This window comes from Mesoplodon densirostris, chromosome 20 (assembly GCF_025265405.1).
Source record: "Mesoplodon densirostris isolate mMesDen1 chromosome 20, mMesDen1 primary haplotype, whole genome shotgun sequence".
Classification (NCBI taxonomy): domain Eukaryota; kingdom Metazoa; phylum Chordata; class Mammalia; order Artiodactyla; family Ziphiidae; genus Mesoplodon; species Mesoplodon densirostris.
In genome coordinates, this window is record NC_082680.1 from 14,094,270 (window position 1) to 14,166,358 (window position 72,089).

The following is a 72,089-nucleotide window of genomic DNA, read 5'->3' on the forward strand; positions in this document are numbered from 1 at the left end:
TTTAAATTTTACAACTACTACCTTATCTGTCAGTTTACAGTTAGCTGCTGCTAGTTATTAGCCTGCCTGATTAATAACAAAATCGTGTACTTGGTTTTCTCAAGCCCAGGGATGCAGAGAGTGGAAGATGGTTAAAGTAAGAATAAGGGAGGGGGGCGGAAGCACAGCTAGAGAGAAAGTGGATACATGTAAAACAAGTAAAAGCAAATCTTGAGAAACATGAATCTAATTTGAAGACCACCACACTCATTTACAAAGAAAAGTCCTCATTCACAGTTTATGTTTTTTGGAAGAAAACCCATGTATTTTACCTTTGACCTGATTCTGTCCTTGGCCTTCGTTAAAACTAAAAATAGTGAAATTAACTTGAGTGGGGACATATGCAAACTTTCAGTTCAGAGCCTTTTCATTTTTCACTAAGGTGCTATGTAATAGCATGAGTTTTGATCTCTGATTCATGGATTAAATAAATGACTGGCCCACGGAAGAGGGGTTCACCCTTTTCAGTCCACAAGACATACTGGTGGCCACATTTGAACCAGAGGCAGAGATACTGAGTGGCCTTATTTACCTCACTCTCCTACACCCCCAGATGTGTGATTCAGCACTTTCGTCCTCACCTTCACCTCCCTGTGTCTTTCACATATAACGTTGTCCCTCATTCACACTGGTTTCTGGTCTCCCCAGCCCTCTTTCCTACCTCGTTTTGCATTTCCGGTTTGAACTACACAGTTATCACCTTGTAAAAGGACTTTTCGTTTGTTCTGCAAATAGAAGAATTTCTAACAGTAGATAAGGTAGATAGATGGAGAATTGCTGTGTATGAAGGTTGGTAGAGTTAAACTTCACGTGGTCAGGAAGTATTTCTATCTTTTAAAAATTATCGCTGATAACAGAGAGTCATTGCTCTTTTGAGTGATTTGAGTTTTCTTGTTAAAGTCATGTAAGTGTGGAAATATCATAGTTGGTGCCTGCAGGACTTGTTAACTTGACTGCCAGTAAAATGAATGCAGGGACTTCTCTGAGGCAGCCCAGAGTTGGAGTGATGCTTAAGAACCCAGGCAGGAATCCAATGAGTTGGATTCCAATCTCAAACCATTTGCTAGCTGTGTAATTCTGACTGCTTTGATAATGGAGAACGTTGGAAATGACAGTATGTCTGCTCAGGGCCAGCCTTTAACAGAGCTGACAGTTTCTGCCTTGGTTTCTTGGAACCTTGAGCTGCCACATAGGAATTCTGACCCCCACCACCACGGGAGCAACTGCTTGGGGGCAGTCTTGAGACTACATGGGAGAAGGGCCCAGCTGCGCCCAGCCTTCCAGCCATCCCCATGCCCCAAAGTGCTAGTATGAGGGTGAAGCCCTCTTGGACCCTCCAGCCCAGCCCAGTGGCCAGTTGAATAGCACTGAATAACCCAGGTCAGTGCCACATGGGGCAGAAGAATCACCCAGCCAAGTTCTCCTGGCATCTCTGAAATCTGTGGCTTGTGAGCATAACCACAGGACTGTTGTTTCACCCACTAAGTTTGGGGCGGTTTGTTAAGCAGTAATAGATATCTGGGACATACACGCAGGCCACATCCTAGTTGAGTGACCTCGAACATGTCATTATAAGGTGTCTGCCTTCAGTACTTTCATCAGTAAAATTGGATAATAGTACCTACTTACCATGGGTGTTAAAAAATTAAACAAAATTAAACAAATTAAACAACAATAAAAAAATTTTTAATTAAAAAAATTAAACAACAAAAAAAATTTTTAATTAAAAAAATTAAACAATAAAAATTTTTTTTAATTTTAAAAATTAAACAAATTAAACAAAAATCACATATAAAGCAGCTAGCATATGTTTGGATCATAATGTTATTCTTTACTTTTTTTTTCCTGTCATGTCTCCTTTCATATAAATAGTATTAGCAGATATGTGTTTATTTTAGGTACCATCAGTTTTCCTGATCCACACACAAACACACACACCCTACATGTATATACATATGTATGTATCATTAATTTCAGAATTTATAACCACTTACCACTTTAAAGCTAATGATTTGTAAACATGGTGAGGACCTTAGTATCCTTAGTTCAAGAAATGGATCATTGTTTTGCTGTTGGTAGCTGGTTTCTCAGATTCAAAATAAAATCAAAATAAAATCTCAGATTCAAAATAAATAAACTGGATTTTTCACTATTAAATGTAATAGTCATGGTTTACCTCTGTAAATGCTGAGCTGGAGGAATAGGTGGGTTTCTTTGTACCTATTCAGATTTAGAAGGCCTTAGATCTCAAAGGAGAATGGATGGCCACCGCAGGCTGGACTGTGTTCCAGTGTCCCCTTTATTCATTGTAATTATTAAGAATTTCTTACTGGGAAAAGGCACGTGACAGGTGGTGTCTGCCCTTGGACATGTTACTTTGAAAATGTGTATTACTTCAGCCAACTCACTCGTATTTCTCTCAGTTTATGAAAATGGTGGCCTGGCCATTTTGCTATCTCACGGCATAGAATCTGGTGACTCTAGTCCTGGTATTATTGTATGACTTCAAGATTGAAACAAGCACATATTAATAAACCAAAACACTGTAATCTCCAGTTTGTAGAAAAGTTATTGGACTGTATGAGATAAAGCATCTATTTGAAGATGGGAGAGACAGGACGATAATCTTCGGTGCCTAAGTAGACCTAGAGTTCCTGTTAATCAGATTAGCATCTTGCATTTACCAGGCTGAGACTTGATTTTTTTTTAAGCCTCCCTCTACCTCCCTGCCCTCCCCCCACCACGCCCAACTAGGAATCCTTCGATGGGAGGAGGGGTGTCGGTGAAATTGTCTGTATTTCTCCGGTTCATTCAAATTCTATTTAAAAGGATTAAGGACAGAAAACACCTGTCTGGGCAGCACCGGGGAAGGGGTGGGAAGGCGTGGGAAGGCCAGACCGGTGCGCACTGGAGGCCCAGAGAGGGCAGTGGGGCCGGCGGGTGCCCAGAGGCCTAGGGGCCCGTGGTCAAAGCTCAGGACACTGGGTTATAAAATGTGGCCCCTGGCAGCGGGAAGGGGGCACGGCGTGCCTTTCCGGAGGTCGGGATCCGCGGAGAGCGGGACGCGGACCGAGGGCAGAGGGCGACGGGTGGGAGTGGGGAGCGCCGCCAGGCTCCAGAAGAGGGGACGCCGCGGGGAACCGCCGACTGGCCCAGCCCGACCCCGGCGAGGGGGGCGGCGGCCAGCGGAGGAGGAGGAGGGAAGGGCGGGGGCGGGGGCGGGGGCGGGGGCGGGGGCCGGGAGGCGTCGTCGCGCCGCGCCGCGCCGCGCCGCGCCGGAATTTGGCGCTTTCGGCGCCGAGGGAGCCGGGGCGTGGGAAGCAGCGCCGGGCAAGCGGAGAACACCGCGCCCATGGACCGCGCAGCCCGGGCCGGGAGCGCCCCTGGCCGCGCCGCTCGAGACTCGCGGTTCCCAGCGGTGCCGCGGCCGCACGTGCAGGGCTAGCGGGCGGGGGCGCAGGGCTGGGCGGCCGGGGAGCCCGGGCCCCGGGGGCGCGGGGACGCCGCCTGCAGGGGGCCGGCGCGCGGTGGCAACGCCGGGCGGCGCCCAGGCCTCGGGGCTCTGGGCCTGGCCCGCGGGACGCGAGCCCAGACCTGGGGCTGATGGTGATTGGGTGAGTCCTGATCTGGGAAGGGCAGGGAGGGAGGATGAGCTTGCCTTCGTGTCACCTTTTTGTGCCACGCGCGTGATTTTTTCCTGCTTGCAAAGTCAGAGTCCCTCTGGTCTGTTTCCCTGCATCCATTCCTGAAATCTCGTGCTGACGCCATCAGGCCCTCCGGAGCCAAGATGCTCACTTGGTCTGACAAGCGTTCGTGGCGTCTGAGATGACTTCTCTTCAGTCCCAAGAGCCGGGAGCCTCGGTTGCTTCTAGAATGAACTTGTGTAAGTCAGGGCTTACCATCCTGCGTTCCAACCCATTCAGAATGCAGTACTCATTTCAGACAATCTTTTTAAGCAGAAATATAAATTTTTAAAGCTGCCATCACTGTTTAATAATTGAATTTCATTTTTTAAAAAAATTTATTTATTTTTGGATGCATTGGGTCTTCATTGCTGCACAGGCTTTCTCTAGTTGCTTCGGGGCTGTGCAGTGTGCGAGCTTCTCATTGCGGTGGCTTCTCTAGTTATGGAGCGCAGGCTCTAGGCACGTGGGCTTCAGTAGTTGTGGCATGCGGGCTCAATAGTTGTGGCGCACGGGCTTAGTTGTTCCGCGGCGTGTGGGCTATTCTCAGACCAGGGCTTGAACCCATGTCCCCTGTACTGGCAGGTGGATTCTTAACCACTGTGCCACCAGGGAAGTCCCTAATAATTGAATTTCTATAGGGCAAAGTGGCAGAGGTTTGTGAGCTATCAAGAGGCAACTTTTAAAAAGTAGAAGTAGATAATCTAGTAATTTCTTTGACAACTGGAATGGAGTGACTCGGGGAGATTGAGACTGAGCTTTAATTTAACTTTGATGCACCAACAAATTAGTACAATATAGTTTGGTGGTTGCACTTCAGTCTACCCTAAAACCCAGATCCTGTCCTGAAATGAACAGCCTTTAACCTACCGACTAGCAGCATTTTATCGTCTCTAAAATGTAAGCTGTATGGACAGGAACTAGTGTAAAACTGTTATGTCTACGTATTATGTAATAAAAGCTTATTAGACATCCCAGCACTTTCAAGTTTTAAGATATTTATAAGACACATACTGTAAATTGTGTATACTTTCCTAGACTCTATAGATTACATGAGTTGATAGTTACAGGGAATTAAAGATGTTCAATATTATGCCTGAAATAATTCTACAATGCATGGTTAGAGGACAGAGAAACCACAAGATTCAACACAAAACGTAAAAAGAAAGAAGGCAAGTTCTATACATTCTGTTCTTCATTCACAATGTCAGTGATGTGGTTCCTGGAGAGACATGGAGATCAGAGGGCCTAGGTCCTGGAACGAGCTGCAGCCCTATCTGCTTTGTGACCTTGGAGAGTCATTGAGTTTACTGGGCTCAAATTCCTCTTCAGAATTCCTCTGAACTTTGTGGTCAAACGTATATGTTATTAAGCTGAGCTCTGACGTTTAAGACATTCCACAGAAGTATAGGGACTTCGAAGGAGAGGAGGCAGGGAAGAGCCGAGGAGAAAAGAGCTGGAGAAACGGTGTGGAGGCAGCTAGTGTTTTCAGGCATCTGTTTTATGGTAATCCGCCCCCTACCCAGCATCCCTGAGTCTTGAAGACCTCCTGTCCTCAGCTACACTTTGAAGTGCGTAGGAATGCTGATTTGCGCAAGGATATGATACAATGTCAAGAGAGGAATTCCTTCTTCCATTTTGTAAACAGCTTTCTTCTTAGTTTGAAAAGTCACCCCTTTTCCCCCCTTAGAAAAGGGCGAATTTTCTGAAGGAAGAAATTATTGTTCATTGAAAAAACAAACTGGCATGAGTCTGATGAGTGAATTTAGCTTTCAAGTTGCACAAAAGGCAGAGGAGAAGCTCAAAGAAAGAAAGGTGGATGTGAGTGGATTAGACACTCCATAAAAAGTCATTTTTGGAGATATCTGCTTCGCTAGGAGCTGTGGATCTTCTTTCTTCATAAAGGATGAAAAATTCTCCGGCAATATCTTGGATGTGGAGGATATTTTCATGTCCAGTCACAATGTCATCTTTTGTATTAAGCACGAACATTCTGAGTAATTAGAGGGCCAAAGCACGCTCTTTGTTTGAGGTACTAATTTAATCTTTGCCTAGTGATTCTTCCAATAAACAGAGAGCATCTCTAGGTGTCAGGCAGTATTTTAAGTGCTACAGATAGAAGATATTAATAAAGTATCAGGAACATCCCAATAAAAAGCTAAAGTCCCAAGAGCGATGTATATAATAGGAAATGCCAGGAGAGGTGGAAAAAAAACAAGAAAATGGTGTTTTCATCGTGTGACGTATGCCAGCAATAATAGCAGTGAAAGCAACCTGATTTACCTGTCTTGATTATGTAGACACTTTGCAGACTTCATCTAATTTAAGTCTCACAACAACTGGAGAAGTGACTTGCTCAAGCACACAGCCTGTCAGTGGCTGAGCAAGATCCTAATCCATGTTATTATTCTGTGGATATTACAGAAGAACAATACTTTGTCTAAGTCACCACTCTGAGGCTTAAAATTCTTCCTCAATAACAAGCAAATTAACTCATATACCAGTATATATTTTGTAACATTCAAAGCAGATCTATTTGATGTAATTTTTTGTTGATTGCCTCTTTTGTAAAAGCATTTTTATGTTTATCTAGAGTTATAGAGTCACGTGGAAATGACTGAATAGGGCTGGAGGTAAAGCAGTTTATTAGCATAAAAGATTGTCCTGTATTCTTTTCTCTGCTACCCTTTCTTTAACAGCTTTATTCTCAGGATTGCTTGGTGTACTTACAACTGTTGAGCAATAAAGAGAGGAAAAAAATCCTATAATTCTGTTATTCTCTCTTGTAAAGACATCTATATGATCGCTCACCTCTGTTTATAGTAATTAATTTGTTTTAAAAATTCTCTTTTTTGTGGAGTACTGTAGGTATACAGCTAAGGACAGAACTGATTCTCTGATTAATATTTTTTTAAACTCTATTTACATACAGAAATATAAATGATGAAAATTAGGTACCATTTAATTGAAAGCAAAAGCAAACGTTTTAAATGAGTGGTGTCCCTGTTAGAAATATTGAAAGTTGACTTTTTTCCCCAAATGACTATCATATCTTAAGTTAATATAAAATATAAGTGATTTGTATGGGAAAATATTCTTTCTATAAAAGAACAGAAGTTGTTTACTGTTAAACGTTAGGAAGGTATTTGACTAGAGGGAAGTAAATGTTTTAAGAGGTTCAATGAAAGGACATTTTAATGATTAACACTAACTGGGCTCTACCAGCCAGGTTTAATGCCTTGTTTAAAATTGAGAGATTTCATCTGTTTTAGTTTTCCATTACTCTTAATATTTTAAAACTCTCTACAAATCAGGCTACAAGCCAAGCTAGAATGCCAAACTAAAGTGAGTTATTGTTTGTGTGTTTCAGTCATTTATTTCTTTATGTGTTTAGTGATTCAAACGGAGTTGATATATTTCAGAATTAATAAGGAATTATCGAGTTTTTTTCGTCCAAGGCTGGTTGGCTTTTGCAAGCTCCAGGGCATCTGGTCAAGAGATACGAGGTACCTGAACTCTAGCTCATGTTTCCATTGCCGAGTTTTGGAGTGAGGCTGTATCCACCTAGGTTTGGAGCAACTTTTACCAGTCTGGCTGAGTCACAAGAAGTTGTTTTTTCCCCCAGTTTACATAACAGTTCATGTAGATTAACAACAACCTTGATTCTAAGAAAAATAAAAATGGTAGGGAACTAAGCTCAGTGTCTTGAGGTGTGTGGGGTGTGTTTAGAGGGACATGGTAGGAGGAGAGGGGCAACTTCCTACAAAAGGAAATTTTAAATGTCTTAATGAATACACTTATTACAGATACTTTTCATATTTTATTTTATTTTTTCAGAAGAGGACTGCCAGAAGGATCTGGAAAGCAGACTTTTGCTGTGAAAAGCAAAGATCCTTTACCTACACATTTTACAAGAAATGTACAGAAAGCCATTGATAAATATACCCGGTAAGAATTAGTCTGTTAAATGTGTCTGATTGCAGAATGAAAATGTGCCCATAGTGGATATGGGAAACAAAGTCACTGATGGGCCATGAATTTCCACAAGTAAAAGAAGCAGTTTTATTTTTAGCCAACTGAAATGTTGCACTGTATAAATCTTTTAAAGTCAGTGTACTGTGAAAATGAACCAATATATTTAAATAAAGAAAGAGGAGGTAGGCACAAGGTCAAGCCACTTCCCAGTATGACCTCTTCTCAGTAAATGTTATTTATGTTACATTTCTTCCTACAGTAAATCCGTGTCATCATTTTCGTCAAGTGGAAGCCCCATGCCCACAGAAGCTCCCAACTCCTGGTCTGGGTCTGGGACACAGAGTTCAACCACAGGCTTATCAACCGAGAAGAGCTCCATTTACTCTTGGAGAGATGACGTATGTCCCACAAAATTTTGGATAATCCCATGGTTACAACTTATAATGATGACTTGCTTTCTTATTTAAAAAAAAATCTTTTTACCAATTTTAAAAGCATTACCTAGTCCACATATACATAAATATAAAAGCACTTACATGTCACATGAAAACTGAAAATATAGAAACTCTAAGGAAAAATAAAAATTGCCCATAATCGCATAATCTAGAGTCTTAGATGTTGTTAGTTTTGGTTTTTCCACCTCCCAACCCTCCCCCTCAGGTTGTTATATATGATTTCTTGTAGAATACCTATGGCTGGAGATTCAGGAGAGACTGACAATTACGAGCTTGAGTAAGAGAAAAATTGGGGGAAAGTAAAAGCTGTAAAGAAGAAGAATCACCACGATTAGGGAATTTCCCCTGAATATTCTAGAATATTCTAAGCCAGATATTTTACTTCCAACGCTAGCTGGAAGATGTTAACCATAACCCTTTAGGGCAACTCCGCTGGGTGGGCCTTGAAGTCTGCAGCCCAGGCTCACGTTCAGATCTCTGCGATTGCGCGGTGGCCGACCTCTTATCCCCTCAAGAGTCCGTGAGAAGGCTTTGGTGAGGCCCCTGTGGCTGTGGAAGAGTCCCCAGGGTAGCTCCTTGGATGTTCTAAGTCCTGCTCCTTTCTTGTTTGTGTTCTGGTTTTCATTGCCTTCTTTAAAGGCCGCTCTCACCCGCACGGCGCGCGGGGGTCTGCTCCCAGGGATGCTTTTGTGGCAGCGATTGTGCAAGGGGCCAGAGGGAGAGGGCCGTGCTGGGGGGGGAAAGACTGAAGGGGAGCCAGCTGTGAGTCAGGCCCTTTCAGACAGGATGGGACGCTGTCACTTGAATGAACAGCCCGCGCCCTGTGGCCCTGGCTCTTTGGTCAAAAGTGTGCCGCCGGGAAGACGGCTGAGGACCATTGCTTTATGAAGCAATACGGTCCAAATTCTGGGATTCCTTTGGTACAAATTTTCAGGTAATTATCCATGGAGAGTCTTATGCCTTCCATGTATAGAATTTACTCCAGCCCCTAGACAGTAAATTTTGCTTTGAATCTAAAAACATTCATTTACTTTTTGATAGGGTAATATTTGCAAAAGCAACAAAATACAAAAGATCAAAAAATGAAAATAAGCCCTCTTCCACGCTCCAGCCACCCAGTCTCCTCGTAGGGGGCAAATATGCTTCTGAGTTTTCTCCTTATTTTCATTTTGAAAGGGGTAATTCAACTCCCCTGCAGTCTGGGAATCTAGTTTGTTATCAGTTGGGGGGAAGAAGTAACGTGGAAAATATCGAATTTTCGCTGAGAAAATCTATGAAAAGTCTGTGAAAATCAACCTAAATTGACCATTTTGCATCAGGTATGTCAGGCCGAATACGCACTTGGTCGCTCTGAGTTGTGGGTTAGATTTCGGGTTCACCTGCCACCCCCCAACCCCCGGGGAGAACACGGAACAGGGCTCTCGCCCTGCGGCCCCCGGTGCGGTGTTGGCTCTTGCAATTGTAGTTATGTTCATTTTTTCCTCACTGGCTGTGGAGGCAATAGGTCTGTTACTTCTCCATCATGGAGAATATACGGAAAGGCTGGAGGGTGTTCTCACTGACCGTTCACTGTGGCCATAGCCCAAGAACCTCTTAAGGCCACACAAGAAAAATGAATGCACTGGCCCCGCCCTAATAACCACATCTCTTACGATACCTAAGGTGGGTTTCTTTTTCTGTTTCCTTGATTAAAAGAAAGTGCATGGCTCTTTCTATGAAATAATTTTCCTTTTCATTAGAAAAAAAATAGTTCGTAATTTGCAGATGTACTTAGGTGTCTCATGCCCAGCTACATGAGGGACACATGTCTGTGTACGTATATGTGTGCACGTGTAAGTGCTTAGATATATGGTGTGTGTGTCTGTCCTTATCAATGTCTGTGTCAATATGTATGTTCATACCTGAAACTACGTCTATGTACAATCTTGAATAGGTCTCATAACTCCAGTTATGAGAATTTCTAGTAGTAGAAGTTATCTCCATTTAACAGTTAAGGAAACTGAGTCTCAAAGTGGGATGTAATTTTTCGAAGAGTAAAAATTGGAGCCCTGGTATGTCTGGGAGGGCTCCCTCCTATATACATTTGTAAGTATCATTGATTCTGAAGCCTGTATTTACAACTTCTGGCCTTGTAACTAAATGTGCATTTCTATTTTAGGAGTTTGACAAAGCCAGTGCACAGAAGGTACAGCAGTTATTCTGGGAGGTCGAGGAAATGTTATTTGAAGGGAAAGTAAGCCCTCAGACCCAGAATCTACAGGCTGAATGCAGTGAGTGGGCAAGAAGGTCCCTCCATCTGAGGTAAGGAGGCCGTTCCTAGTAATTCTCCAGAATGGGTTTGGTAACCGCTTACCCTTGACCTGTTCAATAAATTGGGTATATTTTGAGTAAAAAGCACTTGTCAAAATATGTATCTGGAACACACGTCCTTTACTGAGAAATCACATCCTTTGCAATGGTGTCTGAGGAAATCTGGAGACATTCCAATACTCAAGTGCATTTTAATTTGTGAGAAGCAAATGTAGCTCATCCCCAGAAAGGCACTGCATGCATTACAGATGCGAGAATGGAAGGAGGGCAGGAGTTATCCTTTACCTTCACACTCACTAGTCTGTGAGCAACGTGTATCTGCCCTTGAGAGCAGTGCACAGGGCGGGGTTGGGCAGGGGAGGTGAACAGAGTGATGGTTTGCTGAGTGATTGGATAGATGAATCTGGCCATCTCACCAAGGTTCCTTATGTAGGAGGGATCATCTGTTTTTTTTATATCAAAGATGAAAGATGTAGATTGAGTAAAAAGGGAAGATCTTCTTCCTTCAGTTACTCAGCCAGACCTACTTAGAGGGAAAAACATAATCCATGTCAGTTATCTGAAGTTCCTGTATATTATATCCGGGGAGAATAAATTAGAACACTCATACAAATGTTAATAGGTCTTCTGGTTACCTCAACTAAGTAACTTTTTAAAAATCTTGACTAAACAGGTTTTTATTTTTCCTCTCCAGTCCTTTGTAAGCCCCTGCCTTAGTGTGCACTAGTTATTAATGATGGATGCGGACTTTTCTAGGCATCATGATGCACTTGCCTAAAATCCAGGAGCTCAGATCTGTTTCCTTCAGTGTTGTCTTACATACTTAAGATAAAAATGAAGGAGGAGAGGGTAGAAAAAAGAAAAGATGACAAGGACTGTAAGCCTAGGGTATATATTTACATGTTTTTCTGCATTATGTATATATCAGCTAACATTTATAGAGAGCTTCTGTGTGCCCAGCAGCACCCTACTTGTCTGAATCTGGTTACATTATCTATCAGCCACTCGTTAGTCCTACAAGGGCACTATTATTCTGCTTTGCATACAACATCGAACTGATGAAATCAGTGGCTCGGGGAGCCTGGAAACTTTGCCTCAAGTCCCTTCATCAATGGCAAGAGCTGTCTGTCCTCTTCCCTCAAAGCCTGTGGTTTTCCTGTGATCCCGTTACACTGCTCGTGTACTAATATCTACCTTATCACTTCATACACGCTCCTTCAAAATACCATAGGGAAGTCCATCACCCACCTTTTAAAATTGCAAAACATCTTTCCCTTTCCAGTCAAAAATATTAGTTTCCCTTTTCTTCACTTGCAGAGTATTAGGAAGACAGCTCATCCTGCCCACTGATGACGGGGTCCAGCATTTCCAGGGCAGCAAACCTGCTTCTGCCGTCCACAGACCCGTCTCTGACGACTGTGAACCCAGCAGCAACACCAGAGAGTATGTTGCTAGAAGTTACTTTTGAAAAGTATTTTAAATTGCATTTTAGTTATACTTTTTCGTGTCTGTCTGAGTCATGAGCCTTGGCTCCAACAATTTGGAGGTTTAGATTTCAATGAAGGGCAGGTACAGAGCATTTCTTTTACCCAAGATGCTTCTGATGTGCAGTTGATGATGGTGATGGTATGTGTGTGTGTGTGTGTGTGTGTGTGTGTGTAATACAAATATCAAGGGAGTTAACTTTTAAACTGTTTCAAAGACTCTGAAAGGCAGCCTAGATGCAAAATCAAAAACTGCTTTATTGTGATGGATCCTAAGCCACAGGGCAGTAGCAGAATAAATAAAGCTCTATTCCATTTTCTTTTGCTCACTAACATTTTGGTAAATCCCTCTATGCCATTCACACATATTCGGGACTATGCCGTGATATCCCTTCATTACAGCAAAGAGGATACAAACTTGTAGAATAATTTATAAATTTATTTATTTATTTACTTTTGGCTGTGTTGGGTCTTCACTTCTGTGCGGGGCTTTCTCCAGTTGCGGTGAGCGGGGTCCACTCTTCATCGCGGTGCGCGGCCCTCTCACTGTCGTGGCCTCTCCCGTTGTGGAGCACAGGCTCCAGACGCGCAGGCTCAGTAGTTGTGACTCATGGGCCTAGCCGCTCCGTGGCATGTGGGATCTTCCCGGACCGGGGCACGAACCCGTGTCCCCTGCACTGGCAGGCGGATTCTTAACCACTGTGCCACCAGGGAAGCCCCTAGAATAATTTAGACTTTTAAGAAGCCCTTAAAAATTTGAATGATGTCTGAGCCAAAATGTTGCTTTTAAGTGTATGACTTTTGTCAAATGTAATATTTAGTGATTTTTAAAATTTGGGACTCTGTGGCTTTATGGATAATTTAAAGACCCACCATGATCATGTAGACACTGTATTGTTGACGTTCTGCAAACCCTCACGGAGAATCTGATTTTCCCCATAGGCTGTGCATCTCCGGCTCTCAAATAGTCCCAGCCGCACTCTCAGCCCTCACCCTGCCAGGTCCTGTTGGCACAGGGGTTGCGGACCTCACGGCATGTTCATCCCTGGAAGAAGAGGTTTATGATGTGGATGGAAAGATTGAAGAGTATTTCGCTTTTGACAGAAAAGAAGAGTAAATAGAGTTTTATTTGATATTGACTTAGTACAATAATATTTATTGGGCATGTATTTTGATTATATGCTCATTTAGCGTTTTGTGCATTTTTCACTTATCCAAAAGATTTTCCATCCTTTTGAGAGTAACATGCTCCCCAAAGCTTTTAGATTCCTGGCAGGATGTGGATATGCTAGAGCAGCGTTTCCCTTTCTTACTGACAACATGGCTCAGACAGAAAACAAGAATTGTGTTCAGCATGTTGTCGAAAGTGGAAAGGCAACTAGCGGCCTTTGTCCCCCGGGGCTCCAGGTGCACTATACCTGGCCACCCAGGGGGGCAAAGGGGAAAGTCCAGTGTTTACACCAAATGCCTATTTGGTTCTTAGACAAAAGCTGTCAGTATTGCATAATAAACATTTGCCTCCTGATTGAAAGCTATTAAAAAATAGCAAAGTGCTGTTTAAAAAAGAATGTTGGGTTTATTTATAAATGTACGATGTATATATATGCGTGCATGTTGGATAGATAGATAGATAGGTGGCATTATTTGAACTTCAACCTTTGATACTTTAGTAATGAGAATGGGTTTTGTCCTTAGTGACGAGGACTGTCTTGAACAAAACCCAGCTCATCACCACAGGACGTGGCATAAGCATGGACTTCCTCCCGTATCCCCGCATGACTGTGTCAGAGACGCGGTGGCTGCAGAAGTGTTTGATCACGTCTGGACAACTGTGGTGGAAATACTGGAAAAGCTGATTAGAAAAAACTGGGAAGTTACACTCACAGGTACTTAATTTGTAGAAGTTGACCTAATGAAAAGAAAAAATAACTCCTGTTCCAAAGCTTTCTGCCCCACCAGTTTGGCCAAATCTAGGACCTGACTGGGGTGAGAAGGGAAGTTGGGCTTTCTGCCTTTATTCACAAGTGAGCTTTAATCACTTCAAAAAGGACATTCTCGGTTTTTGAGCTACAAAAATAAGGTAGAGGCATTCCTGAAAAAAAACACAGAAATACACAAGAAAAGCTACAAGTCACTTTTTAAATTCTGGCTTAAAAAATTACCTAACCTCTAATAATGGGATATTGTTTTTTATTTATATGACATTATTTATAAAATAAAATGTAAACAAAGCTAATTTATTAATCACTTCATCTACCTGTATAAAATGTTCTCTGAACTACTTGAAACTGAGCAGAAACAAATTATGGAAATGTCAGTGGTGGACAGTAGTGACTAGTATTAACCAGTTTGTATAATAGGGAAATAATCATTAAATATTAATAATTAAATTTTACTTAATTAAATGTTACTTTTTCCAAGCAAAGGGATTAATTGGGATATTATAAAATACTAAGAATCCTTCTTGCCCCAGTGTATAATCCCGAGTTTTCTATGTACCACTGAAATGATAGTCATTTCATTAGATGCTCTTGGAAAAGTGTCAGCCCATTGCTCTGTGGGGTCTGTCCTCTCTATAGTAAGGTTCAGCAGCCACAGCAGACTCATGCTATCTCAAGAACAAATATTCCCTTTGAAAAGGGGATTTTAAGTACATGTATTTGATAGTATTTTTCTTAATAATATTGATTTTTCTTTGGCACAGAAGGAAAAAAACAGAAAGAAAAATTGAAAGTAGCTGAGAATAAATCTCCACCTATGGTCATTTCCTGTATTAATGCTGATGTGTCCAGTGTTCCCCCATCCAGAAGTTCTGAAACTCGAAGTGTATCCCTGGCTTCTCATCTTAACCCACCTCAGGTAGATGCTTTTCCACTCTCTCTCTCTTTCCTTCAATCTTTATATCTCTGGCCTCAGTTTGTCAAGAGTGCCATTCTATTAAATTCTATTAAGATATTTGGGTCTGTTGGCCAATAAGACTAAAATTTAAAAATAATTATTTCATGGAGTTGAATAGAATTGCCAGATTCTTTGATAGAGTAGGGACACTGAGATTTGAGACTTTCCACCTGCTTTGAACTGTAGAGCTGTTTCCATATTTTTGAAGAAAAAACATGCTTTCCCCCAATAGTTCTAGCCAATTTGAAGGTTACAGATGTTCTCCTGTCCTCCCACCAAAGTGATAAAAGACTCAATCCATGAGTATACGTTGGGTTCATTCAACATTAATTGAGTTTGTATTAAGTGAACTGTATTAGGTGTTTTAAGGAGATGTAGAGAGGAATACAGCATATTCCCTGACCTAGTAAAGTGAAGAATATGATACAGGTCAGATGCAAAGTCTTCTGTGAGCGTTGTACAAAAAAGAGTTGTAGGAGAAGCAGGGAGAAAATTATTTATTCTGCCTGGAGTGAAGCTTTATATCTTTTTTGGTTGGAGGTAAAATTTGAACAGAAACATGAAGAAATGAGTAGGCCTTCCTGGATAGGAATTCTGAGTGGGTCAATTCAGACCCACATGGAGGAGTGAGGGAGGGGAACAGTGATTGGACTGAGGCTTAGAGGATGGGATACTGGGACAGGCAGAGTCACTGTGGCAAGACCAGGGCGTTTGGAATCAAGAGACCTATGAGGGGAATTATCTTGGACATGTTGTTTAACTTCTCTAAACTTCAGTTTCTTTTTCTATAGAACGAGGGTAATAATATGTTGTGCAACGGATTGTTGTGAGGATAAAGTCATATAAATATGTGAGAGCTCCTAACACAGGTATATACTGGGAACTCAATAAATTTTTCTTGAATTGTGTCCCTATTCAAAGATCTAGTGGAGGGGCTTCCCTGGTGGCACAGTGGTTAAGAATCCGCCTGCCAATGCAGGGGACACAGGTTCGAGCCCTGGTCCGGGAGGATCCCACACACCATGGAGCAACTAAGCCCGTGTGCCACAACTACTGAGCCTGTGCTCTAGAGCTCGCGAGCCACAACTACTGAGCCTGCGAGCCACAACTACTGAAGCCCATGCTCCTAGAGCCTGTGCTCCACAAAAAGAGAAGCCACCACAATGAGAAGCCCATGCACCACAACAAAGAATAGCCCCCCTTGCTGCAACTAGAGAAAGCCCATGCGCAGCAACGAATACCCAACTCAGGCAAACATAAAATAAATAAATAAAATAATTAAAAAGAAAAAAAATGATCTAGTGGAAGGTGAGGCTGGAAAGGATGAGCTTGCTTATGGGAGACCTTCAGGAGTGCTAAGGAGTTTGGACTTTATGTTTGCACAGCCCGTCTGCTGTGGGGAAGCAGAAAAAAGATAAGACAGGATTCCTGGTCCGTACAAGTTAGTTGGAGGGAGTCAAGCCATACCAAATACTACTACTAGCTACTACTACTACTAACTACTACTAACTACTACTACTACTACTACTACTACTACTACTACTACTACTACTACACACACACACACACACACACACACAAAGAGGCAACCTAGAAGATATGTTTAGAGTGGATGAGAGTTTGAGCTCTGGATACAGACTACAACTCTGGAGTCCAGTGTCACAAGCTATTGACTCTGTGATCTTGAATCTGCCTCTTTCTTTCAAAGCCTGTTCCATTATCTACGGGATCTATGAAATAGGAAGCCATGCGAATTAAAGGAGATAAGACATTTAGTACCGTGTGTGGCACAGAGCAGACTAAGTGTTAGCTTTGATTATTATAATCAGACGCTAATTATAAATCATATCATATTTTATTATATTATATATTGTAATTAGATGTCTTTTAGCTCATTAATGCTGTGGAGCTCAGAGGGAAAATAGCATACCCTCACAAAGTAGAGTAATGCATGAACTAAATCCTAAATGACAGGCAAGATTTATTCAGCTGAAAAAGAAAAGGGAGGATGACAAGGCAGAGACAACAATATGCACCCAGCATAGGAGCAACAGGGCCCGAGGTTCACGGAGCAGTGGATTAAAACAGAAATATCTTGGGCCTCCCTGGTGGCGCAGTGGTTAAGAGTCCGCCTGCCGATGCAGGGGATACGGGTTCGTGCCCCGGTCTGGGAGGATCCCATATGCCGCGGAGCGGCTGGGCCCGTGAGCCATGGCCGCTGAGCCTGCGCGTCCGGAGCCTGTGCTCCGCAACGGGAGAGGCCACAACAGTGAGAGGCCCACATACCGCAAAAAGAAAAAAAAAAAAAAAAAAACAGAAATATCTAATCGGATTGTTTTACCCTCTAGTTTAAGGGCTTTACAATTAGTCTTTGTTCGTGCTGTTCAAAAGAAACTTTTGGAATTGCTGCCAGTTTAATGAACTTTTTGGTCTCTTTAAACTGCTCTGACAGGCTCAACAGTATTGTCCACTTTTCATATTAAAATGTGAAGTATGAATCGCATATAAAGGAACAGTTGATGACAACCTAGAAGAGAACATTTAACTATCAGGCAATATAAATACACTTGAGAAATACGGAGATTTTAAAATCTAAGGATTTATTTTAACAGATATTTTGTTGTGTTTACAGTTTTTTATGGTTTTTTAAAATGCTTTTTACGGCTATTTTGTTGTTTGCATTTGGATAAAAGTTAAAAGAAAGTGAATGGGCAACAAAGTTTAAAGTAAAAGTAAAATACTAGTAGAGTTTATTTTGAAATAGTCAAAGCATTTTAGTGATAATCACAATAGGTCTTAATTTATTCCTCTAACATTTACTTTTATATATATTCAATATGAGGAAAATGTGATTAGGGGTGCCACATTTTTCTTGAACTGTAATTCTAGTTTCAGAAATCCTGTTTGCCTGAAGCTATATATTATTTTAAATCCTAGTTGGTCATATTATGGGATGGAATGGGAAATTAATAATTATTTAGCCCTCACTTCATGCTTTCACCAAGGTTGTCGAATTGAATTCTCCTATGAAGTAGGAATCATTATCCCCAGAGTAAAGACTAGGAAGTTAAAAATCTTTCCAAGATGACCAAGCAGGGGGCATTGAGAACTGGGATTCAAATGCAAGCCTTTCAGACTCTGGTCTCGGGTTTTCCCAGGCTCTGGAGCTGGTCCGGGAAGCTCACTGGGGTGAGCTGTGAAGGGCTGGGTCGAAGGAGAGGTGCCAGGCAAGCTGACCCGTGGGAGCTGGGACACCTTTTCTTTGCTTCTCCAGACTGTCTGTCTACCCTCTTCACTCTGGTGAAGGTGAATACACAGCTTTTGGGAGCTCAGAGCATGGAGGAGAATGAGGCCTGGCTTGTTTCCTCCTGGCCGTTCTACCGGGTCACAGTGGGTTGGTGGCATTTCTCCATCAGCTACGCTGTCCAGATTCCAGAAACCTCTCCCTCACTTCTTGCTGCTCTGAGCCTAGGTGTGGTAATGTGTCCCTACTGTTAACAAGCCTTGGGGAATTGGTCATTCCTTATTCATTTCTCTTCACACATCTTTAAAAAGTATAGTCCCTTTATTAAATGCACCTCAAATTAGCCAGTTTGAGGCTGCCCTGTGTTTCCTGCGGGTTCCTGACAGGCATCCGTAATTGCAATGGCTCTGGATGCTTTTTAATTTTTATTGTTTTCACTTTCCTCAGATTCATCGCTTCTCCAATAATTTTTATAGTGACTTGAATGGTGTGATGACAATTCAAGCAAAACCACTTCAGCAGAGACCTACCTATTTTGCAGATAGAACACAGTACGTATAAAAAATAATCACCCAGCCTCTTCCCTGCGCTGGACACACTCGACCACTAAAGACCACAGAGGACGAGATGATAAGAATTGCATTTAATCCCATGCTCCAGGTGTGTCTGAGCACATACAGCCAATGTGTAAGAGTGAAAACAGCCTGTTCTAATGACAACCACAAAACAATGCCTGTTAGGTTAGGGCCGATAAGGAAAGGGGACTGTAGCTGTGAGTTCTTAATCTTGTGGGCTACATGGTTTGATGACAAACGATGAGAGACTTAAAACAGTGAGATCTTTCCCCCCCGTCGATGATCCTTCACTGAAATTAAAATGGAACTGGAAATGCTGGTCTGTCCATTCATTCAACAAATAGGACTAAGTTCTATGTGCCAGGCTGTGTGTGCCAGGCTGTGTTCTAGACAAAGTCTAGTGATGAGCAAATGCGTAGAGCTTACATCTGAGTAATGAACTTGACTTCCCTCCCCCAGGAGTGAGCAAGAGGACAAATCACTGGGTGTAGGGGCCAGTGCCCTTTCCTCGGCCCAGCACCGTCTGGCACGGATCTTGGATGCTCGCGGACTACAGACTTCTGCAGAGAAAACACCGGCATACAGGAGGCTGCCTTCTCTTACCTCAGAATCACAGAGAATAAAAATCCCCAGTGTGTACAGTGATGAAGTTCTTAGGGGAACAAAACTGTAAGTCTTGTTTCTCTGGTGGTAAAACAAAGGTCACGGAGGACAGAGATGCTTGTCAATTAGGGTTTATGGTTTATTCTGGACAAAGCATCCCCTGTCAAATCTTATGTGGACAGTTTTCTAAGTAGCTCATTATTTGGATATTTAACAGGAATTTGTTCCAGTAGTATACTTAGCTAGATACTAGAATATGAAGTCAGGCCATGTACCTACAGCACAGGCAGCTAAGCGCAATGAAACTCTTGACGGAGAGGGTCTTAGATGGGTTTCAATGGCTGAGTCTGTAAAACTAATCATTAGCTAATGCTTTTATATATACATAATTAATACTTTCATTGTGAGGTGTAAAAACTGATGTACATAAGATGCTGTTAAAATAAAAGGGACATATACCCATTAGTTTTTATTTATCTTGAAGGGCGAGTTTCATTCTGTGTAGGGAATTTCAGAAAAGCTTTTGACCTTAGGCATCAACATCAAATCATTGCCTTATTAGAAAGGAATTTCTCTTCCTTTATTGTAGAATTACGAAGGAGCTTTCCAGTTTTCTCACTCACTCAAGTGTGAGGCAATACTTATGTTAACAACAGCCAGTGTTTGTTGACTGCTTTCACGTTCCCAGCACTAGCTAAATGGATCACAGTTATTATCTTATTTGTGACCTACCACACACCTTTGAGTTGGTACTCCCATTACCCCAAATCTACGATGAGGAAACAGAGGCTGAAAGAAGTTGACTAAGTGGCCAGAGATCATCCCACGAGGGAGAGGCAGGGCTGGGACTCCCCACAGGGCTGCCTGGCCTTGGAGACCAGCTCCTGGACCGCTGGGCCACCAGGCTTCCTGCAGCACGGGAGGCAGTTATTACAGGGACCGCATCTAGGTCCCCATGAGGCGGGGGGTGGGGGGTGTTGCGTAAGCAGCTGCCAGTGCTTAAGGAGTGGCTGGACTCTTTCGAGATGCATTCCACAGCACCCTTTACAGTTTTATGATAAGTCAGCGTTTCTTTCACTAGTCGGAAGTGCTCTTTCCGGCTCTATTTGAGTCTGCTCTGTTAATTCTTTCAAGATCTCACTCCCTCCTCCATGTCACTTTGGCCACCTGGGACCCTCTTCGTCATCCTCTGCCGTGTCAATAGCACATCACTGGCTCTCTCCTCTTCCTCCCAGCCCACCCGGGCTCCACTGTCAGGCTTTCATCAAAAACCTTTTCTATTTTTTATTGAAATAAATTCAGACACCTCCAACTGTACATTCCCTTCCTGTCTTGTCCTGGCCTCTCCCTATTTGTAGATCCATGTCTTTGAACGTTTTTAAAATTATTGCCATGCTAAGAAGCCCTTTTAGAGTATCTTTCCTAATTCCTCCCCCACCTGTGGAAGCTTAATATAGTGTAGAGTTTTGTACTATTTTTTTTTTTTTTTTTTTTTTTTTGCGGTACGCGGGCCTCTCACTGCTGTGGCCTCTCCCGTTGCAGAGCACAGGCTCTGGACGTACAGGCTCAGCGACCATGGCTCACGGGCCCAGCCGCTCCACGGCACGTGGGATCCTCCCGGACTGGGGCACGAACCTGCGTCCCCTGCATCGGTAGGCAGACTCTCAACCACTGTGCCACCAGGGAAGCCCTGTACTATTTTTAATATCTGTGTTTTATACATAAAAAGAGTAAGATTTTTGTTGTCCCACCAAGAGCCAACATTTGCCCTTTGGGGGCAACATCACATCTTTGATTATGGCACCTGCTTTCTGTTACTTCTCATCATTCACCTTGCTTCTGGTCAGCATTATCTCCTCTCTGACCCACAAACATACCAGCTATGCATAGTCTTACTTCTGTGATTTTATTCATGCTCTTCCCTTTTGATTAAAATACCATTTTTTTCTAATTATCAAAGTACTACAAGTTCACTGTGGACCAGTAGGACAATACCAAAAATGTAAGTAGAAATCGAAGATCCCCTGTATGCTCAACACATAGAAATATAAAAATGACAACTGTTGGTAAATTTACTACTAGTTTTGTCTATGATTAAATTTCTTCTTTCCTTTCCATTATCGTTTTTCTAATGCTAACATTATCTTACTATTTTATAATGTAGCTCTTTTTCATATACTTTTCACTTAACATTATTCATATTTTCCATGTTATCAGACATTTTTGAAAGCATGATTTTAATGACTAAAGTATAATTATGTGGGTATATAATAATTTACTATGTTGCCCTATTACTGAAAATTTTCATTTCTTCTATATTTTCACTATTATATTGTACAGTGAACATTATCTTACATAAATTTTAGTAAGGATGTCTTTAAACTGTTTCCTAGAAGTAAAGCTACCAGGTCAAAGGTTATGGATATTTTTAAGGCTCTTGAAATATTTTTCCAAAGTTCTTCTAAGAATGGTTCTACCAATTTATAGACCCACTAGCAATCCACAAGACTCTTTCCTTACAACCTGTAAACTTTAGTTAGTATGTATATTTTAAAACTTGATGAGTCAAAAATTGTCATATTTTAATTTTCATGAATTTATTATATATAAATAAATGAATTAGAATCTGTTTCTAGAATATCCATCTCTATTCTTGTGCACAAATTAGACAATTTAATTTTTCAGTGTTAATATGTGGTAGGGAAGGTCTTTTATCATCATTACTCTTCCTTTGTTGAAATTACTCACCCATGTTGACAAATAAATTTTACAATCTGGTTGTCAAATTTTAAAAAAAGTATCACATTGGACCTCATAGCATTATGTCTATTAAAAATGTAGGAATAATAGACATTTTCACAAAACTTAGTTTTCCCATCAGAGAACATATTTTGCCTTTTATGACCTTACATAGATTGTGGTTTTCCTCGTCTAGGCCCTGCACATCGAGAATTAATTTTATCCTTCATTGATTGCTCTATTCCCTAAATTTCTACAGTGCTTGTATTCAGAACCAGACACCGTAGCACTATATTATATCAACTGCATTGCATTGTAATCTAATTACTTGATTTGTTTTCAGTACTTTGTATTCTTCTTAAGGAGAGGAACTAGATCTTCAAAACCTTCCATGTTCTGCGCAGGGGCTGGCATAGCTGAGCACTCAGTGAATACGGGCTCACAGTCCTCACTAAACACAGAGGTGACTGGGGCTGGGACTCAGTCCCCGCCCATCTTCCAGAAACTCAGCTCATCCTACTTGGCGTTTCCTTTGGGAGGCAGGTTGTGATTAATAGCTCCGCGGTAAGGTCTGTCCGTCTCTGTACCTGGGTGCTCAGGTCATGTTGTTGTGTTTACAGGCAAACTGGCGTGGACCGCACGGCCTCCCCACCAGTTCAGACCTCAAGGAGCAGGTTGCCACCAATAGGCTCAGAGACTGGGGAGCAGAATATGGCAGTTTCCAGATCGCGTCCTGTTTCTGTAAGTCAGATTTCTTAATATTTAAGTGCACCATTTACATTGTCTGTTGGAAAACAAACAAACATAATTTGGACACTTCCACATGAACACGGTAGCATAAAATGTCTCCATGATCTGTTTCTTGAAAGTAACTGGCTTAGTGAGAATTTATAGGAGGTGGGAGGATTAATTCAATAATTTGTGAAATAAAAACACGGCCCGAACTAAATCAGAAATTCCAGGTGTCAAGGCAATATCTGATGGTCAGGATGGTGTAGTGAAGAAAATAGCATGAAGGTTACGTCAGGGGACAGGCAGCTCTGTGCTTGAATCCTGCCACACAAACTCTTTATATGATTTGCTTCCAATTAACTTCCCTGAACCTTGATTTTCTCACTTTTAAAAGGGCAATAATGATTCCTACCTCAAAGAATTGCTATAAGGATTTAAATGAATTTATAGATGTTACATAATGCCTGGCATAGATTAAGAACACAGTAACATACCCTGCCATTTTTCCTAGCTCTCATTTTTACAGTTAATCTTTGCCATGTTCACTGGAATGTAGGCGCAATGTCTTCTTCAGGCAAGCTCAACTCAGCCAAGCAACCACAGAAAGTCTGGGGAAGGTATGCTGCTGGTAGAAAGCCTAACCAGATTTCCCCCAGATTTATAATGACTGCTCACTTCACTCCAATACAAGTAACTTGTGTCTCTTTTATAAAACACAGAAGACCCCCAAGTGTGAGAACATAAAGCCTAGAGAGAAAAGAACCAGCGGAGGCAGGGCTTTCTCTCGCACTCCTTCGCCTCCTTGAATATAACAGTAAAACTCATTCTCAGAAGGCAAGAGTTGCAGAGCTTTAATATTTAACTTTAGAATATTGTGGCTTAGAGTGGGATCCTAAAAGCAGTCAAATATCACATTTAAAAAAAGTCAGATGCTTCACAAATGCAGAATAACATTTCTATCATAGTTTAATATTAAGAACTTTATGCGGTTAAGGTTTTTAATCCATATTTACTTATTAAGGCCCTACCACTTTACCGGGTTAAAAACTACAATTACGTAATTAAGTTGATAGGTGTGTTTAGTGGACCTTATACTTAGCAATATCTAAATAAAAGTTTTCAAATAAGCAAGAGAATGAATGATAAACGAGCGGCTGATTGAAGCATATATAGACTTTCTTTTGTCTTTTTAAGGATTGCATTTATTTTAAACAAGAGCATATCATCCTTCATTTAGCTCAGAGGAAGGCATCCACAAAACCATGTGCTGAGCACAGTACCTGTCCGTGTAGAAAGATCACCCCTTCAAGAAAGATCTCTGGCGGCGGAACAGTTTTCAAGCCCAGCACAACCCAGACATTTCGGGTCAGTTCTCTGTTAACCATAACTTTCATTTTTAAAAGTATTTGAAACAATAAAACTCATCCCTCATTTTATCTTCTAACAGTCAGATACGCCTCGAAAAGGTTCACTGACACTGAGGGAATTTGCTGGTCACACATGGACAGGTCAAGGTTTTTTGACAGGTCAGTGTTCTCCATATACAAATAAAATGATGTAATACGTGAAGTTTCAAGTTTTGGGAAGGGAAATTGGAGGTTATCGACCTTGAGAGGACAGTTTTGACCAAGAGTTTGTCATCTATGGCTATATCTCAGGAATCTCCATAAAGAGCAAAACTGCAAAGACAAGCACTTCTCTGCTGTTGGTTAAAAAACAAAAAGTAACTGAGTAAATCTGAAGATCGAAGTGGTTTTGGTAAACGATTCATGAATCAATTGGGCAGCATCTCATGTGGCAAACAGAGAGATATTCTGAGGAGTTGCAGGGCATGGAAGGCTTTTATAAAAGGAAGGCAGGACAAGGAAAGGAGATCATCAGCAAGGAAAAAAGGAAAGTTCATTGGAGGAAAGTAAAAGTTCAAGCGATGATAGCTTGTCTTTGGCTGAGCTGCCGGGTTTTCCATTGGCTGGGCTTGTTGCTGGGCAAGAAGGAAGTCTTCCTTCCTCCTGCTGGGGCAGGAATGTAGCTGCGCTTCCTGTTTGGGAGAGCAAGGTAGTCTCTTCCTGTTGGGGTCAGTCAGTTACTGATGTCTTCCTGGTGGGGTAATTAAAGGTGAGTGGTGGGCAGGGCATGAGAGCTCCCACTACTGGCCTTCCGACCCCAACTTCGGCTGAGGTTTCCTTTTATTAATTTGCACAATCTTAAAGGAGAAAATGCCCAAAGTTTCCTCATAATTTAGAGCCTCACCCTCATAAAAAAGAAAATGCTATCTTGAGTCTTATGAGAAATCAATGTCTCTCTTTGCTGTAGAGTTTCCATGCTTTTCTTCTGAATGAAACTGTTTTTAGATTCTCTTTGAAGATCTCATTATAAAAATGCTTCACAAAATTAATACAAATCTTCTAGTTATTTTATGATGTAGAGTTTTACAGATAAATACTTATTCTCAGGTAGTATGCCATTTAAAGAATGAAGTTTCTAGACTGAATTCAGGCCTGTGATGTTTTAATTTTCAAAACCGTTACCAACATTTTTGTTCAAGGAGGCAATGTAGCATCGTCATGAGGTGTGCCACTCTGGAATCAAATGCCTTGTTTCCATCCTGACTCGAGCACCTACTAGCTGAGCACTTTAGGAGAGCCTCAACTGCTCCGGGCCTCAGTTCTTTTATAACAGACTAGATGGAGAAAACAATTATTGGAAAAATGTATGGAAAGGACCTAGCTAGATGCCAAGCATACGCTGTTTGCTCAAAAAATATGAATCATGTGTATTATAGATAATCTCAAATGTAGAGGATAATTTGTTGTTTTAAGGGAAATAATATAACTTTAAAATAAATCTAGTATAATTCAAGCACTGGGACAACTCAGGTTTATCACTGTTTATGTCAGCCCTTCTATAGTTCTATAGCATAGTGATGTCGAAATTTCTTTATTCTTTTGAGATTTTTCTCCTATGCTCATAGCTCTAAGCTGCTGTGTCTTTTTGTTGCCTTTTGCCTTGTGCATTCCCCAGGAGTATTCTCTGTCATTTTCAATGATAATAGTTCTTTCTCTAAAAGGCAGCCATGGTATGTGAGAGAACAGTGATGGTTGATAAATATGATTCTGCGGATGGCCAGTAGACAGTGGCTAAGGAGTTTCGGAGATGTTGACTGCAGCGTGCTAAGTGGAGATGCCGAATAGTTTGTTGGGCGCACAGTAGTAGAAGTTAGTTAGGAGAGGAAACTGGGCTCTGAATTTGTTTAAAATCTGCACTCTTAATTTTTCACCAAATACTGTCACTGTATTCTCTTATCAATAACTTTGTGAGAACTATCATTATTGCTGGTTGGAGGCCTTTTTCATGTCTATAGAAGCGATTGAGGGTACATAAGAGAGATGTTCCTGTATTTCTAAAGATTTATTTTCTTCTTCTCTGACAAGCAGGCTTGTGGTCTCTTGCTTACCTTTGCTTCCAGGTCCAAAAGTGCAGGGGCTATTAACTTATCAACATTATTTCTGTAGCAGAAAAAAAAAAAGAAAAGAAAAAAGAAAGGAGAAGCTGAGGGACCAACAGTGGGAAGGACTTCTTACGGTAGCTGACAGAGTTCTCTGGGGGAACTCATGGCCAGGACCAAGGCCAGTGGAGGGGAAGCACCCCTCTTTCTTCTCAGCACCCAGAATGGCAGTTTTTCCAGATGACTATTTCCTGATTTGTGTACAAGGGACATTAAGGTTTTTTTTTTCGTTTTAAAAAATATATCATCTGCATGGAACATATCACACGATCCTTTTGGGACCTGGGATTTGTAACATTTTAATGAGAATTTTACTTGGTGTTTCAGGTTCACAATTTCCACCTAAATCTTTTCAGAGGACAACTTTGACTTTCAGAAAGAGATTCCAGGTGGCGTCTTGATGTGACTTCACCAGGACTACACACCTGCTGGAGCATTCAAAGCCTCAGTACACCATTTATCACTTGAAAAATAGAAGAAGTATTGTTATTTATCTGTCTGACAGTCTGAGATGTTAGACTACCTGAGAGAAATGCAAACAAATAAACAACTTAATTTTGAACACTTTCTGCTGTAAAGAGAATACAAGTCAAACTCACCAACCTTCTTCATTATTGGAAGCATTCCAGTAAAGGTTCTTTTCTTTAGGCTTTGCTCAGAAGAATCTAATATGTGTTTATAATTCATCCTTTTATTAATTATACACAGACACACACATGCTTATACTTTCATATATTAAGTAGTGTGTATTCACACACTACTTAATATATGAAAGTATATTATCTAGGAATATGCCATCTTATCTAGGAGTATGTAACTTTATGTCTTGACATTTTTTGTCTCATTCTATTATTAATTCCATCAAAGTCCTAGTCACTAATAGATATTACTCCCTCCTTTAGAGCATAGCAAAGTCATCATTGGTACAATATGACAGGTTGACTAATGTTCAGATTGTTCTAGTCATTGTGCTGACTTTCTTATACCTTTTTTAAAAAGCACTTTAGTCATGAACCTCTTTGAGGAATGTCAGTGGCTGTCTTAAGCCAATTTTGTTGTACTAGTTTTCATGCTCAAATTCAGGCAGTCTATTTAAAATATAATAAAATAAAATATAAACGAATATAAATGTAGTTACAATATATTGCATATGTGCTCGTCCACTGGAGGGAAGGCTTTGCAGCAGCATCTTCCTCATTTCATTATAATATGATCTCTGCTCAAATGTCACCTCTGCAAAAAGCCTTCCCCCCGGATCCCTCTGTTTAAACAGCATCTCTCCCCTCCCCCTGTCCTCTAGCCCTGCCTTATTTTCCTTCAGAGCATATGTCCTGACCTGACATTAATACAGAAAATGGAACAGAGAAACCACAGGAGCAATGATCAGTTGAAGGCAACCCTCTAGGGTCCTTTATCTTGTGCTGCCCTTTCCCCCTTACCTACCGTTGTTTTCCTTTATAGTGATCGAAACCCTTAGACTCAGTTTGATATTCTCAGATCTCAAATGACCACAATTTCCTCTTTTCTATCAGATAATTATATTCTGTGAAGCTAACTTTCATTAATCCAAAATGAGACTTTATATATATATTTAACCATATAAATGTATGATAAATCATTTTCAGACATAATTCTGGTTGTAAGAAGAGAAGATTATTGCCAACTAATAGATGTCTGGAAATTAAAAAGTACGTTGGGGCTGGAATTCGTGTTGTCCTTTATCACAGAGTGGACAAAACAAAAATGAGCCGAGAACCTTGCCTCTGAGAGATAACTTCTCCTTTTCATCCTTTGCTCCATTTTCCATGGTAGTGGAACCAGTTAGGGAGCGGACATGAGGATGGTCACTGTATCTATATCCCTTCTGCATGGCCGCAGGTCCGTAACTCCAGGTAATATCCCTAGCGCTTAGTTACCTTCACTAAGCAGACCAAATCACTTTGAGAATTTTCTAAACTATCCCCAAACATTAGCTATAGAAACTTTCAAGAGAAAATATCAGTTTGAATTTCATTGTTGGCAAACATGAGGGATTTCTAGACATGTGAGCAGCCTGGGGCCCCTGTTCCTAAGGGTCTCTCGTCAGGTGCAATCTGGTCCATAATTACTGCTAAGTGTGCCCTTTCTATCCACCCTCCTCTTTCAGAACCATTCAGGCTATTTTATATCAACTTCCAGGAACCATCCAACTCCTTCCCTAATCAGCCCAGACTTCTTAAAAGGGAACCTGACTGATATACATCTTAAACTAACATTAAGGTAGACTAGCCAAGACTGTTTTTTCATAGAAAACAACTGAATAGATTCCATGGTAGCTTTACTTTATCGGGCTTCAGAGTTTTGCAAATAAGAATCTATTATTATATATATTGACAAAAATACTTTAAAAAACAGAAGTACAGTGGTCTAGACTCATACCTTATAAACATTTTCTATTGGAAAATAAAGTACTATTTTAGAGATAAAGTCTTGGCTCTACCACTCACTTAAAAAAAGAACAACCTGCTCATGCATATATTTTAACACCTGTATTAAAGATAATACAGATAATAATTTAGAGTTTATTAAATAATGCTTAAATCAAGGATGGCACAGGGCAGTGTTTTCATAATCATCTACGTTGATAAGTGAGTCTCATCTTAGAATTCCCCTAACAAAGTTTGAAAAAGGCAAATCAAATTACTCCTGAGATCAATTTTTAAACTAAGGTTAGTGACTATATTAATTAAAATGTCAGTTTATCCAAAACCAAAGAAGAAATGAAGGAATTTAAAAATAATATAAAAACATGTAAAATACCATAGAAAACTACTAGATTGTATGAATTTAATACTAAAGGAAGTATCCATAGAGTTGTTATTCTGAACTAGAATGGGATTTCTATACCAATTAAGAGATACATTTTTATATCATAAGTCATTTGCATATTATATTTTTATTGTCATTGTTTTCTTATGACTACAGATCATGGTTAGGATGTTTAATTCTTTAATTTTTAATAAAAAGTGTTGAGTTTTCAAAAATTCATTACATTTATAAAATCTTTAGATTCCCAATTTTCAATATAATTTGTGTAAATATCTCTCTATTCTGCTGTGTCTAATACACAGGTTACTCATTCACTTATTTCCAACTCCATAGCAAACTTTTCCCTGTGAATTCAAAATATATATCCATATATGTTTGTGAGGGTCTTACCTCATTTATGAGTACACCAATTTAATCTTCATTTCAGAAAATGGCATTCCTGTGCGGCAATCATACTTGACGTTTATCAAGCACCTCCTTTGTATAAGATTCTGTTCTAAGCGTTGGGCTGAACAAGACAAAGTTTTGCCCTTAAGAGAACTTATATTCTAGTGGAGCGCACACACCGTAAACAAATCAATAGAAACATCAGGTGAGATAACAATCAGTGCTATGAAGAAATATAAAATAAGGCCATGTGACAGCGGAAAGAGTTGCAACTTTAGATAGAACAGTCAGGGGAGGTTTTATTGCAGAGGTAGTCTTTGAGCCAAGACTCAAAGCAAATAAGAAAAGAAGCTACGTAGAAATGAAAAAAAGAATTCTAGACAGAAGAAAAAACACAGCCCCAAAACAGGAGCATACCTGGAGGTTTGAAGAGCAGCAAAGAGGCCAGTGGGACATGGGATGGAATTAGCAAGGGGGTAAATAATAAAGAATGAGATCAGCAAAGTAACAGGAGCTGAGGGTTTAAGATCCTTTTTGGCCTTGGAAGTTGTAAGAAATGGGGAGCCACTGGAGAGCTTTGAGGACCCAGTGATGTCATCTCACACGAGATGATGTTTCAGGTCAGATGATAGAGGTGCAGCTGGGGAGGAGTCAGGGGCTTCGGGTGTGTCCTCAAATTTGAGCCAATGGGATTTGCCATTGGATTGGATGAGGAGGGTAATAAAAAAAGAATCCACATTGACTCCAAAGCTCTGGCTTAACACTTGGAAAGATAGTGTTGGCCTTTACCGAAATCAGAAAAAATTCAAGAGGAGCAGATTTGGAAGCATGTTGAGACATGTTTGTTTGAGATGCCTTAAGTGGAGATGTTGAGGCGTTTGGATATCTGTCCCTGGGGTTTAGAGAGGAGGTATAGACTGGGGTGTGTGTGTGTGTGTGTGTGTGTGTGTGTGTGTGTGTGTGTGTGTGTGTGTGTGTGTGTGTGTGTGTGTGTGTGTGTGTGTGTGTGTGTGTGTGTGTGTGTGTGTGTGTGTGTGTGTGTGTGTGTGTGTGTGTGTGTGTGTGTGTGTGTGTGTGTGTGTGTACATGGTATTTAAGTACTGAAATGGATGAGATAACCAAGAGACTGAGAATTTAGAAGCAGGGAAAAAAGAGTTTTGAGCCCCGGGCATTTTAACATCTGGAGGTATGGGATGTGAAGAGAAACTAGCAAAGCAGACAGAAAGAATGACTGGTAAGGGAGAAAAAAATCAAGATAATATGTTGTTATAAAGCAGAAACTAACACACCACTGTAAAGCAATTATACTCCAATAAAGATGTAAAAAAAAAAGATAATATGGACTCATCAAAGTCAAATGGGGGGGCTTCCCTGGTGGCGCAGTGGTTGAGAGTCCGCCTGCCGATGCAGGGGACACGGGTTCGTGCCCCGATCCCGGAGGATCCCACATGCCGCGGAGCGGCTGGGCTCGCGAGCCGTGGCCGCGGAGCCTGTGTTTCCGGAGCCTGTGCTCCGCAACGGGAGAGGCCGCAGCAGTGAGAGGCCCGCGTACAGCAAAAAAAAAAAAAAAAAAAAAAGTCAAATGGGGGCGGTGGGGTTCAAGGAAGTGATAAGGACTCAAGTATGTTGAATGCTGTTGATAAGTCGATTTAGATAAGGTCTGAGAAATGACTTAAAGATTTAGCTACATGGGAGATACTGGTGATCTTGACAAGATATGTGCTAGAAGAATGGACAACACAAAAGTCTGAAGAGGCTTCAGGAGAGAATAAGAGGAGGAATTGAAGACAGTAGGAATTTACACTGATCGTTTGATGTGTGTGAGTATATAGATAACATAGTTCTATATCCAGTGAGAATTTTTTTAATCTAAATTAGATATCTTTTTCATACTGGGAAGTGAGATAAAATTTAAGGAAATCAGTGTTAACATTTACAAAGCCCTTCTGTAGTTTATAACACATTCTGGCCCATGAGTTTAACTTTCAGAAGCACTTTCAAGCTGGGGAGAGTAGCAAACAAAGACCTTCCAAGTGGGAAGGGATTCGTCCTTTACTGTCAAATGAATCTTCAGGAGAGAAAGTAAGTTCACACCTTCCTACTCAGTTGGATTAGTTCCATGAAGCTGACAATGAATGTGGTTACAAAGGCAGGCAGACTTTTACCTTGGCACAGCACTGTTTCCTAAACAGAGCATCCTTACCTTTTATGGTGGACCTTCTAAGATGCAGCCCTGTATGCTTTGCTACCAGGAGAGAAGGATGGTGCTGTGCATTTCTTGCAGGCCTGGCCATCTGACTGGTTTCCTCTGAAATGTAAATATTCCAAGGCAGTATGAGAAGGGTCCCATCTGGTAACAAGAAAACCACAGGAAAGATGAAAGGGAACAAAGGGATAAGGCTTTTATTTTGTTGGCCCTTAAAAAAAATCTTCAGTGTCCTCTTCCTCACCCACAAATTGCCTTCAAAATACAACTAAACCGTGTACGCCTGGCAGTCAAGGTTTATTTCAGCTCGCTCCATGCCACCCATCAACATACTCTTGCTCTAGGCACTCTGAGCTACCTTGTGCTCCAAGCAGGGGCCCCTACACTGTGTCCTGAACCCCTCATACCCTTCCCTGAGCTGGAGCACTTCTTCTCTCATGCTGCCTGGAGCACTCACTCCCCGCACCCCTCCCCACCCCATCCCTCCCTCTTTCTCGACTTCCTGAGGTCTGCAGTTGTACGTTATATCCTTGTTTTGTCCACAGGGATTAGCAGAGAGTCAGATATAGACAAATCTTGTACTTTTATAGCCTTAATTGGCCTTGTGGCTCAGCCTCAGTCCTTTAGAGAGAAGGAAATGAGACCCCAGAAGATATACTGAAAGATATTACACAGATATATTTTTTTAAAGTCTTAAAGTAATTCAACAATATGGAAGTGAATAACATAAAAACTGTAAGTTCTTCTTCATTCCCATGCAGTCGAGTTGATCATTATTTTTCTTTCCAGGTATTAGTCTAGCTGCAGAGAAGAAAATTATCCCAAAGAGGGCATTACATTATATACTTTGTTCTGCAACTTGTTTATTATTTTTTTCCACTTAATATTTCATGAACATCTTTCTGTGTCGGTATATATAGATGACTTGAAGAAATTCAGTTGGAGAAAAGTCTTAGGTATGTTTTCCTCTACATCAAAGAGGCTCTGCAGGTGGCTGCGAGTAAAACTAATCCAATTAAGCAAAATAAAAATGCAGGGTATTCTCAATATTCCATCTTCCTTGGCACTTTTCCTATAGCTTAGGGACGTGCTGCTGGGAGAGGGACCCTCCATCCCAGCTCCTTTGTGAAGAAGGATCAAGTGTAGACAAGGGAACCAGAGTCAGGATTGGGTACCTGGAGAAAAGAGAGAATTTGGTAGTCAGGGAAACCAGCCCCTGGGCGGAAGTGGAGCATCCTTCTCACTGTCCTTACCGTTTCCTTCTGCAGGCTCAGAGGTCTGTTGCCTTTCCCCTTTGAGAACACTCCATAGCTACTGTCTCCTTATCGAAACCTCCCCTCCCAGCATCACTTACCCCCACTGCTTTCAGAGAACGAGACCTCCATCCTCTCCCGCCCGCCCTTGCCCTTGTTCTCTTGGGGTGCTAGCTTTTCTTGTTCCCAAAAATATTTTGAAAAACATTTGGATCACAACAACCTTACTCAACTCCCCTGTGTCGCAATCAGCCATCCGAGGCAGACTTTTAACTGGTGCCCCTAAGGTCGCGTCCCTAAGGCTACTCTGGATCAGAGTAGGTAGCTGCCCGAATGACCCCGATGCGGATGCCAGGATGCAACCCACCTCCGGAGTGGACCACTGTCGGATGTGCAAGAAAATGAGCTTAGGTACCCAGCCGGGAAAAAACGAGCTCCAGAGGCTGAGTTTCAAACCAGACACTTCTTTATTTCCATTTTAAAACATCCTGCGCACTCTAGCCTGAGTCGTCCCGTTCCCAGCAGAGGGGGGCCTATAAGCCAAAGCTCAGCCCCCTCTGGCCCCGGGGCGCCTCTCCGTCGCTAAGCTGCCTTCCATTTCACCTTCAGTGTCCTCCCCGCTCCACCCACGAACGTGCCACCATTTACATCAGCGCAGCCCACAGAGCAGCCCACTGAGCGCTCGTTTCCCGGACTTTCGTTTTCGGCTCGAAGCAAACAAAGAGGCCAGTTACGTCGGCTTGGGCCCCCGCGGTGCCTGGTCGAGGAGCCTCGGAGCCTCCAACCTTGTCCCGAGAAGCAGGGCTGCCCTCGCTTCAGGGCGGCCAGGCCTGTGCCCACCTCCGGCCGGACGGGGAAGTGAGCGGGGCCGCGACGCCCCCTTCTGCTCCCGGAGCCCCGCACCCTGCGAGGCGCCGCCCGACTTTCCGGAGGCCAGGAACTCCGCCCGGGGCCGGCGCCCTTGACCTCCCGGGGCTGCACCGCGCCCGCCGCCCCGGGCATCCCGCCCCACGGTCCCCGCAGCCTCAGTCCAGGTGCAGAGCGGCCCGCAGGCGCGATGCTGGCGCTGTGGCTGCTGAGCTTCGGGCAGAAGCTGCTGCTCTGGGGCGGGTTGTGCGCGGCCTCCCTGGCGGGCGCCATCCTCACCCTGAACCTCCTGCGGATGGTGGCGAGCTACGCGTGGACATGGCAGCAGATGCGTGCGGTCCCAACCTTGGAGGGCGCCTACCCCTTCCTGGGACACGCGCTGATGTTAAAGCCGGACGCGAGAGGTAAGGGCCCGCGCCCAGGCCGGCCACGTCCCCGTCCCAGGGATGCAGGCTCCCGACCTGCGCCGCGCCGCCGGCCTCCTTACAGCCTGGACACCAGGGCTGGAGGTGCTGACGCTGGGAGAGAGGAGGATTTGTCACCCGCTGGAGGATGGAGTTCCAGTTCTATCCAGTTTCCCTATGACACCTGGCAAAATTGCTAGTGCCCTCCGTTCCCAACGAACTTTTTCTTTGTGTACAGCGTAGGTTGCAGTGTCTCTAAGCTTTTGTCCTGCATTTTTGCTTCTTCTCTTCCCACCTCCTACCTGCTCCTGCCTCAGAGCACTGCAGTCTTTGCTTCTGTCTTGGCTGTTAAATCCTTAAAGGCAGAAACTTCCCTGGAACAAGGCAAATCCTTAGAACTTAGAAATCTCTCTCTCTCTCTCCCTCTGTCTCCCTCTCTCTCTCCCTCTCTCTCTCTCTCTCCCCCTCTGTCTCCCTCTCTCTCTCTCTCTCTCTCTCTCTGTCTCTCCCTCTCTCTCTCTCTCCCCCCTCCCTCTCTCTCCCTCTCTCTCTCTCTCCCCCTCTCTCTCCCCCTCTCACATTTATTTATATGAAAACCACATTTGTAAAATCATCTTGGATGATACTAAAAGCAGAGCTAACCTCCCCTTCTATCCTAAGGCTTTATAGTATTAAAAAATAATTATGTAGAAATATCAACCCTCCCATCCCCCCAAAAGAAACAATATACTTGAGGAGTCTCATCATATTCTTTTTGGGAATTTTTCTAAGAATTGAAATCTCTATTGAATAAGACCTGTTTCAAAACACACTGTGAGTTGATTGGAATATTTAACATAATTCTCTTTGGAATTACTTTCTGAGTGAAGAGAATGACAGTGTACTCTCTTTTATAAAGGGACTTTTTAATCCGTCATACAAGTACTGGATTTTGGCAACAGGTAAACTTTTGCTCAATTTCCAGCTTTGCAACCAAGTTGTTAGATTTGGGGAAGTTGTTTGAAACTCTCTAAGTTAGAGGGGTTTTGTTTGTTTGTTTACCATTTACTTGTAAATGTAACTATTACAGAGTAATTTTAAGGATGAAATTTAATGCATGTGGTTTCTAGATCACTGTCTAGAACTTGGTTAGACTAAGTTAGTTAAAGTTGTCAGTCAGCCATTTATTGAGCCCTGCTTTGTGCCCAGCATTGAGCTCAGCAAAATTGGGGATATCAGAATATTCTGAGAAATACTTCCTGTTCTCAGCATACTTCCTTTGTCTCTTATACAGGAGGCTGTGCCTTTCATTTTGTGGCTACTGTCCAAATTCTGCCCTCAGTAACTCCACCTGGAGTATTGCAGTTGCTTTCCCATGAGCCCTTTGAACTCTAATCTCTTGCTTTTGCATCTATGTCAGCACCCGTCTTCCTCAGCTGCTACCTGCTATTGGACCTGATATCTTCAAACCACAGATTCAGACTTCCCTGTCTCCTCTGTCAGATGAGACCAAGGCAGGCAGTATATTAGCACGAAGCCAGATATTTTGATACTGTTGACCTGACCCAGCTCTTTTCATGGCAATATTACCAACTGTCATGACCAGAAGACATTGTGAAGAAGTGTGGTAATATGGTTAAGGTGGTGCATTCTGGGGTCTGACTGCCTTGGGTACAAAGCCAGATTCCACCATTTAGCAGCTCGGTGATATATTGGGCAAGTTGCTTAACTGTGCACAACTTCCTCAATTGTTTAATGACAGTAATAACAGCGTCCCTCCCCATATAACTGTGGTGAGGCACAAAAGACATAATACACATGAAACCCTGAGCACTAGATCTGACGTATAATAACCTGCCATAGCAAGTAAATATGACATAATGAATGTTATTTTAAGATTATTAGGTTTGGTGTGCAAAACGTGCAAACACTTTAAAAAATCACGACTATTGATTTAATTTTATATGCAGTGGACATCCCCAGCCTTAGCCCTTCTCCAACTTTGAACAACTTGCCCTGAAGCTCAGGGGTGGGTGAAACTTAAGGATGGAAGAGGACCAGGGATGGACTGAGCACGGGCACATTTTTTGACATGGAAAAAGAGCTGAAGAGCTTAATTGTTCTGTTTTTTATGCCATACCAGTTTTTCCCCTTGCCCAAATTCCCATGTAAAAAAAAAAAAACCCTGTCAAAATCTCAAGCATCATATTAGTAGCCTCACAATGAGTTTAGGATGAATCCCACTGTTGTCAATTAGGCATTCCCATTGCCCAGGAGAAGCCCTGGATACCCATATATATGCCTCCCAACTAGCCTTCCCCTCCACAAAATTGGAAAGGAAGAAGTAAAACTGTTACTATTTGCAGATAACATGATATTATAGAAAACCCTCAAGACTCCAGCAAAAAAAAATTATTAGAATAAACTACTTCAGTAAAGTTGCAGCATACAAAAATCAATATATAAAAATCAGTTGTGTTTCTATACACTAATAATGAACTATCAGAAAGAGGAATTAAGAAAACAATCCCATTTACAATTGCATCAAAAAGAATAAAATACCTAGGAATAAATTTAACCAAGGAAGTAAAAAAGGTGTACACTGAAAACTATGAGACGCTGCTGAAATAAATTGAATAAGACACAAATAAATGGAAAGATATTCCATGTTCATGGATTGGAAGAATTAATATTGTTAAAATTTCCATACTATCCAGAGCAATTCTCAGATTCAATGCAATCCTTATCAAGCTTTCAATGACATTTGCCACAGAAATAGAATAGTACCAAATTTTGTATGGAATACAAATGACCTCAAATAGCTAAAGCACTTTTGAGAAAGAAGAACAAAACTGAAGGCATCACGCTTCCTGATTTCAAGATATATTACAAAGCCATAGTAATCAAAACAGTATGGTATTGGTGTAAATGCAGACATATATATCAATGGAACAGAATAGAAACCCAGAAATAAACAGATGGTGGTCAATTAATTTACCACAAAGGATCCAAGAATACATAATGGGGAAAGGACAGACTCTCAATAAATGGTGTTGGGAAAACTGGACAGACACTTGCAAAAGAATAAAACTGGACCACTATCTTACACCACGCATGATAATAACTCAAAATTGATTAAAGACTTAAGTGTAAGACCTGAAGCCGTATACCTCATAGAAGAAAACATAAGTGGTAAGCTCCTTGATTTTTTGGATTTGACACCAAAAGCAAAGGCAACAAAAGCAAAAATAAACTGAGACTACATCAAATTAAAAAGCTTCTGCACAGCAAATAAAACCATTAAGAAAATGAAAAGGAAACCTACAAAATGGGATATATGATTTGCAAATCATATATCTAATAAGGGGTTAATATCCAAAATATATAAGGAACTCATACAAGTCAATAGCAAAAAACCCTGAACAATCTCATTTAAAAATGGGCAGAGGGTCTGAATAGACATTTTCCCAAAGAAGGCATACAGATGACCAACAGATACGTGAAAATGTGCTCAACATCACTACTCATCAGGTAAATGCAAATAAAAACCACAATGGGACTTCACCTCACACTTTTTAGAATGGCTATAATCAAAAAGACAAGAAGTAACAAATTTTGGCAAGAGAGAAGGGAACTCTTGAGCACTGTTGGTGAAAATGTAAATTGCTGCAGCCACTGTGGAAAACAGTATGGGGATTCCTCAAAACATTAAAACATTAAAAATTGAACTACCATATGATCCATCAGTTTCACTTCTGGGTATATATACCAAGAAAATGAAAACATTAACTTGAAAACATATATGCACGCCATGTACACTGCAATATTATTTACAGTAGCAAAGACATGGAAGCAACCTAAGTGTCTGTCACTGGACAAATGGATAAAGAAAATGTGGTACACACACACACACACACACACAGGAATATTATTCAGTCATAAAAAAGAAGGAAATAGTGCCATTTGTGAAAACATGGATGAACCTTGAGGGCATAATGCTCAATGAAATAAGTCAGACAAAGCAAGGCAAGTATTGTGTGATCTCACTTCTGTGTGGAATCTAAAACAACAACAACAGCAAATATCTCTCTGGGAGATATTAAGTGACTTGTCCAAAGTAAAACAAAAACAAGAACCCCAAGGAATCAAAAGACACAATAAGGAACTTATTACAAAATTTTTGTCTCTTTAAAAATTATAATTGGAGTATAGTTGATTTACAATGTTGTGTTAATTTCATGTGTACAGCAAAGTGAGTCAGTTACACATATACATATACCCACTCTTTTTTAGATTCTTTTCCCATATAGGCCATTGCAGAGTACTAAGTAGAGTTCCCTGTGCTGTATCCTTATTAGACAAAATTCTTGTCTTGATTGAATTTAAGATTAAATATTTTCTCCCAGATTTTTTTCAGCAGATGATTCAGTACTCTGAAGAATACCGACACCTGCCACTGCTGAAACTCTGGCTCGGGCCCGTACCTCTGGTGTTCCTTTATAACGCAGAAAATGTGGAGGTGAGTATGTGGCAGATGTGATCAATATTCCACTATCTGTCTGATGGTGTGGGAATCTCATTAGATGTGGTCATCCTCTGGATTCACCTGCCTCTCCCCCCTCCCCTCAAGAAATGACTCTGCTTGGTTCCTAGTTTGTGGCAGGAACCAGGAATCATCTTGGACATTTTCCTTCCTTTCAACTCCATTTAGTCCTCAAGACTGAGTGACAATTATACGTTCAAAACTCTAATTGCATTTCTTTGAGGCACAGGAATGAAAATGAATCACAGAGAAATAACAATTATGAAATCTTGCTTTAAAAAGTAGTTGTGTTCTAGCCAGGTGTTCTTATAGCTGAAATTGTTTTGATGTCTATATCTCTCAATTTTTTTTTTCTCTTTTAAAGGTAATTTTAACTAGTTCAAAGCACATTGACAAATCCTATATGTACAAGTTCCTAGAACCGTGGCTTGGCCTAGGACTTCTTACAAGGTACCTCAGTGGAAATTTGTAAAGCTGTCTTGTAGAAACAGTTACTTCTATGGGTAACTTGTTATTTCAGGAACTGACACAAGGTATTCTTCCAATAGCAAGATTGAAGTATTGGGAATTATGGGAGAAGCTGGAAGGAAAGGTCCAGCTAACAATGGGCCTTTGATAGATAGGATGTATGGTAATCTCCAGCCACTATATTCAATAATGATAATCACTAGTGTTCCAAGAAAAATGAGGAGGTACTGATGTATGAATGGAGTAAAGCCAAGGATAGTTTGGAGAAGGGAAATCTTGAAAATATAATGAAAAAGGCAGTCACCCTCAGAGAAGTGTATCGAACACAGTACCCTCACTTCTTGAGTTGGCACCCAGAAACAGGACTCCATCCTCTGAGAGAGGGCCTAGCAAGAGAAAGGCAGGACCCTGGTGGGGACTTTGGAGAATTCAAAGATAGTAGAGATTAAAGAAAATCATGGAGCACTGGATCATCTGAGGACTAAGATGTTGATAGAGGGGAGAAAAATTCTAATTTTTAGAAACTCAGAGCTTAGAAATTTAGAAAAATTCTTAAATGTTTCCATTTTTAATGAATACTCTTCTAAACATTAGTAATATAGAACAGTATCCAAAATATTCACATTCTGTAACTATACATGAGTCTTTGTCATTCTGACCAAAGCATTTGAGAATCTGTAGATTAAGCTGTTTCAGGAGAACTTGATGATGACTGTATTTATATTTTATTTGTTTCAGGTGTTGCTTCTTTTTTCTTTGTAACCGTGTATTTTATTTCTAGTACTGGAAACAAGTGGCGCTCTAGGAGAAAAATGTTAACACCCACTTTCCATTTTACAATTCTGGAAGATTTCTTAGATGTCATGAATGAACAAGCAAACATATTGGTTAATAAGCTTGAAAAATATGTCAACCAAGAAGCATTTAACTGCTTTTCTTACATCACTCTTTGTGCCTTAGATATAATCTGTGGTAAGTCTCACTGATTTATTTTTAAAGTTAGGATGTAATGATAAAATGGCACAAATAGAAAATAACAGTCCATAGGGTGGGGCGGGGTGGGGGAGAAAGGACATTGGGTTCTTCTGGAAGGTCCTATTGCTAAATTAGCCACCTGAGAAGCAGCAGCCATTCATAGGACTTTGGACAAGTGGTCACTGAGCCAACAAGACCAGAAGGCCCGAGGGAAGGAGGGGCAGGAACTGGGAGTAGGAGAGGCAGAAGATACAAGAGAAGAGGGGAAAGAACAATTCTACAATATATATGAACAGAATAGGACATAACGTCTTTGTTCAAGTGTCTGCCACTGGAAAAGGTACCCAAGATATGTGCATGAATTGAATGGTTGCTTCTCACTATATTTTGCAGAAACAGCTATGGGGAAGAACATTGGTGCTCAAAGCAACGATGATTCTGAGTATGTTCAAGCAGTTTATAGGTAAATGAAGTCCTATTTATTTCTAAAATTGTTATTGGGAATTCCCTGACAGTCCAGTGGTTAGGACTCCGTGCTTTCACTGTCAAGGGCCCAGGTTCTGTCCCTGGCCAGGGAACTAAGGTCCCTCAAGCTGTGTGGTGTGGCCCCAAAAAATAAAATAAAATTGTTATTGATCAGGGCTTTAAAAAATTCTTGCTAATAATTTCTGTCTGTACTGTAGCTTTTTCATAATTTCAAAGTGAAACATTATACTAAAAATTAACCTAATCATTTAAGCATATGTTTCAACAGTACAGGAATGGTTATGGCACATCCAGATTATGCAGTAATTTTAAATGACTATTTTATAATATATCGAGAGATTACATTATGATGCTAAGTGATAAAAGAAAGACATAAATTTTTTTGTAGTTTGATAACCACTAGGTATAAAAAATTATTCATAGAAAAAGCTAGGAGATACTATACCAAAATGTTAGCTGCAGTTATTATTATTTTGTGTGTGTGCTCTCTTTCTTATTGTGTTTTGGTTTTGTTGTGATTCATTCTCCTTTCCTATATTTTCTGCACTGAGTATGTATTACTTTTTAATTGAAATAATCAACTTTACTTTTAAAATTGCTTGTGATTCTTCAGCTATTAAGGGGCAGGGCCAGGATTTGACTCAATGCATCTTGTCTTTAAGTCCACGGCTCATTTCACTTCATCTTAACAACTACTTGTTGAGCATCTATCATCTGCCATTCACTTGCACAAGGTACTGACTAGTTTTACATGGGCACATGAAACAGAACAGCAGGGGAGACAGGCATTGAAGCAAATGAATATAAACTTTTAAATTATAATAATTGCTTAGAAAGAAAAGATCAAGTTGATATGAGAGAGGAAAACAGGGATGTGTTTTACAGAAACAGGAAAGGTCAGGAAAGGTCTTCTCTGAGGAATTGGCATCTAAGCTGGTCATGAAGGAGGAGGTCGTGTAGAGGTCTTTCTGCTTCTCACTGGGAATAATGAGGGTGGTGCTCGTGACAGCTATGTGACAGATGGGTATTTAATGAGCACTTTTCTGTGGAAGAGGGCAACCCGTTGTTTACTGGCGCTACGGAGGAGTGAGAAAGCAAATGAGTGGACATTATAAAGAGGAAGATTTCATATCAGCTTGTGCTACAAGAGCCACAGGCAGCCTGAGGTGGTCAAGAACTCTCCCTGGAGAAAAAGCAGCAGAGATCAGATGACCGTTTAGTAAGGATGTTTTATAACAGATTCTTCGTTCCTCTAAAGAACCCATCAAATGCTTAAGCTTCACTGGATGTGTAATACCCCATGCCTTCATTGTTGAGTGTAAAGCCTGGATCTTAGTAGCCTCTAAGACGAATCATTATCATCCCTACATATTACCCTCATTGAGAGCGGGCATCAATTAGGTGCTCAAGAAATACACATTTTCAGTGTATCAGCTGATGTGTTTTTATCCTATTTATAGGATGAGTGATTCAATACATCAAAGAATGAAGATGCCCTGGCTCTGGCTTGACATTTTGTTCTTTATACTTAAAGATGGATGGGAACACAAAAGGAGCCTAAAAATTCTACATAATTTTACCAAAAATGTAAGCCCTTGTTTTTTTAAATTGTGATAAAATAAGCACAACATAAAATTTACCATTAACTGCACTCCCAGTGTTCTGAAACCATCACCACTCTCCATTTCTAGATCTTTTATATGTCCAAGATTTTTATGCTGTGTTAACATACCCTGGAGCCTGTGTCTCATAAAATAAAAATTGAATAATAATGTAAAGAAGGAGACAGTGTGATTACATTTTAATTATGTACTCACCAAATATTAATTAAACACTTGTTAGGTGCCAAACACTGTACCAAGTGTTAAAAACATAGTAATAAGTAAGATATGTATGTCCCCTAAAAGAGGTTAGTCTAGTAGAGGAGGTTGTCTATTAAAAAAATTACAAAATGTGATATGAAGTATAAATATTTATTAATAACCAGGGTGCTATATTGAATGAATAAAGAGGGGATCCATGTTATGAGAGTCTTATGGAAAATGTTTGGATTAGGCAGTAGCTTTCAAAGGCAAAGGGCATTTATAGCAGTATCTCAAGTTGGAAGGGATTAAAATTAAGTAGATGTCACTATTTTACTTCCAATTAAAAAATAAGAAGGAGACAGTGATATTGTTTCAGATATAAGATGTCGGTCTTGTGTTAAACATGTGCTTTTGACAAAGCAATATTTAATTGAAAATATACATCAAATTATGATGTAAATGTACTGATAAAAGTACCAATTTAAATATACCCTCTCTTTGCTGTCAGTTTCGGTTTAAACTGTATCGGTATTGCTTCCTTACAGTGAGGTACAGCCTGTCACCAACAGATCGTGTGGTTCCCAGTCAGGCAATGTCGGATGAATGAGGTGTTGGGTTGAGGTGGCCACAGCGGAGGACAGAGTTACCTCCATTACTGGGCAGTAGGCGAACGACCAGATGTTCCCTCAAATTACATGCATTACTATCAATATCAATGATTAATGGAGTCCACATTGGATGGACAATATTATTTATTTAATAAATATTGAAAATTGCATACTGAGTGCCAGGCCTTAGGGGGTTCCCCCAAGAATGAAAGGAGATACGGTGTTTTGTCCTCAAAGCACTTAGGATCTACTCATTCAAATCACTTAGTAGCAGGTTTGGTCAACTGCCTGATAGGAGAAGAAAGCTGAAATATATAGCCAAATTAAGTTTATGGGCTTTAATTCTTTTATTCATTCAGAAAAGATCTAAGGAACGTCCTTAAAATGCCAGGCAGTGTTCTAAGGGTTGGAATGATATCAATGAACAAAGGACAAATTTGCTGCCACATGGATGGTACATTCATGCATTATATTATATAGCAAGTATACTATAATGTCAGGTGGTAAGTGAAATGGAAAAAAAATAAAGTAAGGTTAGGAAGATAGTGAGTGCTAGGGACCAGGTTAGCAGTGATCCGGGAAGGTCTTTCTGATGGTGTGAGAAGGGGCCAAGACCTTAAAAGGAGGGAGGGAGTCAGCCACACTGGCATCTGAAGAAAGAGAAATCTAGGCAGCAGGAACAGCAAGCACATAGGGTGAACTGACTGATCTTTTCTCCAATGCAACTTGTAATGAGAGCAATCCATAATTAGTCTGTTATATAATGATTGCATTCTCTCCACCACCTAAACTTTTTCTCATTAGCTCATCCAAATCTCTAGGGCACCACTTAGGGGACTACTAACTCTATTCCGTGTTAGAAAGATGGCAGAAATAGCACTTGAATATACTGAATTTGTCTAACATTAAATTTGTTTTTAAAAGTCTTATCAAATAATGCCCTAAAATGTTAACAGGAAGCTTCACTATATTTTCCACAAGAGCCTAAGTTATTGTTGAGTTAGAACAGGAAAGGTTTCATGGGAAAAATCCATGAAAGAAGCTAGTATATTTTCATAAGAAAATATATTATGAGACTACATCAAATTCCAAACAAGAGCATATGATTGTTTAAATGACACAGGTCATCACTGAACGGGCCAATGAAATGAAGAGACATGAAGAAGGCAGAAGCAATGACAAGGACTTTCCTCCAATCAATAATAAACGCAGGGGTTTTCTGGACTTGCTTTTAAATGTGACTGATGACCAAGGGAACAAGCTGAGTTACGAAGAGATTCGAGAAGAAGTTGACACCTTTATGTTTGAGGTATTTTATCTCATCACGTTATTTTCAGGTATCATTAAACAAAACGCAGTTCTTTTCTAGAATCTTTAGCATTATTTTTTAAAGTTTATTCAAGTTTTAAAGTAGCTTCATATAACTGAGGATGAGTCGCTACATTATAATTAGAAATTACAAAATGAGGGGCTTCCCTGGTGGCGCAGTGTTTGAGAGTCTGCCTGCCAAGCAGGGGACACAGGTTCGAACCCTGGTCTGGGAAGATCCCACATGCCACGGAGCAGCTGGACCCGTGAGCCACAACTACTGAGCCTGCGCGGCTGGAACTTGTGCTCCGCAACAAGAAAGGCCGCGATGGTTAGAGGCCCGCGCACCGCGATGAAGAGTGGCCCCTGCTCGCCGCAGCTGGAGAAAGCCCTCGCACAGAAGTGAAGACCCAACACAGCCATAAATAAAGAAATAAATAAAATTAAATTTAAAAAAAATGCTGGGGGGAAATGGCTGAGTAATTTCAAAAAAAAAAAAAAAAGAAATTACAAAATGTAAGAACCTGATTAAGTACCAGACCAGCTTTCTTCTTCAGAAAAAGCCTTTGACTCGTGGTGAGTATAGCACTAGACACAGTGTTTTCTCAGGAAAATCTAAAACCCATTGGATTTTTCCAAGTAGAAAAGAAGTCAGAAATTGCTCTCATTCCCTATATTGCTTCATGCTTTTAAAAAATCTCTGAAACCCACAAGTCTGTCTTTTCACTACCTCCCTTTTGAAGTTCTAGCAAATGAGTGCTTAGCTCTTGCTTTGAGCTGCCCAAACTAGAGAAGATAGCAAGAGCCCTCCGACAGAGAATTTAACTAGTTTGTGATTCTAAAGGGATTTCTGACCTTCAAATAATGAAAAGAAAGATGCAGTTTTTACAAAAGGTAATTCTAGCATTATTAAATACTACAAAGAGTGAATCTCTCAGTGTGTGGATTGCCAAATAAAGATGAAGAAATGGTTTTAAAAAGCTCCCTGTGGTAATATGCTGGAAGTGGAGGAAGGTGGAGGGCATGGGTGGTTTTGGATGGCTCAGTACACGCCAGCCATGGATGGCGTGAGCAGCCCTGCTTGCAGGCACCTGGGTACAGCGTACCTCTGGGTACAGTGTACCTCTGGGTATACTGCCAGATTGCACATTCTCCTGGGGGCACAGTATAGGAAAGCAAGCTGTGTCAAGGGTCCCTAGACCTGAGTTCTCATTCTGGCTCCATGCTGACTAGCCTTATGAGATGGTGCCAATCATCTCAGATCTCTGTCACAGCTTCCCTGTGTATAAAATAGAGAGATGGATTAGATCAGTGGTTTTAAACTTCTTTTTTAAGCAGACCGTTTCATTGAAAAGAAATTTTATGCAGAAAATGGACATCTAAATTATCTAAAAAGTGGAGCAGTGTTGGGGCTTCCCTGGTGGCGCAGTGGTTGAGAATCCACCTGTCAAGGCAGAGGGCACGGGTTCGAGCCCTGGTCCGGGAAGATCCCACATGCCGCGGAGCAACTAAGCCCGTGCGCCACAACTACTGAGCCTACGCTCTAGAGCCCACAAGCCACAACTACTGAAGCCCGTAAGCCTAGAGCTGTGCCAGCAACAAGAGAAGCCACCGCAATGAGAAGCCTGTGCACCACAACGAAGAGTAGCCCGTTTGCTGCAACTAGAGAAAACCCGTGGGCAGCAACGAAGACCCAATATAGCCAAAATAAATAAATAAGTAAATTTATTTTTTAAAAAAAGTGGAGCAGCGTTAAGCTGGGGTCTCTGGGGCCAAATCCCACCTCTAACCTGCACTAGAGGTGGGACCTCGGGTAACTCATGGAGCTTTTCTGGGCTTTGGTATCCTCACTGTTATAGCACGGGCCTCGCAGGATAATTTTAAGGATTAGATGAGTGATTTTTTAAAGCGCACGAAGAATCTTGCCTGGCACATGGGAAGGGTGTGGTGGATATTGGCTACTATCATTTGATGTTAAAGTGGAGAGACCGTCTCACATCTCCGCCCTGCATACACACGTACACACACATGCCCACATACATACACTCTCATGCACACACACATCCTTCTCCTACCAAAAACCTCTCACTTTCATGAAAACAACCAGAATAATGATCTGTTTCTTCCAGCTCTAACACTGTTTGAAATTCTGCGTTTTTTCTTCTTTGCATCAAATAGGAGACACACCTCGTATGATTATAATACTGTGACCTCCTCCATAAAGAGGTTGCAGGTTATTACGACCACACCTTTCCTGCCCCACGTGCCGACCACTGGATACTAAGGTTTCTGCCCCTGCCCTGTCCCACCAGCCTGCTTCTATAAACTGTGTGCTTTGTGCTTTGCTTAGTCCTGCTTTCTTCAGGTAGCAGACACGTGGAAGTAGGAAGTTCAGCAGACATCTCTTACACATTTGGATCAGGCTTCTGCTTATGAATTCAAGAGAAGTTATTAAGAATTATTTAGCAGGAGCACTTCCTCCTGTGACTTTGCTAAACAACTGAGTGAAATGGGCCAGATCTGGTCCGGAGCTCAGGGTGGTTTCCATGAAGGAACAGCAAGCCTGAGAAGAGGCAATCACACCAGTATCAGAGACGTGGAAAATAGACATTTTATAAAATTGCAGAATAAACCTCAAAAAATTCAACTTAGAAGCTGTTTTACGAAGCAAGTGCTTTGGAGATTTCTGCCCAGAGAAAGAAAAGTTATAACCATCACTTGTGTTGCACAGGGAAAATGGAAAAGTGAGAAGTTCCACAGAGGAAACAAGTTGTTTTCTGTTTCGTTCCCCTGAAAGTCTTATTCATAGAGTTATAATATTATTATTGATTTTCCAAACTTTTTTTTTCTGCAGAACTCATGTAAAAAAATTCTCAGTCTGTTTTTAATCTCTAAAATGTAAATATCTATATCAAGTATTTCACAGTGTTTTTCTGAAGGATAATTGAATTAGTTTCTGCAAAGTACTTAGTATTTTGCCTAAAGCTCAGCAAGTATTACGGGAGGCTATTTATCAACTTCTTGACATGCAGGATTTACTCAGAACCACACATAGACACCCTGGCGTCCAGGGTTGACAGGTAAAGCCTACGTTACAAATGCTAGGAGGTGGAGGAGTACAGATCTGGTAAACTGGCTCATGAAAGTCAGACTTTTTCCCCTTAAAAACAGTCTAGAGCACCTAGTTCCCTTGGAAGGCCCCCTTATTAGCACAGCCTAGCCATTTCTCACCACGTATGCAACTCTGTGTAGTATTGAAATATCTATCTAAGCATTAACCTTCCCTTTGAAGGGATTGTTTTATTTGTTTGTTTCTCACCAAGGTGAAATACTGTCCCAAGTTAATTTATTCTGTTTGGAGTCACAGTGCAGCTGTCAAATCCAGAGACAATTCAAAATAGAGTTCTCTCTTCTAATCTTTGCAATACTACTCCGCTAAGTTATTTTTTCCTTACATTTGTAGGGTCACGATACGACCGCAGCTGCAATAAACTTGTCCTTATATCTATTGGGTTCGTATCCAGAAGTCCAGCAGAAAGTGGACAATGAACTGGAGGAAGTGTTTGGTATGTTTTGTCCCTTCACTAGTTACACTGTGGGTACCATGTCCATGAAAGCAAGTATGTTCTTGCTCATGAAGGATAAACAGCAGGGCCCGTTCTAAAGATACAGCAACAAGCAGGAAGGCTCCCCTATGGGATCCCTGCCAGTCCCCGTCTTCTTAGCAAAGCCTTATTAATCGCTTACAGAATACAGGCATTTGCTAATTGCATGGCATGTGACTGCACTGGGCTAGATGCTGGGGATGCACAGATAAATGTTACTGTCCTCAAGCACCTCACTGCTTAATAGATGAAGCAGACATATCTACACAAAGCATTGAGTCATGGGGTCAAGGAAAACTGTTTCCTACAGCATTGCATCTGGCCACGAATAAGAGAAAAGATGCATTAATCCGGTAGGACAAACTTTTCTATTACACAACCAGCAGTCCGCAGGTAAGCTGTCCTAGGCTGATGCCAGCAGTGATGTCACTGGAGTCCCAACACCCCAAAAGCAAACTCTGTCCCATTAATCAGCCACTCTCCTCTCTTCCCCCAGCCCCTGGCAACTGCTACGTTACTGTCGGTCTCTATGGATTTACACCTGTTCTGAATACTTCCTATAAATGGAATCCCACAACATGTGACTGTTGGTGTCTGGTTTCTTTTACTGAACAGATCTCATTTTATTTTGATTATGGGTAATACCAGAAACTCTACTTTAGCTGTAGGTATTTAACATGTTTTGATGCATGTGTTCTTCTTCAATGTCCCATCCCTCAAGCTCAAATAATCCTTTCCTTGTTATCTCATGTATTTACTTAAAACCAGGGAGATCGGATCGTCCTCCTACCTTAGATGACCTGAAGAAACTTAAATATCTGGAATGTGTTGTTAAAGAGAGCCTTCGCCTTTTCCCTTCTGTTCCTTTCTTTGCCCGTCACCTTAATGAAGACTGTGAAGTTGGTAAGAGTTCTATGAATTGAATAGGAGGGAGAGTGGATTAGTTTAATGTCTGTCTTGCTCCATCCTCATGGCCTGTCGACTACTTCTTGACAGCGGGTTACAAAATCGTGAAAGGCTCCCAAGTAATCATCATGCCCTATGCACTGCACAGAGACCCAAGGTATTTCCCCAATCCTGAGGAGTTCAAGCCAGAACGGTTCTTTCCCGAGAATTCAAAAGGACGTCATTCATACGCATATGTGCCCTTCTCTGCTGGACCCCGAAACTGTATAGGTTTGTATCCGTCAGAACTTGTTTGACCTTTCAGGTCTGCAGAGTAGGGGGTTTCACACAAAAATTTCTTGAGATGTAGCAGCCCATAGGCAACTGTCTTAAAAAAACTGGCTTCCTCTTCCCTCCACTTTACTATACATTATTGTTTTAAAATATGACTGTCATAAAGTGTATTAGTTTGCTAGGGCAGCCATAACAAGGTACCCACACACTGGGTGGCTTAAACCACAGGAATTTATTTTCTCCCAATTCTGAAGCTAGAAGTCCAAGATCGAGGTATCAGCAGGATTGGTAATAAATACCTGCTTAGCTTGTAAGTGATCTTCTTCCCCCTATGTCCCTACATGGTCTTTCCTCTGCGTGTGTCTGTGTCCTAATCTCTTCTTTTTATAGGGACCACCAGTCAGATTGGATTAGGGTCCACCCATCTGATTATTTTATTTTATTTTTGACCATTTTAATTTAATTACTTCTTTAAAGTTCCCATCTCCAAATAGTCATATTTTGAGATACTGAGGTTTAGGACTTCAACCTATGAATTTGGGGGGACACAATTTAGCCCATAACATAAAGCATAAATAGTTTCATGGTAGAGTTTGAAAATGTTGTAGCTTTTAGATTAAAATAGAACATACTTCATATGGTACAAAACTTATTCATAACAGTTAGTTATATTTAGCTTAATTTCTGTGTTTGTTGATTTTAAGAACTGCATTTTGAAAAACCAAAACACAAAATGCTTACCACAAGGCCAGATGAAGTGCTTAAGCAAAGTGAATGCACATCACCATGCATTATAAACACTTTCAGCTTCAGAATCTCTAGCATTTTATCATTTATGTAAATGCAGACATTCGTAAATTAAGGCCAGATTTAAATGGATGAATCTGACGCTTATTTAGTACCTCTCGAGTAAATTAAATTTAAGTTAAAGGCCCAAATAAGAAATCAGTCGAGAGTAGTGATTCTCATGCTTAAACGAGCCCAGGATTCATCTCAGGTTTTGCTAAAATACAAATACCTGGCCCACTTCAGCTGTTCAGATGCACTGGGTGGGAACAGGACAGGCACTCAAGAATCTTCATGTTTTACAAGCAACCCAAGTGATTCTGATTCTCCCAGGGCCCACTGCAAAAATATAAAATTGCTTGCTTCCTCTAACTGGACTTGTGATTTCTCACATTTGAGATATACCTATCATTAAAGTGTTGCTATTTACATTCATTTGAAGGTCAAAAGTTTGCCATGATGGAAGAAAAGACCATTCTTTCCTGCATCCTGAGGCATTTTTGGGTAGAATCCAACCAAAAAAGAGAAGAACTTGGTCTGGCAGGAGAACTGATTCTTCGTCCAAGTAATGGCATCTGGATCAAGTTGAAGAGGAGAAACACAAATGAATCCTAACTATACTATTGGGCTGCTCTCTTACCACAAAAAGGTCTTTCTTTAAAGGAAGCTTTGCATTTACAATTCGTAGATCATGAACTCAATATTCTTAATCCCTAAACCTAATTTTTTTCTTGTCCCCACTTACTTTGGGGTCAAGTCTACCAAAGCAAGAGTTTTCATATCTCCATCACCATCATAGCTCTGACCCCTGGTCTTGATCCCAAAGTAAACTGATGACTGTACCCAAATAAACACATAAAAGCTTCTCAACAGAGGGATCCACAGGCCAATCCAATTTCAATCAATGGACCCAAAGGATATAATTTAATTGAAGTTCCAGAATATTTTAAAGGTATTCTTGTAGACTCAGGAACATATACATTCATGTATATATATACATTTGTTTGAAAAGGGTGAGTAATTAAGTACTTAGACATAAGGAGCTTACGTTTCAAGAATTGTATCAGTGGCATCAATTATGAGAAGAATAACCATTATGATACTTTTCAGATTTAATCATCTACAGCACATCATTTATAAGTTGACTCAGAGGTTCTGTTCCTATTTCCCTTTGGACGGTGTACTTATAGCCTTCCTTTCATTCCTCAGAGCATCACAATTACCTTTTTATATCATGTATTATTGGAAAAGATTCCTCTTGGTAATCTCGCATCCCTCACAGTGATTCAGGGAGTTGATTTATGGCTTTTGGAGCTTGAAGGACCTTAGAGTTTATAACGTTATGCCATGGGCTCTCCCTATCCACGAATTCTGAATCCATGGATTCAACGAATGGCTGATCGAAAATATTTGAAAAAGAATTCCAGAAAGTTCCAAAAAGCAAAGCTATTTACATAGCATTTACATTGTATTAGGTATCATAAGTAATCTAGAGATGATTTAAAGTATACAGTTGGAGGTTCAAGATGGTGGAGTAGGAGGACGTGCACTCACTCCCTCTTGTGAGGGCACCGGAATCACAACTAACTGCTGAACAGTCATCGACAGGAAGACACTGGAACTCACCAAAAAAGATACCCCACATCCAAAGACAAAGGAGAAGCCCCAGTGAGAGGGTAGGAGGGGCACAATCACAATAAAATCAAATCCCATAACCGCTGGGTGGGTGACTCAGAAACTGGAGAACAGTTATATCACAGAAGTCCACCCACTGGAGTGAAGGTTCTGAGACCCACGCCAGGCTTCCCAACCTGGGGGTACAGTAACGGAAGGAGAAATTCCCAGATAATCAGACTTTGAAGGCTAGTGGGATTTGATTGCAGGACTTCGACAGGAATGGGGGAAACAGAGACTCCACTCTTGGAGGGCACACACAAAGTAGTGTGCGCATCAGGACCCAGGGGAAGGAGCAGTGACCCCATAGGAGACTGAACCAGACCTATCTGCTAGTGTTAGAGGGTGTCCTGCAGAGGTGGGGGTGGTGGCTGTGGCTTACCGTAGGGACAAGGACACTGGCAGCAGAAGTTCTGGGAAGTGCTCCTTGGCATGAGCCCCCCAGAGTCCACCATTAGCCCCACCAAAGGGCCTGCAGGCTCCAGTGCTGGGTCACCTCAGGCCAAACAACCAACAGGGAGAGAACTCAGCCCCACCCAACAGCAGACAAGCAGATTAAAGTTTTACTGAGCTCCGCCCACCAGAGCAGCACCCAGCTCTACCCACCACCAGTCCCTCCCACCAGGAAGCTTGCACAAGCCTCTTAGATAGCCTCAGCCACCAGAGGGCAGACAGCAGAAGCAAGAAGAACTACAATCCTGCAGGCTGTGGAACGAAAACCACATTCATAGAAAGACAGACAAAATGAAAAGGCAGAGGGCTATGTACCAGATGAAGGAACAAGATAAAACCCCAGAAAAACAATTAAATGAAGTGGAGATAGGGAACCTTCCAGAAAAAGAATTCAGAATAATGATAGTCCAGGAAGCACAGAGTCCCAGGCAGGATTAACCCAAGGAGAAACATGATGAGACACATAGTAATCAAACTGATAAGAATTAAAGACAAAGAAAAATTATTAAAAGCAACAAGAGAAAAATGACAAATAAAATACAAGGGAACTCCCATAAGGTTAACAGCTGATTTCTCAGCAGAAACCTTACAAGCCAGAAGGGAGTGGCATGATATATTTAAAGTGACATACAATGGAGAAAAGACAGTCTCTTCAATAAGTGTTGCTGGGAAAACTGGACAGCTACACGTAAAAGAATGAAATTAGAATGCTCTGTAACACCATACACAAAAATAAATTCAAAATGGATTAAAGACCTAAATGTAAGACCAGACACTATAAAACTCCTAGAGGAAAACATAGGAAGAACACTCTCTGACATAAATCACAGCAAATCTTTTTTGACCCACCTCCTAGAGTAATAGAAATAAAAACAAAAATAAACAAGTAGGGAGCTTCCCTGGTGGCACAGTGGTTAAGAATCCGCCTGCCAAGGCAGGGGACACAGGTTTGAGCCCTGGTCTGGGAAGACCCCACATGCCGCGGAGCAACTAAGCCCATGTGCCACAACTACCGAGCCCGCATGCCATAACTACTGAAGCCCGTGCACCTAGAGCCCATGCTCCTCAACAAGAGAAGCCACTGCAATGAGAAGCCCATGCACCACAATGAAGAGTAAGCCCCGCTCGCTGCAACTAGAGAAAGCCCACGCACAGCAACACCCAACGCAGCCAAAAATAAATAAATTTATTAAAAACAAACAAAAAAACCAGATGGGACCTAATGAAACAAAAGCTTTTGCACAGCAAAGGAAACTATAAACAAGATGAAAAGACAACCCTCAGAATGGAAGAAAATACTTGCAAATGAATCAACGGACAATGGATTAATCTCCAGAATATATAGACACTTCATGCAGCTCAATATTAAAAAAACTAACAACCCGGGCTTCCCTGGTGGCGCAGTGGTTGAGAGTCCGCCTGCCGATGCAGGGGACACGGGTTTGTGCCCCAGTCCGGGAGGATCCCACATGCTGCGGGGCGGCTGGGCCCGTGAGCCATGGCTGCTGAGCCTGCGCGTCCGGAGCCTGTGCTCCGCAACGGGAGAGGCCACAACAGTGAGAGGCCCGTGTATCGCAAAAAACAAAAACAAAAACAACAAAAAACAAAAAACAAACTTTCATTAAACCGTGAGCCACTTTCATTCACATCACATATAAACGGGCATTCAGTAAACATCCAATGAATGAGTACATCTTTATTCTCAAGATGAAGCAATGGCAGCTCAAAGAAGTAGAGAGATTGGTTCAAGGTCACTGGCAAGGCCAGAGCCAGGACTAAGCTTGCACTCATATCCCAGGTTATGTCTTCCAGGTTAGTATCATGTTGTCTCATGTTATGAGGAAGATAAAATATGACAGGAGCATGTATAACAATTATTCGTTATTTTCACTGTTATCTAAAGCAGTGGTTTTTCAATGGGAGACACTCCCACCCAGGGGACATTTGGTAACATCTGGAGACATTTTTGGTTGCCACACCTGGGCAATGGGGTGCTAGTGGGTAGAAGCCAGGGATGTTGCTAAACATCCTACAATGCACAGGACAGCCCCTTACATCATAGAATTATCTGGCCCAAATATCAGTAATGGCAGGGTTGAAATCCTGATCTAAGGTCAGCATTGAAACTTTGTCATGAAAAGGGGATATTTCAGGGACAGCAAGAAAGAGGCTGCCGGACATGGGAGTCTGTGTTTTTTTCCAAAGCAAGTCTTGATACGAAAGAAGGAACTCCAAGAGAAGGCTGACCGTGGCTGTGACTGAGACGGGGTCACCAGTACACGTGTGTGGCCTTCCCTGTCCCAGACAGAGGAGTTTAGGTTACCAATGATCCCAGCTTCTGACTTGTTCTTGGGCCCAGTAATTCCCCATTTTCATGAAGGTTCAAAAGCATTTTATTTCACTGGGAAGAATAAAGCCTTTTTTGAATAGTTTTAAATGCATGAATGAATTAATTTTTTGGCTGCGTTGGGTCTTTGTTGCTGCACGCGGGCTTCCTCTAGTTGCGGCGAGTGGGGGCTGCTCTTCTTTGAGGTGTGCGGGCTTCTCACTGTGGTGGCTTCTCTTGTTGCGGAGCACAGGATCTAGGCATGTGGGCTTCAGTAGTTGTGGCTTGTGGGCTCTAGAGTGCAGGCTCAGTAGCTGTGGCGCACGGGCTTAGTTGCTCTGTGGCATGTGGGATCTTCCCGGACCAGGGCTTGAACCCGTGTCCCCTAATTGGCAGGCGGATTCTTAACCACTGTGCCACCAGGGAAGTCAAAAAAAGCTTTAAGATAAGAGTAGTCAACATTAGAATTCTAAACTGCAATGCATTAGTTGAAAATAATTTTTAGAATACTTGGTATCAGTGTGAAAAGATGGTCCATTTGATCTCAAAGAGTTTCTATGTAGTTAAGACTCTTATTCTACTTTCATTTGACTGGACAAAAATACTTTGGAATCCTTATATTATTTCAAAGGCTTTAGAGATTTCACTAACTAGCTATACCAAATTTAGGAACATATTATTTGGTTTCCCACTGAAGTATATCTCTCATTAGAGTCTTTCTGTTTCTCTCAATAGAGTTGGAGGGTTATCATTATAATCTTTGTAATGAGGCTTTAGGATAGAGATGGGGTTTCATGGAGTAAACAATACAGGGATATAAGGACCTTACATAATCTCACATATCAGTTTTCCATGAAAAGCTTTCTTGGCATTAATTTTCTATTTTATGTTCGAGCTTCATAAAAAAACAGTGCATTATAGATACGTGCTTTTTGTGTAGCAGGAATGTACTTTCATTTTTATTTTATTTATTTTTGGCTGTGCTGCATTGGATCGTAGTTCCCCAACCAGGGATCAAACCCATGCCCCCTACATTGGAAGCACGGAGTCTTAACCGCTGGACCACCAGGGAATTCCCTGGAATGTACTTCTAAATGGGAAACTCAAGAAAGCAACTAAGGACTCTTTATGTCAAGATAGGCCAGAAAGCACTGGTAGCAGATCAAATAAAAGTATCTGAATAACTGCCTTCCAGATAGAATGTTACAATAGTTCCTTAGCATTTTGCATAAACACGACTTCTAAGTTCAAATCCCCCTTAACTTTCTACCCCAGGGAACAAAAATGCTGGCTTCTCTCTTCTCAAAAAGTCTCTAACTAGTCTATATGGGGCTAAGCTTCAAATTTACCTTTTCCTTACTGTCTCCTTCAGTAAGTTCTATTTCCCCCATATGTCCCTTCCTGTAAGAGCTTTGAAAGGACCTTCCAGTGTTCCTGATCTGGGGTCATCTTTCTACATAGGCATTTGGCCACCAGGCACTGGCTATTCCACACCTTCAGAAACTGTTCAGATAACAGCAACGTTGTTATGATAGACATAAAATGAGATTGTCTCTGTCTCCAAATATTGAAATAAGCCAAGTAAACTGGCAACACTTTCTAGATTTGGAAGATCACACTCATATCAGCAATACTGTCCCTGAACAAAACACAATATTTCCTCTGGTACCTATAACTTCAGCAAGATCTGAAATGGGGACTGACTTGTCGTTTTATTCTTCTCTTTGTCTTCAGAATATTTTTTTAAAATCATGACTCCATTTATAAACCTAAGATCTTGTTTTGCTTTTCTCTGGAAAACATGAAGTCTTCTCTGAACCGTAACATCTTTCTCTAAAATTTATTTAACTCAAACGTATTTTAAAAGGTTTTACATTTTTTATTTCTTTTAGGTTTTCAGGGGACCACATAGAGATCCTTAGAGCTAGTTAGTGTTTAATGTTCTAAGTGAGGACCTGAAGTTTGGAGAGAGAAAGCAGCTTGGCCAGGGAAGCACAGGTAGATAGTGTAGGTGCCAGAGTCTGGTTTCTGCTTAAGTTACATGACCAATAAACTAATGAAAGATCTGGGTAACAGAGGACATGCACCATCTTGATTTCCATAGAGCTTCTAGCCCCTCTTTAAGGTCCATGGGAAGGCTCTGGACAGAAACATAATCAAGTGAAACCCCACAAAGTATTTCACAAGCTTTCCTCTCTATGAACTGCAACAAGTCCTACCACTAGGAGGTGCCCTTATGGACAAAGGGAACTGACCTGCTGTTTTTGGATTGCTTGTCACTCAACACCTAGACAGTCACTTCTTAGCTCTCCATTGGTGTCTTAGTGCACTGAGATCTAAAGAAACTTATGTGGACTTCCCTGGTGGCACAGTGTTTAAGAATCTGCCTGCCAGGGCTTCCCTGGTGGTGCAGTGGTTGAGGGTCCGCCTGCCGATGCAGGGGACGTGGGTTTGTGCCCCGGTCCAGGAAGATCCCACATGCAGCGGAGCAACTAAGCCCGTGTGCCACAACTACTGAGCCCACAGGCCGCAACTACTGAAGCCCACACACTCTAGGGCCCGCATGTGGCAACTACTGAGTCCATGTGCTACAGCTACTGAAGCCCACACGCCTAGAGCTCGTGGTCTGCAACAAGAGAAGCCACCACAATGAGAAGCACACGCACCACAACAAAGAGTAGCCCCCACTCACCGTAACTAGAGAAGCCCATGTGAAGAACCAACGCACACAAAAATAAAAAATGAAAAAAAGAAAGCTATGAAAGTCACATATTTTTCCATTTTTCAAAAGAATTTTAAAGTCTAAAGGCATTCAGTATTTGCAAGTGGGATAAAAAAGAGCTGGGCTCATTAGAACGAATCCTACCTTCCTAGGCCTCTGAGGAGGTAACACTATATAAATGGCAACTGTGATTGCAGAAAAGCAGGGCATCTACAATCGGCCCCCTACTTTCTACCCACTCTGTAACCCCCGAACAGCTGAGTTTCACTTCTCTGCTATTCTGAGCATCAGCAAGTCCATCAAACTTCCCTTGTTTTCTTTTTAAATGGTGAGACTCAAGTTAGCCTGGAATTAATGATTAACAGTTGCTATTTGAAAGTACGGTTAAGTGCAGCTTTGGCCAGCAGGCATCCTAACTGTGAGTTTGACCAACTGCTAAGGCACGTGGGCAAATTCAAGTTCTCTAAGCTTCTCTGTATGTCACTTGTTTGAATGCATAGTAAAATGAGAGAGAAAAAAATTAATGTATTGAAAAAACAAGCATCTCTACCAAGGTATGTGTTTGATATGCAAAGATTTTAAGGACTTTCACAGGCATGCTGTACAAAGAGACAATGTTACATCACACTGGGAACCAGTAAAAGTAAATATTAAAGTTAAGTGAACATTACCTGCAAAATCTCATTTAGAGGAGGATGAAAACCATTTTGGAAAAAGAAAGACATTCTTATTAAGAATTGCAGTGAACAAGGAGTTTCAGGTATGATTTCAAAAATTATTATTTAAGATTTCCCTCAAGCAATTATTCCTTGAAGTGCCTTTTTCTATTGTACCATGGGGTTTTAAAATTTTTTTACAATAGACAATGATTTTTAAAATGTGTCTGAGTTAACATTTTGGAGGTTTTTAGTTAATAACCATAAGCAATGTGGGAGGAGATGCAGAACGGAAGAAGAGTAATAGTTTGTACTCAATAGCAAGTATTTTACAAATTAAAAAGATTTTCAAGAGCAATATGAACAAATTAGAAGACTTGATTTGTCTCATAGCAGGTTTTTCATAGAGCTGTCAGCTCAGGGCTTTGTGGGGACAAGTACATGTATGAGTGACCAAGACAACCTAGGAATAGATTTGTAACATAATTTTTAAATTAGAAAACTTTGTTAGTAAAAAATCATTTATAGCTTCTTTGATAGATTTAGAAAAGAAACTTCAAAGATGGAAAGAAAGGAAATGAATCGAAAGAGAAGAAAGAAATGGAAAAATTGGGATGGGGAGAGGGTCAGATGATGGCATTGAGAAATTTCTGATTAATAGTGAGCTGGGGCTTCCCTGGTGGCGCAGTGGTTGAGAGTCCGCCTGCTGATGCAGGGGACACGGGGTCGTGCCCCGGTCCAGGAAGATCCTGCATGCCGCAGAGCAGCTGGGCCCGTGAGCCATGGCCGCTGAGCCTGCACGTCCGGAGCCTGTGCTCCGCAATGGGAGAGGCCACAGCAGTGAGAGGCCCGCGTACCGCAAAAAAAAAAAAGTGAGCTGGAGGTGGAGGAGAGGGAGGGAAGGGAGGAAAGTGAGAGGACCCTTCCCTTTTAGACCTTGGTCCTTCCCAACCATGAACGTGTTGACCACTGCACATACGACCATGCTGAGGAACGCTCTAGGGTTGGGGTAAGATAAAATTCAGCTTACGATAGGAGCTCTGTGAACACTACTGAATTAACTACTCCTCTCCTTCCATATTTCTTGTAAACTCTGATATCAGTAAATTAATTATAAATTCACATTTTGTATTCTAAACATGTACATTTTTCTTTTTGTAGGATGACTTTATTATATCAAATGGTACATTTCATTTTATTTGCCTCAGTTTCTGGTGGTAAGTAGAGTTTTATCTTTAGTATGGACTGGGAATAGCTTGGTTCCCTGATTTGTGGATGAGAAAACAGAAGGGTATAAGCCCAGAGAGGAAAATCACACTACTGTCCCCATAGATGTGGGAGAATTCCATGCCATCTACTCCAGGGAAGGAAATAAAGTCTTTTTATTTATTTTCTGCTTAAGCCTTCAGGGTTTTTCAAAGCAGGGAAGGAAACTGAGGTAAAGGAATTATTCATAATACTAAGAATCTATGTCTCTATCTATATCTATATCCATATCTATACTATGTTTATGTCTAAATCTATATCACACATTTAAATGATATTTAAGACCAATATTAAAAAGCAGAAATCTTGACTTGCCTCACTGATTAGTCAATTTTCCATTAAGCAGTCAGTTCAATGCAACACACACACACACAAGCAATTTTGGACTGAAAAATGTCCCCCAAAATGTCCAAAAATGCAAATATTCCTACATAGTTTATGTATTTCAATAATTTAATCACTGCTGTGAATTCTCCACTCTACATCATGTCCACTAAATTTGTTTATGAATTACTTAACCAATATTCAGAAGGACATATCAGTTCAAGTATTTTTAGCCCTTATATTTATTCTTTATTTAAAATGAAAGTTTAAGCATTCCTTTTAAAAAAACCTTACATATATTACATTTAATTTCTGCTACTGTTGCTAGCATTTAATGCACAGTAAACTTTTTTTCTGGCATATATGGAAAATGGTAAATCTAGGTAAAGAGATTTAAAATAAAACAAATTTCACTACAGTTCATAATTTCATTTTTCTTTGTGACAAGATTCTTATCCAGGTTATTATATTCCTTCATTGTCATCATTATGAAATAGTATTGTTATTTAATTGATAGGTCAGTAGTAACTCAATGGGCATATTTTGAACACTGGACCCAACAACTGCATCTCTACATATATACATTCTTTACAAATGCATATGGAACATTTACAAAAATTGACCACATAAAAGGCCCTAAAGCAAGTCTCAACAAATTTTAAAGGATTAAAACTCTACAGAGCATGTTATCCAATCACAATAGAATTGAGATAAAATGCAAGAAAAGACAACTGGAAAATCACAAATGTTTCAAAATTAAATAATACCCTTTTAAATAAATATCGGTCAAAGAAGAGATCACAATGGGAATTAGAAAATGTATTGAATTGAATAATAATGAAAATATGGCTTATCAAAACTTTGGGACATAGCTAAATTGGTGCTGAAATCAAGTGTGTACACTTACATGCATATATTAGAATAGGGAAACTGTAAAAATTAATGATGTAAGAATCCAGTTTAAGATGATGGAAAGAGAATAGCAAACTAAATGCAAAAAAACTAGAAAGAAGAAAAAAATAAAATAGCAGAAATTAATTAATTGAAAAACAAACATATATTAGGGAAGCTTAACTTAGTCACAGTCTCCAAAGCATATTGTAAGGCCAGTGTGATCTTGATGCCAAAACATGACAAGGACATTGAGACAGGGATATTATGACATTTTGACAAATCATAGGCCTTTTTTCCTTGTGAATGTAGATGCAATTATCAGAAACAAAAAAAATTACCAAACGTCACCCAGCAGTATGTTAAAAGAAACCCAAAAGGGATGATTACATTGTGACAAGTTTGGGTTTATTCCAGGAATGAAAAATTAGTTTAGTGTTCAAAAATCAATGGATGAACCACTTCTGGTTATACACCCAAAAGAAATGAAAGCAGAGTCTCAAAAAGATATATTCGTAGCAGCATTATTCACAATAGCCAAACAGTGGAAGCAACCCAAGTATCCATCAACAAATGAATAAACAAAATGTGGTATGCACACATTAATAATGAAATATTATTCAGCCTTAAAAAGGAAGGAGGGCTTCCCTGGTGGCGCAGTGGTTGAGAGTCTGCCTGTTGATGCAGGGGACACGGGTTCGTGCCCCGGTCCAGGAGGATCCCACATGCCGTGGAGCAGCTGGGCCCATGAGCCATGGCCGCTGAGCCTGCACGTCCGGAGCCTGTGCTCCGCAACGGGAGAGGCCACAACAGTGAGAGGCCCGCGTACAGCAAAAAAAAAAAAGGAAGGAAATTCTGACACATATCACAAAATGGATGAACTTTGAGGATATTATGCTAAATGAAATAAGCCAGTCACAAAACAACAAATACTGTATGATTCTACTTATGTAAGTTATATAGAGTAGTCAATTTCATAGAGAGAGAAAGTAGAATGGTGGTTGCCAGGGTTTGAGGGGAGGAGGGATGGGCAGTGTTTAATGGATACAGACTTTCAGTTGGGGAAGATGAAAAAGTTCTGGAGACATATATGTTACTACAATAAAAAATAATAATTTAAAATACATGCAGAAAAAATATATGATAAAATTCCACTTATGATAAAAATTCTTAGCAAACTGGAAGTAAAAGGGAACTTTCCTCTTCTGTTAAAGGATATCTTTAAAGAAACAAATAGACAAAAGTCTAAACCAAAAATCTTCACGGAAGCTAATAATAGTGAAATACTTAAAGTTTTTCCTAGGAATTGATAATAAGACAAGAATACTCGCCATTACTTACATTAAACATTATACTGGCCTAGTCACTGCAATAAGAAAAGAAAAGAAGTAAAAGGTAAAGGACAAGAAAGAAACTCTCATTGTTCATGGATGATATGATTATGTCCCTCAAAAAATCCAAAATAACCAACACATAAATTAGTTGAGCCAATAAATTATATGAGCAAGAATTCTGGAATACAATGTCAATATACAAAAACAGGCACTTTGTAGTTCACTAAAAACAGATTAGCCAGTTTTTACTGGCACTAAGAAGCTGTGTTTGGATTTTGAAAATCAATCTGCCTTGTAAATTTAAATGATCCAATTAGTAGGTGGTATATTTTAAGAAATACAGCACCTATATTAAACATGTAAAATCTGTTTAATTTACCAAATAAGTAATAAGCTTCTTAAAAGTAACATTTTAATATAGCATGCTTGCTTTGCACTAAGCAGCGGGATTTCCTTGGTCAATGGGACTATTTCGAGGTGCGAATAGACCCTCCATTAATGGAGGCTGCCATACAGCTTCCTTAGAAGCAACACAGAGCCTGGGGAGAGGAGGAAGATTCTGTTCACCCACAGGTCATTCTCAGGGAGCTGCCAATTTTGGAGAAAATCATGTTATATACAGAGGTTATAGATGGGTAATATAGAAGGCATATGGGGTGGATTTTTGAGGAGAGCTGTGGCAGGGTCCTTGACTCTCTTCTCCTATGTATCCCTTGGCAGTTTAGTGAACTGGACTCTATCCTCAGAATAATGTTTTAAAGAAATAGTGAAAATACATAGGATTACCAAACAAATAAACTATATTTAAATATAGTTAGTTAAACTGTAAAAAAAATTTATATAGAAATAGATGTGCTTCTTATTAACACTTTATGTAGTAAGATTTAGTGGTGGGTCTAAAACTGCGTAGTAATTAACATCAAACTAGGAATGAGTGATAATGATATTTTGAGATATCTGCAACTATAGCGTTTTTAAATCTGTGATTTCTATTATGACAAAGGCACAGATACTGTGAACCCTAATACAGTTTTTTCTTACGTTAATAATGGAAAGATATGCCATATTTTAGTTAGAAGCTAGGGAAAATAAAGATGAAATTTGCCCCCATTTAAGTCCATGGACTGTATAATCCTATAAGCCTTAGTGATAATTTCTACTGTTTTCTACCTATATACTTTCCCACATATTTATTGGTATGTTGGTTATTACTACAATAGAAATTAGTTATTTTTAATTTTATTTATTTTATTTTTGCTACAATAAATTTGAGTGATATTTTACTCTGTCCAAATATTTTATTTTTGTTATATATATTTATATATTTGTTTTTATATTAAGAAAACTAAGGGTTATATTGTAGTATTTGTCAATAAAAATATACCAAAATTAAAAACTACAACACTTTTATTCAGTGACTAAGTAATAATGACCTAAAACTCCACAATCTGGAATATTCAATATCTCTTTCTAGAAACAGAAGAAAATTTTAATTTTATGCAATTTAGCTTTGTTTGTATTTTTAACTTACTTATGGTTTCAGTGGAAGGGGATTCAATAATTTTTCCAAGAGTCTAAAGTTCCTGTTCCTGCCTATTTATTTATTTGTTTGGTTTTTATTTTTCTTCCAGTTTTATTAAGGTATAGTAGACATACAGCACTGTATAAGTTTAAGGTGTACAGCATGATGATTTGACTTACATACATTGTGAAATGATGACCACAATAAGTTTAGTGAACGTCCATCATCTCATAGAGATACATTAAAGAAACTGAAAAAAAATGTTTTCTTATGATGCAAACTCTTAGGATTTCCTCTCTTAACAACTTTCATATGTAATGTACAGCAGTGGTAATTATACTTATGTTGTACATTATGTCCCTAGTACTTATTTATCTTATAACTTGAAGTTTGTACCTTTTGACTTTCTTTATCCAGTTCCCCTCTTCTCCAATGTTTGCCTCTGGTAACCACAAATCTGATCTCTTTCTAAATGAATTTGTTTGTTTGTTTTTGAAGTATAATTGACCCACAAGACCATATTAGTTCTTAAAAAACAAAACAAATGAACAAACATAACGAAACAGAAATAGTCATAGAAAAACAGAATAAACAGGTGGTTGCCAGAGGGGAGGGGGATGGGGGGAGGAGAGAAACAGGTGAGGGAGATTAAGAGATGCAAACTTCCAGTTGCAAAATAAATGAGTCACAGGTATGAAATGTACAGTGTGGGGAATATAGTCAATAACTATGTAACATCTTTGTATGGTGACAGATGGTAACTAGACTTGTCATGATGATTACTTTGAAATGTACAGAAATATCCAATCATTATGTTGTGCGACAGGAACTAACATAGTGTTGTAGGTCAATTAAACTGGTCCATTTAGGAAATAAAAACAAAAATAAACAAATGGGGCCTAATGAAACTTAAAAGATTTTGCACGCAAAGGAAACCATAAACAAGACAAAAAGACAACCCTCAGAATGGGAGAAAATAGTTGCAAATGAAGCAACTGACAAAGGATTAATCTCCAAAATTTACAGGCAGCTCATGCAGCTCAATATCAAAAAAACAAACAACCCGATCCAAAAATGGGCAGAAGACCTAAATAGACATTTCTCCAAAGAAGATATACAGAGTGCCAACAAACACATGAAAGGATGCTCAACATCACTAATCATTAGAGAAATGCAAATCAAAACTACAATGAGGTATCCCCTCACACCAGTCAGAATGGCCATCATCAAAAAATCTACAACAATAAATGCTGGAGAGCGTGTGGAGAAAAGGGAACCCTCTTGCACTGCTGGTGGGAATGTAAATTGATACAGCCACTATGGAGAACAGTATGGAGGTTCCTTAAAAAACTAAAAATAGAACTACCATACGACCCAGAAACCCCACTACTGGGCATATACCCTGAGAAAACCATAACTCAAAAAGTGTCATGTACCACAATGTTCACTGCAGCACTGTTTACAATAGCCAGGACATGGAAGTAACCTAAGTGTCCACTGACAGATGAATGGATAAAGAAGATGTGGCACATATATGCAATGGAATATTACTCAGCCGTAAAAAGAAATGAAATTGAGTTATTCGTAGTGAGGTGGGTGGACCTAGAGCCTGTCATACAGAGTGAAGTAAGTCAGAAAGAGAAAAACAAATAGCGTATGCTAACACATATATATGGAATCTAAAAAAAAAAAAGGTTATGAAGAATCTAGGGGCAGGACAGGAATAAAGATGCAGACCTACTAGAGAATGGACTTGAGGACACGGGGAGGGGGATGGGTAAGCTGGGACGAAATGAGAGAGTGGCATGGACATATATACACTACCAAATGTAAAACCGATAGCTAGTGGGAAGCAGCCGCATAGCACAGGGAGATCAGCTCAGTGCTTTGTGACCACCTAGAAGGGTGGGATAGGGAGGGTGGGAGGGAGGGAGACGCAAGAGGGAGGAGATATGGGGATATATGTATATGTATAGCTGACTCACTTTGTTATAAAGCAGAAACTAACACACAAAAACAACAACAACAAGAACAAAACGCACACACAAAAAACAAACCAAAAAAACTGGTCCATTTAATATAGTGAGGTGATGTAGTACGTTATCACATCCAGGGCCATCAGATGATACCCGAAGATGATGAGTGTGGAGCCTTTGTTTCATATAAACATGGAGTTTAGACACGGAGCAGCGCTGGGGAAAGGGAAAAGCAGAGGTCATTCTAGACCTGTGAGCATTTTTGCCAGTGAAGATCTGAGAAACGAATCAATTGCTCACAAAGCACCGACGTCTCCAAGACAATCATTCAGAAGCACCATTCCATTGAGGCACACGTGCCATTTAGTGATTTTCTTTTCTATCTGGGGCTGCTTATCCAATAAACTAAAAGCTTTTATTGCCCTGATTTCCATGTTCAGGCATATTTCCTGTTAAGTAGCCCTACTTCACTTGCTTTTGTGAGATTATTACCTGATTGGGTATGTACTCACTAAAATCCCAAATAACACGTGTCATGTATTATAACACAGAGTGTGTGACCAAGCTGTTCCAAGATGCCTACTTTAAAGGAGGAGACATTACTGTTGTTTTCACACCAAATGCCAAGCACTGCCAAAGAGTCTGCACCCACCATCCAAGGTGTTTGCTCTTCACTTTTATGGCTGAGTCATCATCTGAAGATCCTACCAAGTGGTAAATGTTTGCTTTTCTACATAGAGGAAATAGATTTTATACAACAGACGGACAGACAGACAATTACCAACAATAAACTGCCGTCCACCATTTTATAAAATTTAATGTTAACAATGGGAAAATGTATTTTCCTTCCATTGAAATATTAAATATTACAGAAAAAAGGGTAGTGTTTAGGCAGGTCAGGAGGAACAGACACGCCCCTCAGTGTGGTTTCTTGTGGTGTCAATATTAACGATACTTCCTCTCTGATTTGTTTCTACTTTAATGCCAATTAATCATTTTGTTCTTTGGTTTTCAATTGATTATTTATATTTGCTATGATTTAAACTGGTACTTTTCCCTCAATTATTTTATTAGAAAAAAATTTATTATTTATAAAGGTAATTTGAAAGAATAGTACAATGATTTCCTATCGCCCCCAAGACTTTTTGCCATTTTTGTCTTCCCTATTATGTATGTGTAGATGTCGAACCATTTGAAATAATTTGAAACCATCATAACACTTCACCCTTAAATATTTCAACATACATTATCTTACACAAAAAACATTAAAAATTAATAAGAATCCCTTTATATCATCTCAATTGTCCCCCAAGTGTAATTTATAGCAATTAACCAGAATCTTATTAAGATTTGCAAATAGCATCTGGTGGTTTTGTCTCTATAGTCATATTCTTAAAAATTTTAGGACATTCCATCCACCATTTTTGTTTCCATATTGAGCTTGAAAATTTAATGATAAAGCTTTACTGCAGAATGAAGTTATTAACATCTTTGTGCATTATTACTGCATTCATAGTATTTACATAGTTCCCTGAACTTATAAAATTTACTATTCTAGAATCTACAACAGAGATTGGCAAACTTCTTCTTAACTGGCAGAGTAAATATTTCAGGCTTTGTGGGTCCAGAGGCAAAATCAAGGATATTATATAAATACTTACACAATGATTTAAAATGTAATCATTAAAAAGCATAGAAACCCTTCTTAGCTCATTAACTGTACAGAAACAGGCAGAGAGCTGCATTTAACCAACAGGCCACAGTTCACCCACTCCTGTTTCCAGTTAGGAAGGGGCATTACATGTGATCTTTTCAATGTCGGGATGTTGGAATGGAAAACAAACTCACAGTATTGCTAAGAATATATTTGTTTTGGCATGAGATAGAGAAGTTTGTTTCCTTCTCTTTGACCCTCTGTGTGCTGACTTTTAAGACCCATTATTTTAAAACATAGATTTTCACCCAGTACTGTTATTTTTTTAAAAAACAGGTTTACTTGCATCCTGAAAGACAGTGTTGCAGAAACACTGCCAATGGTCAATATGACGGGAGCAATTTCTGGATATTCTTCCAAGCAATGCTCAGACCAACTAAGTGGTAAGATGTCTTGCTAGAATTGATATATACTAGTTATTGTGATGTGTACATGCAGTTACATCAGGTATGGTTTTGTGGCTATGAAATAAAACCCTGCTATATGGAAACGAGGTCTCCTAATGAAGTTCTTTCCTCATAGAGTAAAAACTAGCATACCTGCATGTCCCCCCTACCCCATTATAGTTCATTAAAATTTATCTCATAGGACGTATCTAACTACACCAGTTCATCATTCATTTATTTTCTTTCTCCTTCCCAGTTTAAAGTTTTATATGAAAGTCCTTATTAAATATATTAATTCAAATCAAAGGAAGCAACCATAAAGGTTAAGATGACCCTTGTCTTAATGGTGAGATATTCCAGATACTTGAATAGGTTAATGAGTGAATCAGTCCATCAGTGGAGTTAAGGAGACAAGAGACGCCAGTTCATAAAGCTGAAGCAGAAATATTCAAGTCTAATATTGCTGCAGTGTAAAAAGGACACTGACATTCTCTTACTGTTTCCATGTGAGGGTAGGAGTTGAGCAGATTAAAATAAAACTAGAGGCCTTCTGAGGAAAAGTCAGGGAAAGAATTGAAAGAGCAACTCTGGAGGGACGGTTGCTAAGACAGAATTATCAGATGCCCCCAGAGACTGGAAGGTAACCATATTTTCTGATTTTATTTCCAGCTTGCAACAAAGATATTTATGTGGACCTACATATGAAGGGCCTGAACCATAACAGCTCTATTACCAAGAGTGCTCAGGAATGCCAAGAGAGGTGTACGAATGACATGCACTGTCACTTTTTTACATTCGCCACAGAGCACTTTCCAAGTGTAAAGTATCGGTGAGTGAGCTGTGGATTGAGCCCAAGGACCTTAGATTATCCGATAGAAAACAAAATGGGATCCTTTTTTTTTTTCTCCTTCAATTGTAGGCGTTAAAAATTTATTTTTGACCACTACAAGACAATTCTATAATAAGTACTCCCAGTTTTCTTGATGGAAAATGCATTTAAAGCCCAACTTGGATGCATTTCATTTTGTAGTACAGAAGCTGTCTTTCAATGACGCTTTTAAAAAATGTTTAATATATCTCCTAGCTAATTTGAAGAGCGCTACATTTTTAAAGTGGCAATTTTGCAACAATTGCAGTGGTCTGACAGTTCCATTCTCAGCCTAAAGGATGCTACAGTATGAATCTATAGAATCAAAATGAAAAAGCTACTCAGATGTCCTTCCAAATAACAGTTCCCCACCTGAGACAAAGTAACTGAAACCAATGTGAAGTATTTTAAAACTTGCCCCCTACTGGATTTAGAAATATTCCAGGTATAAACCTCCTGTGTAAAAATATAAAAGGATCTGATCTGTAATTGATTAATCTCTTTTCTCTTAAAAAATATTTTTAGGGAAAAATATCATTAACTTTTTTATTTAGAAATATTTGAGATGTTCTGGATTCGTATAGGAAACTACACTTATCTGAAATCCAACAATGAAAGGAAAGTTCAAATGACTGGTATTTGGATTTTAACATTCTGCTCTACACGTTCACAAAAAGGAGATGAGTGGAAATAAAGCGTCAAAGATTTGTTTGAAGAAAAGCAATGATAACACAGAATGAAACCCTCAAATTAATAATTAAGTTTTCATGGCTTTTCTTTAGCTCAGCTCAAACTACACCTTTTTACATATTTTACGTCTAAGATTCAATGCAGCATGAACAGCAAGCCAGGAAACTGTGAGTTGCTACATATTATAAAAAAGTTAAAATGCTAAAATTGAGAAGAGCTTCAGAAGTCATCAATTCCTACACCTCTACTCTTCATGTCACCACCCATCTAAAGCTGTCATTTTACTGATGAAAAAATAAAGTTGACAAAACTCACAGGACCACCAGCTCTTGGCAGAGTTGGGACTCAAAACCAGCTGTGCAGTCTCTCAAACCAATACCTTTCAGAGCAATTCTTTAGCTATCATGCCCAGGCCGTCTCTAAATGTGAGTTTCTTATTATCTTATGTTTTTCCTTATTTTCATTTGGAGGGATAAAATATTTGTCCATTTTGGTCTTTATTTAGTAACATCTGTCTGTTGAAGTACACCCGAACGGGGATGCCAACCAACATAACAAAGCTCAGTGAAGTGGTGTCTGGATTTTCACTGAAGCCCTGTGCGCTTTCTAATCTGGGTAACTATTATTTTCTTAATGAGGTAGTTTAGCCATTAAATAGTAGGTGCTGATTATGTGTATGATGGGCATAACTTAGGATACCAATTTGTGCTTACTGATGAAATGGACCCAATGATCTCTCATCTTCTTCATGAGAAAAAATTCATTATGTTCTATATGATTAAAGCTTATATTTGAATTTAAGGCAATCACTTCAGTTATCCTAATTTTAAAAAATGTAAAAGATCTTGGGATAAACTAACTTTTAAAAATTACTAAGACCTTGTTTCTTTAGTGCAATTTTAGGTTCGCAGCAAAATGGAGGGGAAGGGATAGAGAGTTCCCATATACCCCCTGCCCAGACACACGCACAGCGTCCCCTATTACCAACGACCCTCGCCGGATGGTACATTGGTTACAACCGACGAACCTACACTGACACACGTATAGTCACCCAAAGTCCACAGTTTACATTACGATTCACTCTTGGAGTTGTACGTTGTATGGGTTTGAACAAATATGTAATGGCATGTTTCCATCATTACAGTATCATTCAGAGCATTTTTCACTGCCTTAAAGTTCCTGTGTTCTGCCTATTCATCCCTCCCTCATCCCCCAACAAACTTTTTATATGGAATTTACAAATACCATGAGTGGGATTTTACCTTTACCGATGCTACTGGCGAACTGACTTTCTAAATGTGGTTTCTTCTGTTGTACAGCTTGTATTAGGGACATTTTCCCTAGAACGATGTTTGCAGACAGTAACATTGACAGTGTCATGGCTCCAGACGCTTTTGTCTGTCGCAGCATTTGTACTCACCATCCCAGTTGTTTGTTCTTTACCTTCTTTTCTCAAGAATGGCCAACAATATCTGAAAGGTAAGGAGTTAAGATTGTGTCACGTGTTATCTTTTCAAACAGCTGAGCAAAAGCCACCATTAAAAACTCTGAGCAACTATAAATTTTATCTAAATGTCTGTCAAGGATACATAAAAGTTGCAAAGAAGAATTCCTAGTTCCTCTTTCTTTCCATTCCCCACCTATTGACTGCAAATCTGGTGTTACCCAGGACTCTTGCTTTTCTTTATGTTAGGGAGGTCTCTGCCTTCAGAGAGTTGTTAGTTCTGAAAGGAATGAAGAAAATAAGGATGGTCATTAGGAGGCATCTTAGTTCGGTGCCTGGTTAAAATAATTGAACCTGGAGCAGAAACAATTGGGAATATCAGTGACTTGTCATATCCAAAGTGGAGAGGGGTGGAACAATGGCCTTCATCAACAGAAGCGTGGGTAATGGTGGAGGGAGATTTGAGAATTTAGACCCTGCTTCCCTACTGATGGGTGTTAACATTGGAAACCACAATAAAGCACAGGAAATTGCTATGATCATCAAAGGGATGTTTGCTGGGGTTGCTGCTCCTCATTAACAAAATTCACTAAAAAAAAAGAAGAAATCTTAAGATTATTTGCTTAAAAATCTAGATTGTATGGATTATCTTAACCTGAATTCTCAGAGCCCTTGTTATTTGCTTGACATTGCTGTTCATTGTTGGGGAGAGTGCCCCCCAGAGCCATCCAGCCACAGTAAGCCCCTGAGTTCCTGTTTATCAAGCAAGACTGGTTTTTTATCAAGTGAGGATATAATTCCCGAAGTATAATGCTAGGTTTGTCACGTGAGAATATATCTGTTACTTTCATTTTCTCAACATGGTTCTAAATGTGGGGATACCATTGGTCAACTCAGTAGATTAAAAACCCTGCACTACTTGGACCAGAGTGGAAGTAAAAGAGAAGTGATTAGATTGGGATATACTGTCAATGCAGAGCCAGTAAGATTTGCTGACGGACTGAACACCAGCTGTGAAGTAAAGAGTCAATGATAGCTCCAAGATTTTTGGCCCAAGAAAATTGCGAGGATGGCAATGCCAATGAAGAGATGGGGGAAGATTTCTTACAGAGATGATTTCAAGAGCCAAGAGGTGCCTGGTAGCCATCCAGAGAGAAATATTGAATTGGTGGTTAGAAAGGGAAGTCTGGGATTTAACAAGGGAGGTTTATGCCCTAGATCTGTGTTAGGTGTCACCAGGATACAGCTGGCAATTAATGCCATTGAAACTGGTGAGGTCACCAAAAAATTGAATGCAGTCAGAGAAAGAGAGGAGGTCAAAGATTGAGCCTTGAGGCATTATAAACTTCAGAACTCAGAAAGATGCCTTTGTAATGTGTTATTTTGTCTTAATCACTGCTCTTTTTCTTTTTTATCCCTTTTATAAAATTCCCAATCAATACCTATAAGAGGAGCAACACATTTAATCCTCATTACAAGGTGAGAGAGGAACATGGGTGCTACAAGCCAAGACTTGGCTTCTTAAATTTACGTTAATGAATATTAAATAAAACTAAATATCCATTTCCTCAGCTGTATTAGCCACATTTCAAGGACGCAGCATATGGCTGGCTAGTGGCTATTGTATTGGCTGGCATAGACGTGGAATATTTACATCATTGCAGAAAATTCTGTTGGACAGCACAGCTCCAGACTGTGATTTTGTGCTAATTAGGAAAAGCTACTTCCTCCCAGAAAGATGCTGCCTAGGTGTGGAATCTGTAGTGGATTTTGCTTATCCCTGTCTACGCCTACAGCAACTCTGGGTAGCAGATTTGTAGGTAGCATGAAAATTCTTGAATCGTTGAGATAGTCTAGGAGAGTTGAGAGAAAGGAAATAAAAGAGGAAGGTACTAGGAACAGTGATGTTGAATAGAGCAAGCTTAGAAAATTTA

At 40.3% G+C, this 72,089-nt stretch overlaps 3 protein-coding genes across 4 annotated transcripts in view; all 3 read left to right on the plus strand.

The window, feature by feature from the left end:
- The first annotated feature begins 3,564 nt into the window (after nt 1–3,564).
- Nucleotides 3,565–26,804, plus strand: FAM149A (family with sequence similarity 149 member A). Its single transcript, XM_060085790.1, is given in 15 exon segments — nt 3,565–3,653; nt 7,560–7,670; nt 7,957–8,095; nt 10,311–10,453; nt 11,780–11,905; nt 12,889–13,059; nt 13,642–13,832; nt 14,651–14,805; nt 18,536–18,639; nt 19,123–19,332; nt 22,626–22,746; nt 23,975–24,074; nt 24,077–24,102; nt 24,185–24,263; nt 26,570–26,804. Coding segments are annotated over 15 exon segments (1,761 nt in total). The 5' UTR covers nt 3,565–3,642; the 3' UTR covers nt 26,644–26,804.
- Nucleotides 26,805–33,562: 6,758 nt separating this feature from the next.
- LOC132481208 (cytochrome P450 4V2) lies at nt 33,563–50,909 on the plus strand. Of its 2 annotated transcripts, XM_060085891.1 has the most exons (11): nt 33,563–34,167; nt 38,553–38,665; nt 39,054–39,139; nt 39,939–40,129; nt 40,526–40,595; nt 42,079–42,205; nt 44,155–44,340; nt 47,803–47,905; nt 48,713–48,847; nt 48,941–49,120; nt 50,352–50,909. In XM_060085891.1, the coding sequence occupies exons 1-11, from the start codon at nt 33,954–33,956 to the stop codon at nt 50,522–50,524; spliced, it is 1,578 nt and encodes a 525-aa protein (XP_059941874.1). In that variant the 5' UTR covers nt 33,563–33,953; the 3' UTR covers nt 50,525–50,909. The 2 variants fall into 2 exon arrangements, with proteins under 2 accessions (XP_059941874.1, XP_059941875.1); XM_060085892.1 differs by lacking the exon at nt 44,155–44,340.
- Nucleotides 50,910–58,902: 7,993 nt separating this feature from the next.
- Nucleotides 58,903–72,089, plus strand: part of LOC132481247 (coagulation factor XI) — a 20,034-nt gene continuing 6,847 nt past the window's right edge. The window contains exons 1-6 of the mRNA XM_060085974.1: nt 58,903–58,957; nt 65,605–65,767; nt 67,044–67,150; nt 67,823–67,982; nt 69,217–69,326; nt 70,031–70,190. Of these exons, the coding sequence (XP_059941957.1) occupies nt 58,903–58,957; nt 65,605–65,767; nt 67,044–67,150; nt 67,823–67,982; nt 69,217–69,326; nt 70,031–70,190 (755 nt within the window). The remainder of the gene's footprint in view (nt 58,958–65,604; nt 65,768–67,043; nt 67,151–67,822; nt 67,983–69,216; nt 69,327–70,030; nt 70,191–72,089) is intronic.

Coding starts and splice junctions, on each gene's coding strand:
- LOC132481208 (XM_060085891.1), top strand. CDS start 33,954: ATGCTGGCGCTGTGGCTGCTGAGCTTCGGGCAGAAGCTGCTGCTCTGG. Junction 42,206..44,154: donor TACATAATTTTACCAAAAAT/GTAAGCCCTTGT, acceptor TAAATGACACAG/GTCATCACTGAACGGGCCAA. Junction 48,848..48,940: donor TAATGAAGACTGTGAAGTTG/GTAAGAGTTCTA, acceptor ACTTCTTGACAG/CGGGTTACAAAATCGTGAAA.